The sequence below is a fragment of the Anopheles marshallii genome, chromosome 2 (assembly GCF_943734725.1).
Source record: "Anopheles marshallii chromosome 2, idAnoMarsDA_429_01, whole genome shotgun sequence".
In the NCBI taxonomy this organism is placed as follows: domain Eukaryota; kingdom Metazoa; phylum Arthropoda; class Insecta; order Diptera; family Culicidae; genus Anopheles; species Anopheles marshallii.
In genome coordinates this window covers 79956365-80028453 of record NC_071326.1, presented here as the reverse complement: position 1 = coordinate 80028453, position 72089 = coordinate 79956365, and the positions used below count along the sequence as shown (strand labels likewise).

At 45.2% G+C, this 72089-nt stretch overlaps 1 protein-coding gene across 1 annotated transcript; it reads left to right on the top strand.

Moving 5' to 3' along the window:
• Positions 1-33660: 33660 nt before the first annotated feature.
• Positions 33661-69826, top strand: LOC128710106 (protein patched). Its single transcript, XM_053805147.1, has 6 exons — positions 33661-33798; positions 65634-66184; positions 66265-68182; positions 68262-68469; positions 68538-68809; positions 68903-69826. Exons 1-6 carry the CDS (start codon positions 33661-33663, stop codon positions 69824-69826), a joined length of 4011 nt encoding a protein of 1336 aa, XP_053661122.1.
• The last annotated feature ends 2263 nt before the right edge of the window (positions 69827-72089 follow it).

The window sequence follows — 72089 nt, the reverse complement described above, 5'->3', positions numbered from 1 at the left end:
CTTTTAAGATCAAGGAACTTTTCAACTTTTTGGTAAAAATTACAATAATTCATGATAAATAACGGAATTTTCATAATTATGACAGATACTATGACAAAGTGACATTTATTCGAGAGTTCTTAATAAATACGCACCTAAACTAGCGAAATGAGAATTGGAATGCTCTATTACTTACCATTAAACTTGAAGTTAATCTAATAAAAACTAATATCGACATGAACATGACAACACTTGCCGTATTTGCCATAAGAGCACAGAGACAACACCGGAGTAATGTGAATCATAATTTGCTTGCTCTCCTCATCCCCAATTCAGATTTCGGCATCAGTTCTCATCATTTCGATTTATAATGATACAACCCGATAATACGAGAACATTAGCAAAATGGACAATTTATGAGTTGCTTCCTTTGGGGGGGTGATTTACAGCAACAACGAGCGAACATCGTTAAAAAGGTAAATGAGAATTTAACTTAATAGTAACCATGAATGCGAAATTGTGTTCGATTCCCTCCAGAGCCCCCATCTCTTTTCTGGCGTGGCGCGTTTATGAAGATCGAAAAGTTTGCAATTTTGCTTTCCCCCATAACATCCGAATGATTGGATTCCGTTCCAAACCGTGCGTGGGCCACCGCCCGTCTGTACCATCAATGGGTGCCGCAACCGGCAGGAGTGTTTTATTTATCGGTGATTGACAGTTATCGACGATTTCTGATGATTTTTGACTGCCAATTTCGTTTTAATCGTCCCAATCGGTGATCTCACCCGGGAAGATGGTCGAAAGGATATTTCCTGTCGGAATGCCCGTTCAATTCTGGGAAATGTGTTTATGTTAATCGTCCCGATTGCTTCGCCGTTGCGTTCGCGCGAGTCTGATGAACAAACACAAAAAAAACGGCTTCATCGGTAGACGATTGATGACTGTATTTATGGTGTGTTGAATGGTAGTGATGGTAGCAGGAACTGTTCTTACGGGAAGGCGAAAAACTGAAAGGTTTAACGAGGTTTCGAGCAGCCGTTTTTTTTTGTTTCGTTGTAATTGAGCAGCCTCTGAAAAGGGGCTAGAAAACACGGTTTCTGAAAAGATGTTTTTGAGAAATAAAGGATTTTAAATTAAACCATGGAGCGATGGAGGTTGGTTCGAAAAAAACAACAACATCCACTCAACATGTGGCAGCCAGTTGAAAGCAACAAAGTTGGGTTTTAAAAACAAAAAGTTACCCACAGGACCACACACCGATCGGCAGAAACCTGTGATGGTGGCACAGTTTCGCAAGACCCTGGAAAGTCCTTGGAAAGGACCTTGGGCGAATGCTCCAAAAATGTCAAAACCGCAATAAACACAGCACCCTACCATGGCATACTTTGTTAGTTTTGTCTGTTTTTTTTTGTTTTGCTTCCTTCAACCCATACTTAATCCTGCCCAAGTGCACAATCGAGTGCAATGGGAAAACAGGGGGAAGCAAAGCCGGTTTCAGCTTCCTCACAGCAACATATGCTTATCCCGTTCTGCATCAGCAAACGAAACCACGTTGAGCAACGTCCCACTGTGCGGTACGCAGATTTTCCTAAACTCCTTCCAAACCAGACAAAGGCCAATTGTTTTTTCCCCCGGCTGGAACTCTCAGAAAAAAAAGGAACGAGACACAACAAAATGTGGTCGAAGTAAATATTTGTATGTTTGTGCCAAAACAACAACACCGAAAGCTGCTTGCCTTGCTGCAGCGCATTAAAGGACTTCTCGGTAGGTGCAAAGGAGGCTGGGAAGATGCACGAAACGAAAAGGTGTGCTAGATGTGGAAATTTGAAGCAAGGCGAACCACTTACGGTGTTAGCTTTTGGCACCTTTCCCGGGAAGGACTGTGAGTTTTGAGTGCCCGAGCGCGGTGCTGTTTGCTGTCGTCATTTGAGCGATCATTGTGTAAGAAGGATTCCTTCAGAGGAGCATTAAAAAAAAAGGAACAAACCCCATTGCATCCTTCTTGGCTGGCATTTGTTTCATAGCAACCGTTTGCTATCAAGTTTACGCGATCGGATGGCATATTTGTCAAAAGTGACAGTTTTTCGTCACAAACATCACGCTAAACAAATGACGATGAATGATCGCTCTCCTATGCTGGTATTGATTTTGTAAAGGTTTTGGAATCTATGACTGTTTCCTTTCAAAGAGATTTAATGATGATTGATTTCAATGAACTGTAGAATAAGGTGCCCGAACCGTGATTGTGTTGGAAGATTGTGTGTACTTTTGATTAATGTTCTCACAAATGTACGTTCTTCAGTGAGTAGTCTAGAAAAAGGTCCTTTTTCATTCAAAAAAATCGGTAAAACCCACAAAACACCTAATAGTTTGGCTTGGTTCTCAATTTTTCTGAACAAACGATGTCCTTGTAGTATAAACAAGATCAATCTGCTAGTTGTTTAGGTTTTTTTTTGCAAAGTATTTGTCTATTATCATTTTCTATAAGCTATAGAATAAAGTTTCCAAAGGTACGGACTTTCCTTATTCTGGTTGGAAAGGAAGCGTGGTTGGATGGGGTCGGCCGATAACATCCTTATCGGGCTGCCCATTTCTAGGTCAATTCGTACAGTTTTTCCTATTAAACAGCTTTTTTCGGGACGCCCCACACGGCGAGGCCCTAGGCGGCCGCCTACTCCGCTCACCGTTAGATCCGCCACTGCATAATTTCGTATTAAAAACCATTTGCATTTAATTTTATTTGAGCTTTCAATGCGTAATGCGAATGACAGCGAAAGTCGACTTAGTCGACATAGGGATGCAAAGGTCCTGATCCTTACGGGCACCATGATTATGTCGCACGTTTAGGACTAAATCAGCTAAAGCCAATGTAAAAACATTTCTATTCCCTTTTTATTAAACTATGGACGTGTTTGTAAGGTAAAAATCAAACGAATTGAGAATTTTATTTCTGTTTCCGACAAATACAAATCCAATTAAACGTCGGTAAAGATTTCTGCAAAGATTGATATGCGCTCAGTGTCTGTGTGTTCAAGAATTGTGACAAATGGCACGTCATTAAGCATTGTCACATCCAGTCAGCTACTGGAACTGAACACCTCCAGAACGGCAACCGTTGACCGGTGGTCCGCTGGGTTGTGTTTTGCATACGCGTACACACCTCACCGGAAACGGTCGATCTGTTCGCATCAACGTAGGTGGCATATGGGTTATGGGGGGGGTGAAAGCAAAAAGAAAAACACGAAACGGTACACCATTTAGAGAATATTGATAGCTTACACGGGCAGACGAGCATTTGCTGGTGGGCAAGAAACGGCAAGCAATTAAGGAAGGAAGGTAGGGAAGCGAGAGTGCAACATGCAGTGGGCGAGATTTCATTGGTAAGCAGCTATAATAATCCACTCATAAATTGCACTTTTTCGCCTTGTTCCTGTCCTTGTCCACGGTGTGCGATGTCTGTATTTCGGGACGCTGATTGTTGAGCGTGCATCGGTGCGCGAAGAGTTGCTAATTTATGAAACCAATAAATCGGTCTTCTTTTTTGGAAGTGCGTGCATGTGTGCGTGTGTGCGTGTGTGTGCTTTTACAACAAAACGCTTTGGGTGGGTCGGTCCGAGAGGCTGGTGAAGAATGTTCGGTGCGGCGTCCGGCTAAGGACAAGACGGTAGCGGCCGATTCTGGCGTCTAATAAACCTGTATTGCTAATCTAATGCTAATTAATTAGCCGATTTACCCTAATCCTTACCCATACCGAATTTCGACTGGCCGGCTCCATCCGACGACGGTTGTTTCTGTGTTGTTTTGCTGTTGTTTCTCCACAGCCACAGTGAAGTGCCGATGGATGGAGCGAAAGAAGGGAGGGGAAAAAAGGGGAATCACATCACAACACCAAAATGTTCGCCGCAGACGTTCGAATGCCAAATTCGATGTTGATAAAAACCATCCCCCTCTCGGTTCGATCGCTTTTTGGGGTGGGCACCCAACAATGGGTGCTTGCTACTGCGAAACGGGAGAGGAAGCAAAGTATGGCAGCGCCCGGAACGAATGGGAACGATCGTACCGAAATGGTAAATAATCGCTAAAGACCACACAGCACAGGCACAAATTGCCTAAATATTATGGATGAGTTCATCTGCCGCGGCTTAATCCGTCTACGAATTTCAATCGAACGTCTGGCCGCTGATCTGTTGGTGGCTTTCGGGCAAATGGGTTTGTTTTATTTTTTATCTTTGTTTTCTGCCTGCCAATGTTTCGTACGATCTTGGATGGTATTCGGTATGGGTTCAGCGTGAAAAGCGTGGCTAAGGGTTGAGTGGTGCCGTCGGGCGTGCGATTTGGTGAAGGGCAACAAGATGCAATAAATGGCTTACGCGACGGTGAAGATGACGATGGATAAACGTATCCTGGCCTCAAGGAAGAGTAGGACATGCCATGGCGGTAGAAATTCAAATATGAAAGGAACAAGTTTTGTTAGAAAAACAGTAGAAAAAATACACAAATATTTCAATAAGTAAGTAATATAATATTGAAAATAATTGAAGATATTATCGTAGTATAATTTATTGAATCGTAAATTATAACAATAATATTTGACTAACAAAAACATCAGTAAAAAATGTGAAAAGCACATACCTTAGTGGAAAATTCAATTATAAAATAAATTTTCATATACTATTTAAGCAAACATTTATCATAGTTTTAAGAACAGATAGTAAAAAAACAACATGAAAGTCGTATGCAAAAAAAAGACTTAAAAAATAAAACATTAATTAAACACGTTTAATAACAAAACACCAAATAGTAATATTAACCTCAAAATTACTAACAGTATTGCCAATTTTAATATAAAACACAACAATAAAAACGTACGAAAAATACTGATTAAAATCATTCAAAAGCGTAGAGTAAAAAACTGATTTAAAGAAGATGAAAGATGTAAATGGAAGAGGAAAGTTAACGAAACAAAAATATAAAAAAGCAAAACTAATTAAAATATCACGCGTTTTTGTAACAAATTGTGAAACACTGCAAACAAACAAATATAATAATTATAAACTGTATGATGCAACATGCACTAAGAAAGAATTAGTAAAACCTTACAACAAAAAGTGATTATTTAATCAAAACAATAAAACTCATATAAAAATACTAAAAAAACACTTCGGTAATGATGGCCCAAAGATGGTGAAAGAAAGAAGAGTCAAACAACGATAAACCGATGGCCAGCGCTGTCCCGGCGCAATAAATCTGTAAACTAACTGCACAATGTCATACCGAGCGCGGATGTGAGACGCGAAGAAGCTACGGTAAAATTTACAACCGTTCGTACGGCTAAGCCTTATATGGCTCAATAAAAATGTTTTTTTGTTCCGTAGAAGCCCAATAAAAAAAGGACTAAATTAAGCATGTCGCTTGTCGTCTATCAAAGTTTTATCATACCGGGACCGGAGCAAACAATGGCTCATCCGAAACCACAAACACACGTTGACCAGCCCGGTTCGGCCAGTGGACTGGCAGAGTTTTTCTAGCGCGATCTGCACGTGTCGGTAAAAGAGTTTTCGGTTCGGATTTTCCTGTTTGTCATGCGCTACCCAGCTTATCTGCGCTGGTTCGGTCTGTACGATACGGGGAAAATAAAAACCAAAACAAAAAGCTAAACGCACACACACACACACACGCTCACAGCCCACGAAAGTAACTGGCGAGAGATCGCAACGATCGAAAAGTTTTTAAATAAAGACGCAACGTGTGTTGGGTTCGGGGCGGACGGGGGATGGTTGGCCTTCGACTATATGTTGTGCTTTTTTGTTTGTTGTTTTTGTTTTATTCTTCCACATTTCCTTCCACAACCAGCCATCGGACCACCCAGGATGATTTTTTGACTTTTATTATAAAAGCGCACGGCATTATGCTGCATATTATTATCCCGCCAATGGCTTCGGCTTCGACACCCGGCCCTACCCATAGTATGGGTGGCTTTTTCCCCCCTCTTCCTCGTCCGGGGCTTCACAGGTTTCTTTCCCGTCATCTGTTTCAATTTTCTTTTGACCAGTGGAAGCAGAAGTGCGCCGAGATAACGAAGTTGCTAGAAGAAATGAGTCTTTTACATGCGTTACATGCAGTGCAGGGAAGGCAATGGCAATTAATTTGTACATTCGTTATTGTTGGGCGGATTAGAATCTGGATGTATATTTGCACAAAATTAGTGATTCTGCTTCTCTGTTATGAAGATTCACGAATTTTTGCAATTTCTTATAATTTCTCGTGGAATTCTAGAGTTTTCTAAATATTCATCAATCTATAGAGTTAAACTTTAAAAAAATTATGGTTTTGATGTTTTTTTATTGTTAGCTTCTGCATCGAATACAGCTAATCATCGGTTTCATAGATCAGTTTATCTTAGTTTTGTAGCAATGGTCAAGGATTTTAAACCGGGCGTCCCTTCAATATTATTTAACTTAAATTTAGAATATGTTTGAAAGCTTTGAGATACTTGAGGAAAGCTTTGCGATACTTGAGGGCGAAAATCTTGAGGATTTAGATTCGAAACTTTTGATAATTGGCTCATAGACCAATTCAATTGAATTTTTAAGCATTATCTACGAATTTGATACTAAAATAACCAATAACCATAGTTTTGAGAATTCATGAATCCTTCAGTGAATTTTAAAAGTTCTTTGGAGATCTTGAGAGATTTATACTGCTCAAAAATTCAGATTGGCATGACTGTTTTGTTGATTTTTTTTAGTAAAATGAAGCAAAAGAAAATAAAACTAAATTCATATGAGAAATAAACAAGTAAGTCAACAAACGTAAAATAAAAACGCAAAAACGTACGTAAAAAAAAGGATAAAACCAATAAATAACTCAACAAAATAAATCAATTAGCTTCACCTTTCCCGTAATGGTAAATATTAAAAGCAAAGAATGGATGGAACGCAAGAAGGAAAACAGAACAGAAAATTACAATGTTTCATTCAGCGCATGAGGCGACGGTGAGCAAAACAACAACAAAAAAGTTGTGTCTGGCCAGCCTGGCGTTCCAGCAATTAGTGAGCAACCCTTTCGAATCTTTGAACCAGGCGGACACGTACACAGTGCGGAGGAAATTAGCGCGCGGAACCAAAAGCATTACAAAAAACACAAAAATAAAAAACAAACACACCGGTGGGGAAGTAATGTAAACTAAACCAAGCCAAGTAAGCAGAACAGCACACGTACAAAGCAACTCGCGAAACCCAGTAAGTAAAGTTCGTCAAATTGGAAAGAGGTGAACGAAAAGTATGAGTCCCGCCAGAATATAATCGCCTGGTCGGACAAATTAAGAATGAAGCGAAAGGAAAACTGCACGACCAGTGCAAACAGGAACGCCCGGTGGAAGGACATACCAAGCGGAGGATGGCTAAATCGCGGAAGCTTTTCAGAAAGGGACGGGAACATTGCGGTAAGCTTTCCCGCTGATTGCTCATCCCGTGCCGGTTTGTCGGTTTTTTTTTTCGGAGGGGGGATTTTTCTCAATCGCTTCGTGTAGTTTTCGTATGCGTTTTTCGCTTTGATTCTTACAACCAAATCCAGCATCGAACAACATTCACCCGGCGGCCATGAAGCGAATAATTTGTTACAGTTTTTTTCTTCTTCTTCTGCAGCTTTGTTCGTCTTGGTTTGTGTATTTTGTACGCTCTAGTGCTCCCCCGAGGTCCTTGCGGGAATGGTTTGTTGCGGCAAGGAACAGCAACTTGGCTGCACAGGTGGTTACGGGAAATATCGGCTCATTTGGGGTGGTTTGTACTTTATTGAAAAGAAACTGCCTGCCCTAAGCCGTGTTAAGGTGGACACGGTGCTCGAAGCGAATGGAATGCTGCCCAACTGGGTGCAGGGTGACGTGTTGGGTGGGGGGGGGGGGGGGGGGGGGGTTTAAAAATATGTACGCAATGTTTCGGTCAACATGATCAAATCAACCAAATTGACATAATTGCGGTAATAATTGTAAGGGGCAATGTTTGTTTGTTTATTTTTTTTCTTCTGGCAAGCAATTTTGGCAACTCGCTAGATTGTTATCTTTGCTCCCTTCCCCGCGGTGTGGAAGCTGTGTGGAGATGGAAACAGACGAATTATTTAATTCAATCATAAAGCTGTTGTCAAGAAGAAGGATGAAAAAAAAAACTACAAAAAATAAATAAAGCATTAATGTAAAAGTATGTTTTGACTGTGCTTAAAAATAAAACTATATATATTTAATTATGATTGAGTAAAGCATGTTTAGAGAACAGAAGAACTCTTGCCTTTTTTTACATCTTCACCACTGACATAGGTCGAGGTTAAATTACATATATGTGCAAGATTAGTAAAAAGTATTTATAATTTAATTTACACCACACTTAAGAACATAATTGTGAAAGAGAAAAGTTGGCTTAAAAAACGTAAAGAAAAAACTCTTTCTGCTCAAATATGAAGGAAAGCATGTATTATTCAGGAATATAAAAACAATAAATAAAAGAAAACTTGTCAGTTTACACCTTCGCAAATTTATACTTTTTCTTGTACAGCTTGTTTTTCCAATAATTTAATGTTATTTTATAGAAAAACAAACTTTTGAAACAATTTTTATATTTATTTTCTGTACCATTTTTTACGTTTTTTTTCTTCTTTTGATTCTTACTGTTTTCAATACCAAACAAAAAAAAAAGGAAGTTCAACTTTATTTCGCTACCACATTCTATGCTCGGTAAATGGCAAAATTCGTCCGAAACCCATCCGCAAATTCTCCGAAGTGGCGTGTCGTAATTTTTCACCTTTAAAAGCAATTTCCGCAAATTTATTACCTCCCGGTCCGGGATGGTACAACACCCGGACGGACACCGTGCTGTCCGCTCACTCACTCACTCACGCCGCATTGACGTAGTAGGCCAGGCTAATTAAAACCAGTACTGGCACGCGGTAACCGTGTGTTTCGCCACTGTGTGTCGCCCCTTGATTTGGTCGATGTTTGGTTTAATTTCATTCAGCTTTTCGGTCGATCGGAATGGAACGGGTTGAAATGTTACCACTTCACACCGTGGCCAAATGTGGAGACAGTTGGCTGGTTCAGTGGTACATTGATCGGTGTTGAACCGTATAAAAATGCTCCACTTTGGTTTAGTGAAGGGTTTCGAACGGCAAATGTACTTTTTTTGTTGTTCACATTGTTATTGAACGACAGCAAAATACTCATACATGATACTTCACGCTAAGTGTTCGCTTCCATTATGATCGACCTCTGTCGATATAGACAACAAGCAGTGCTGTCAATAGCAACAGTTACTTTCTGTTCTCCGAAAACGAACGACAGCTATTCCGGCAGCATTGTCCTCCACCCAACAACTCTCCAGAGAGCAACGCGTCCGATTTGGACGAAACATATGAAAACGAAACGTGTCTGAAACAGTTGACGAAAGGATCCGTAAGCGGTACGTGCTATTCGGGTGCTGGAATACGGTGATTTATGCAAATTTACCGCACCTTACGCTTCACACCCGAGCTTCACTCACATCATATTCCGTTGGTACCTTTCCGAGTACGGCACAAATTGACAATTGACCATTTAACCGGGCCACCCGGAACACGCGCGACCGGCAGAACAAGATCCCCACGCAAATAATGAGATAGGTTTGGGAAATTTCCCTATTTTTATGATTTGGCTTGCAAATTGTTAGCCGATTTTTTTAGGGACTTTGAAGAGCAAGAAAGGTTCAAGTTTGTTCAATGCGATTGATGAAATATTTTGATAAACAAATAAAGCAGAAAATTTATTTATTAACAATCAAAGGTATTTTGGATAAGCTTTTAATGTAATACATCATAAATATTATAATAACACCACACTTTTAAATAAAAATAATTACCAACTGACTTTAAAAGGGGTTCGTCGCTTATTCCTTGTGTTTGCTTCACCAGCGTTGAAGTCTTTTGTATGCTTACGTTTGAACAAGAGCAGACTGTCTTAAAAAAACGGTTTTTATTCACTTATTATTAGTTTTTCATGCTGATGACGCACGTTTACCCGTTTTACGACCGTTTCTTCCAGTATTGTGTGAATTGTTGCCAAATGTGAGATCGAACACATTTCTTTCGATCGTAATTGATTATTGCTTCCTGTTGTCGTTGCCTACACTGTCCGCAGTCGGTTACCGAACATACTCACCCAACTAGCACAGTGGGAAGTTTTATTCCAAAATCGGGTTGCGACAGTGGAGGTCGTCAAGATATGAAATGCTTTTCGGCACTTTTCATAGGCTACTTCTCTAGCACCGGCGATTGTCGTTCGAAAATTCTTCGTTGAAGTAGAAAATTTCACGCACTGCCAGCCCACCTGATGTGACATTTTGTTGCCCTGAACTACCCACAATAGTTCAGCGAGCAGGAATGTTTCGTAAAACTGGGTTCACAATTTTTTCGGTTTTTTTTTGTCAAAAGAAACTTCACCGACTGTAGCAGATAGAGCCATCAAGCAGTTTCCGGAAAAAAGAAACCGAAAATTTAATGCCGGTATACATTTTTCTTACAGAGGACCCAAACCGATAATCGATGGGAAGACGGTTGCCGACACAATGAAATCCCTCTAATTATCCGGTCCCAGTGAAGATGTGCGTAAAAAGTTACCAATGTTGTGATAGGATTACCGGTGCAGGAAACTCTCCCTTTCTATTGTACTTGCTTTGCGTGAACTTTCTTCCATCTATGTGTCGGGGTGTCCGTTTTTGGGTACGTTTGCGTTGCCGGGTACGGTACAATTCAATTAAAAAGGTGAACTGATTGCCAAATGGGATACCGCTTTGATCCTGTGCCGACAAACGGGCAACGCAGCCAAATGGGAAACACTGATCTTTGACTGATCGAACCCATCGTAAATCAGTTGTCCATCGGTGGTGTAGTTTTCCGCCCAGGACAGTGCTAATTATTGTGTCCAATTGATGGTCAGTAATTTATTTTGTGAAACTCTACGCTGACGTCTCTATTGGGCTGTGTGGGCGATGTTCAGTTGCGGCATTTGATCAGTTTGCAAAGCAATTTTCCCTTGTTTTCGCATCCTTCCACGAATGTGTTTTAAATGCAATGTGCAAAGAATTGAGGGTGTTTATTCCCCAAATTGATGCAGCAGTAATTATGGAAGTTTTTTCGCCATTTACAATCATTCTCTTGGAAGTAATTTTTCTTAACAAAATATATTTTAAACCGATAAGTTGGCAATTAAATGGTTTATACTTACCTAATATCATAGGCAAAAGTTAATTTGAATGTAAAATTAGTGAAAGCGCCCGTAGGAAGCATTGAAGATTGCTTATTTTTACCTGGAATGCAGTCTTTATCGAAGATACTTTCGAAGTTTTTGAATTATAGATTACGAAAAAAGATCTCTCAATTCGCAATTTCAAGCGCACATATGCAAACGTTGGAAGGCTATTATCTTTTAACGGCTTTCTAATGACGATGAAAATGATCGTCAAACGAACAGTTGTTTTCCCTTCCATTACGGTACACATCCTGTGCGAAATGGCACAGAAGTTGCCTCGTAGTCCGTCATTAATTTTCCATAACTATTCGCCAAACTATTCGCCCAGCTTTGGTTCATTTTGTGACATACTTTTCGTGGATTAGGGTTAGCATTTTATTGCTGTTTTAAGCTACCCGAGAGCGAAGGCAAAGAGATGTAGTAAGAAAAAGAACTACAGCAACATTCCGACATTGTCATTTACAACATCATCTTCAGATTACCCGGTCCGGATGGAGATGGATGCGCAAAGGGGGATTGGAAAATCAGAGAACACCATCGCATACAGGCACGATTAGCTGTAAATCTATCGCTGGTTTGTCGTAAAGGTAAAGAAGACATAAAACACGACTGTTTCAACATTTTTACCCTGTATCGGTATCTTAATCGGTGTCGATATCATGAGCCCACCCTGTCCCATTCTGTTACCAATAGTGGACGCTGTGCACCCTTTCGGCCCGACCCGAGCGCGCCCTTTTCGGAACGGATCACGGATGGTCATTAGTCCTAGAGCGTAATAAAAGGAGAGAAATTAAAACGCCACGCCACGTGAAGCAGGAACGGATCGGTAAAGATTACGTTACGTGCTCCGTACAGTGTTGTGCTGTGCCCCACCTTCACTCACTCACACAAACGGTGCTCGCTGTTCCAATCCTGCTTGATGATGGACACGTAAAACGACGAACCAGCGTTACGTTTCGATCCGCGAAGACCACCCGGGCGGTTCATTATATTATAGCGGGGGGGAACCTTCTGTGCAGACGGAAGTCACCATCGGTGGGGGTCTGGGTGGATAGAAGAACCCGCCTGGAACAAAATGACGAACAGACGCATTCATTAGCCGATACGCACATTAACGATCAAAACCCGATTCGTGCCACCGGCGGAATCGAACGGTCCTTTTACATCAAGGCATTTTTTTACGACAAATCAATGAGCTAAAACTTTGGGATTAAAAATGTATACGATTAAAAACCTATCGGCGTGCATGTAAATGAAAGGAAGCGTTTACTTTCTAAAGATCACAAAAGAGAAACAATTTTATGAGAAAGACTAATCAGTGATTCTGTGCTTTAATTAGAACAAAAAAAAAAAGGATGCACTTAGCTTTACTACTAAAACTAAATTATCACATTGTTGTCTTATATTTGTCTATGATTTATGGATTCTATGTATTTTCATGATGAAAATACCCAAATACATCCAAAAGCCTGTTTGTAAAAGTTTTCTGATTAAATTTCAGGTACATTCAAAATCAAAATCAACTTATTTCGTGGCGCTGTAATAAGAAAACCGCCTGTCAATTTTTATCAAATGCTTTTATTTAATATACTGCCAATGGAGATGTAAATTCTTCTAGAATATTACACAGGTCTAAAGTAAATTTCACTAACGTTTTCAGTTTCAATGTTTCACAAACGGTTCATTGCTGGTTCATCGTTTAGGTCTACTGTATGCTCCACCAAATTTATTAGGCAGAATTTAGGTGAAGTCCAGTGAAAAGGCTTACGTCACCAAAAGGAAATATTCACCTCCGGAAAGCGTTACGAGATACTTCCGAGATCAATGAGACGTTTGTTCGTTTGAGACGAACTTTGACGGAAAAACGGTCAGAATATGAGAATAGCTTCTAGTGACTATTTTCTTAGTTACTATTTGTTTGTTAATAACAATTTGTACAAGAGAAGTAGAAATTCTTCCCCACCCAACTTACAATTGAGAAATGGGACTAGAATTAGTCGTACGAATTCATGATTCTTCCATTTCGTTCGTGGGCTCAAAGGAGGAGAATTTGTTTTGATTCGCAATTCATAATTGGGAACAAAATTGCAAATAAGGTTTATCTTCTGATAGACTATCGTTGGAACTAGAGCTTTGTGACAATTTTGTATAATAATGAATGAAAATTTTGAAGAAGAAATATTCCCAAACATTAATATACAAACCATATTGTTACAAAAAAAAAACATCATAAATAAACTACTATATTCGTGAGGAAAACTTCAAATGACAAATAACACTAGAGCCCCCAGTAGGCAAATGGTGGAACTAAGAATGTCAACGTAATAATTGACATAATGGCAGTAGAACGAATTGTATTACTCATAGTTTTATTTGCATTTTTACATGTGCCTTCCCCATAAGCCCTTCGCAGAAGGTCTTATTATGCACCATTTTTCCCATACCATTTGCTGCAACCATTGTCCTTTGGCCCGACATGCATCCCTTTGCAAACAGACAACTCATCGTGACATAGCGCTCAAGACTCATTCGACCGGTCCACGATCCTTTCAAGATCCTATCACATCACATCAACAGTGATCGCTCATGCAAAACACGATCATGATGGGTCAGCAGAAAACAAAATCAAAGAAAAAGGAAATTGCCAGCATACCGCTGCTTGGCAACGTAAACGTAATACCCACAACGTCCTTTTTTTTTTGGGCGATGGTTTGCAGGGACGGGAAGATTGCAATCTTCATCACTTCCTTCGTGTCCGCTTGACCGTAAGAAACCTATAAGAAAACCCTTAGAATGCCTCCATTTTGGTAAGATTCTTGTTCACACTTTCCTGCACATGACCGAACACTACGGCAAACGATTGACGGGTAGATTTGTAATAGCTTGCCGATAAAGATGGCAGCAATGCTGACGGCTGCGTGTATGGTTTTTTTTCATCTTCTTCTGTTGCATCACATAAAGCTAAAAGCACCAAAAAAAAAAGCCAAAACCTACTGTGAGAAAATATGTTTTTATGCCATTTTGTGTGTGCGCGTATGTGTCTTGCTGTTAATGCATGATGCATGATGATTCGCTCTAATCCTTCGATCTCGTTTGCTGTTTCAATGTTGGTGGTCCGACCGATGCGTTACTTTGCGTTTTGGCACTTTTGTTTTACCTCCGAGTGAAATAAAGTTTTGCTTTTTCAATTAATAAAAAGGTTAAATTATTCAACGGTGATAATTTGTTTATTTTTGAACATTAAACACATTAAACAAATAAGAATTATTGGCTTTTAAATATGGAATAGACAGATTTAATTAATCAAATTAACCGAATATTAATGGCTATTTCTCTTTGGTAATGCGTCAGCACTGGGAAGCAATTTTTTCGTGTAGAAGCAACAATTATCCTCACATAAAGGTGTTAAAAATGTAACTTTTTCGACCCCCAATTCAACACCGGTAGCTGGTGCAGTACGAATGAGATGAATAACAAAAAAACATCACATTTACCAAAAGTGGCAGCTTGATTGCCTGCTGCTCAGGCTCTTCTCCGCCAGCCGACTTTTATTACCCGGGCCTGATTATATGCTTGGCGATGAGCGTTGGTACAGTGTTTCACACTTTTAAATTCTGCCGCTGTCGTTCTCCTTCGCTCCCCAACCTGCTGTTCGAAGCCTTTATTTCCCGTTCGCAGCAAAAAGTCGGCCCATAAAAAGAAACCTTCCAACCCACGAAGAGCATCCCCAAAAATGGCAAATGATTGGCAATCGCAATTGAGCGTACAGCGAGCTTCTGTCTCACCACCGGGGCATGGCGGGTAAAATGAATTCGTCCCAAAACTATAAGATGGCGTTCGATGATGGCAGATGGCGTGCTGCCTGACGAAAGGATGATGGGGTGGGGATAAAAACATACAATCGAACATTACCGTGACGGTGCTGCCAGCAGTCAGCCCCGGCACATCACCACCCGGACGGACGGAGCTGATGATGCTGAATTGTCGTCGGTTGCTGCTCACACAGTACGCCGGCCACGCGTTAAAGTCGTAACGTTTTGGCCACGGTAACGGCCATTTTGTAATGATAACGCTTTGATGTATGCCGCCCGTACGCCCGGGGACGCATTTGGGGATGGCTTTTTTTCCCTCTCCCCCGTTTGTTGTTTAGCTTGAGGCGCTTCAAGGGTGTAAAAGCGCCACACGCATTGGCACGCCATGATGGCTGTATGAGCCGGAAATGTGGGGTGGGGTTTTAAAGATGAAAGTCGCATGAGTGAGAGAGATGAATGTCGTGCGGATAGATCGATGGATTCGTTGGAACGATCATGCGTTTACGCAAAGGGAACCATTTAAAGGGATCGAAACTGATGGCATTCCAATGCCATCGAACGGACATGTTTATTTGCATTGAATATTTGCCTAAAGAATGACGAAATTAATTAATTAATGCTGTAAAATTCGCACTAGGATTTTCTTTTTTTTATCTTTTCTAAACTTCTTCTTTTCTATTGTTTTTAATCGTCACACGTAATAGGAATACGTGTAACAATTTTTATAGCTTTTACAACCATAGTTTTTATAGCAATTACAACCAAGATTTGCAATGCTCATATTATTTTTTTCATTCTTTTACTCTTTTATTCTTTTTATGTTTTATTCTTTTATTTCCATCAGGCCTGAAACTATGCAATTAAGCATTCGAGTTGAATAGTGTTTGCAGAACAATAAACTAAAATTGCATGTCATTTTATAGCTGCACCTTTATTCGCAAGATGCTGTTTTTGCTCCACATGCCTTTAATGTTTCGATGAACAGCAAACACTCGCAGAACTCCTATCAGAACAGCTGGTGGTCCGCTGTTGTGTGCATTTCGGTGAAACATAAAATTTGCAGCCAGTAATGAAACACGATTCGACCTGGACATCGATACGGCGTGTGCCATAAAACGTCACCCCATCCATCCGCTAGGTCGGCTTAAGTGCATCAGCTCACCTCAAATCTGAGGCCCGTGCAGCAGATGGTCGTAAAACAGAAACGCGCGGGCCGGTTGGAGCCTTCTGGAATGATATAAAAAGGAGTCCCCAATCGCACTGTCGTGATACATGGGGTCTTTTCGTGGTATCAACATAAAATGCGCATGTTACTTCAATGGTCGAACCCATATGTTTGGTCCCCGGCAACAAACGACTGATGGCGTTGAGATAAGCGCAGAAACGCCGGATTGAATCGCAAAGTTTTGATGAAAGAGCCTTCGGAATATTTATAGCAAGCGTCGAGTTTGGATAGCTTCGGGTGATTTGCTTATCGACAACAGACTATATCTGGCATGAGTGATCCAGCAATAATGTGCGAGCAATACTAATTCTTGATTAATTTATTTAAAGAGCCCAATAAATTGATTATAATTCAATTACAAAAACAAACACAAATATAAGCCAAAGAACCTACAGCGGAAATAGAATAAAGTTGTGCAATAATGCCAGGAAGAGAAGAAAAATTCCCACATTAACTCATCCATCCAATAGCGTCGGAACCCTGCATTTGCCTAAAGCAAACAGGAGAAAACCAAACAGAAAAAAGTAGAAAGCAAACATTTTCCTAAGCCACTTGTCGGATAATTCGCTGCGTTATGCCCGGGAGTTTGTTTGCGGCCGGTAGCAAATATTTGGCTGGGAAAACCTCTTACCGGGTGCAATTTGAATGGCTGGGGCAAGGTAGGAACAGTTGACGGCAAACACCAACACTGGTGGCATTCGATCGCGACAATGTCGCGTGGAATCGGCCGGAAAAGGAACCATGTGTTGCAGTCGTTTCAACCCAACAAAAGAGACGTAAACAGAGAGAGGGAGAGAGCGAGGATCAATCACTGGAAGAGCGATCTCGTTTTATCTCAAGCTCATGATGACCTTCTTGTGGTGAAAACGCGACTCCCTGCAACGTGCAAACGGCTGCAGGGCCGACCTTCGACGTCCGCCATCGTCTATTTATTTGCAAACCCGGCGAACTCATCTGCATGCCGTCATAATTTCCTTGCGTGCCGGCAGCGCATCAAGACGTCGCACGGAACCGCGAGTGGCGAATGGGTGAGTCGTCCGCACGTCTAGACGCTGTTCGCGACTCACGCCTAATGGATGGGCATGTCTACCTACCGCAGTGCGTACGAACGCACCGACACGGCGCATTGGGTGCGGTTCGCGAGCTCATATATTACTGCATCATCCACCGTGCGCCTTCGTCCGTGCATTTGCCCTTTCAATTTACCTCCCGGGTGCATCAGGGATGCGCCCGGTCGGCGAAGGTGAATTATAACCTACATATGGGGCGCCCGGTCCAGGTCCCGCGCGGGCCCGTCTCGGGGACTTTTAGCATCCGCGACTCACCAAACCCGTGGGCAGCGCAGGGGAAGAACACCCGTAGATCCCGCGGTGGCAACACGAATGACAGTTCGATCGATCTTTGGCGAAGGTGGCCTTACAACCTGAAGCAGGCAAACACACTCCACCGTTGAAGAGTTCCAACCGCGGCAGGACGTTGAGCCCGGGGTCTTTATTAGCCGCTGTCAGCACGTTCGGTCGGGACGTCCTGCTCCACCGTCCGGTTAGCCGCCACGAGGGATAAATTGTGTATATTAATTAACGTAAACTAATTAATTGCGTATCCGAACGATAAATAAAGGGATTATTATTGCCTGGTTCGTACGGGTGGTGGGTTGTTTCCTGCGGGATCGCTCCAAGTCATCGGCCCTGGCTGTACCGGACGTGATGTGCGGTCTGTCCCCGCCTGCACCCAGGTGGTTGCACTTCCCTCGCCGTGCCGGCACAGGCTACCGAAAGGCCAAAAACCCAAACAAAAACTAAGCTCTCGCATAAACATCCGCTCAAAAAAAAAAAAGGGACAACTGGTGTGCAGTACGGGCACATCACCGTACCGTGTCCGCTACATGTGTCCTGGTCGGTAATTCAGTTGGGAAGTGTTTTTAAAACGAAGCAAAACTGAAAACGAAAACACTGCAACAAAAACAATCGTAATGGTGAAGTTAATCCACCGGCAACTGCTGTACCGTCCGGGGCAGCAACAGGAGTGGCAACTGGGCGTAAATCCGGTAGGCAGTTGGGCACTGCTGTCAGCGCTCGTTTTCTGCTCCCCCCCCAACAAATCCTACCGCGTAGGCTACGATGGCGAGGATTGGAATACACGGTTGTCAACGAGCTTCAACCAAGCTCGACTCAACCAACCAACTGTGTGTGTGTCGCAGTTCTTGTGCCACTTCCTTCTTCCTTCGATATTGTCTGTCCGTGTTTTCTCTTTCCGGTGCCGGTACACGATCGTAGAGACTTCACAAACGCAACGCGACCGCGAGTGTACCGAGATGACAAGTTTATTATTCTTCGTGCAAAACGCGCCCCAAGCGGGAAGGCAATGTGGTTTGGGGTTTTTTTTATTGGCTCCACTCACGAGCCAGTTTTAGTGGTAGAAATTTATGGTAATCGGGTTTTGAGGGGATTACACTTACCAGGAGGGGTCATTTCTTTGCCATCGAATCTGCTAACAAACTATTCGGGAGTACATTAATTGTGCTCGATTCACAACTATGTGCTGTGAGTTCCATATTGAGATTGTTCAAGAATCTGTAGGTTTAGGCTCAAAGAGTTTCGTAGAGATCTACTTCACTAGCTAAAAGTATTTTTCATCGACATCTTCTTGGACTCCACTCTTTATCATTGACGTGGACTTGAAGTAGTACTTACTTATTTGCCACAGCAGTCGTTTATATCACTCATGATGTTAGACCCCTGTCAGGATCTTCGTTCATGAAGATAGTTCAAAGTGCCTTCTGAGAGTTTTAGTGAATTTTGAACAAAACGAACTTTTGTCTAAAACTTCCAAGCATTGGCCAATTTCCAATACGACGAATTCGAGAGAAGAATTTTTCTCAGCTTGCAGTAGGTCAGATGAAGAGCTGATAATATGTCGTATGATCCAACATAAGAGAAGTTTTGAACGATTGCAGGGATCTTCGGGAAGTGCTACCATCATATTTGCGACTTCGAAGAGTCAACTGAAAAGGAGTTGTCAGTTTTGTGCCTGATGGGTCTGATAAATCTTTGGAAGGTTCACAGTCGAGTTCACCCTTCTGGTGCTGATCGTTGGTAGTAGTACAGAGAGTTCGACATCCCCTGCTCCTGACTCCCTGATAATCTTTTATTCTCAAGCGGAATTGTCATCCTTTCCAGAATGTTCTGCATGGGGAATCTGATCCATAAATCGTTATGGAATCCTCTGCGAAATTGTGCACACAACCCGTAGATCAACGGGCAAACGAATCTTGTTTCAGACTTTGATACTAATTTTCGGAGAATAATCAAACTATATGCTAGTCTTAAAATTCATTTGGAATTCTTCTGGAATAAGATTAAGATCCGAAGGTTGATTATAATGAGTGAAATAATAGTCAATGAGGGTTTTATCCTCTCTTCGGTAGTAGAATATATTTTTCACCATACACATCGAAATTTCCTTGAAAATCAATAAATGTTCAAAATTATGTTACATTGAATTAGACTGATGATTCCACCCACTGTACGCAAATCGTCAGTTTTCTTGCGGCCACCACCAATAGCAACCCGGTCAAGTGTCCCTGACCACCACGTACGCAACGGGCCCGATCGTTAGACACTCAGGTGTTTCAATATACGTCACGTCCGACACTAATCTTATCTCGCAAACGATAGTGCACTGATTGGGTCGTAAATTTTCGCTCCACTCTCGGGCACAAATCAATAAACCGTCGGATTATCGTTAGTGGCTGCAATTCGCTTTCGTTCGGTTGAGACGGCCGTCGAGCGTGCAGCAAAAACGGCACCGGCTAACCTGCAACCAGCCACACGGTTGCCATGTAAATTAGTGTTGCCGCATGTAGTATGCAAGTGCCGCGGCGTACCGTACCAACGCGGTGTGCATTATTTGCCACCAGGTCTCAGACTGACTCCAGTCCTTTACCCTCTCTCTCTCTAGCTTTAGACACCTGAACACTACAACACCTGACAGCTACCGAAATGTAACGCACGAATGAATTTATTGTGCCCGCCAACCAAACGAACGCTAACCGTTCGTTGGAAGAAACGGCCCCGAAGAGGTACTTTAGGTGGACCCTTCACCGGTGGCCGCAGGTGCAATAAAATAAACACTCGTAAAACTGAAAAATCCTTCCACCGTGTGCGGGGCGGAAGGATTCTTCAGGGTGGCATAGGAAAGAACCTGAGCCGGGGGAAACAACAACAACACTACGGTGGAAATAGCTTGATGGAGCTGTTTGCTTAGGTTTGCCTTTTTGTTAATTCCACTGCGCTACCGGAGTTTCCCGGTGCGCGGGCAATCAGCTGCACGGTGTGGTTGTTCCTTTTTTTTTTTGGTTCACTCTTGATTCTTTTCCTTTTTTTCGTTCCTTTCCCATTCGTAATGAATGTGCTAATGTCCTGCAAACCGGGCCACACTCGAGCTACCGGTTCTTTGCAGGTCTCGAAGAAAAAAAAAAGCATTTGCTACCGGTCTTACCTGATCGTCGGGATGGTAAAGTGAGTGTGTGGTTATGTTAAATGTTGCATATTTAACCCTTGGATGAGTAACACAAGTTATTCTATGCCCAATCGTGTTCATTAGAGTGTAGATTCATAACGCCTGGAAGTATGTAATTGTTCCTTTTTTTGTTTTAGTTGACTAACGACCACCAGCACGAAGCTAACAATATCCTTACAGTGCCAATAGACCGTAGAAAAGGGAACAGGTGAATTAGTTTTTGCATACTTTTAGGCGTTTAGAACGGAATGCTCAATCAAGCAGGATTATATTGATGAATATAAGATTTATGCTTCCCAGTAATTCCGTCCTGGAAAGAGAAAGAAAAATAAAACGAGCTAAGAGGTTCGACTAAAAAATTGTCCCCACATTCTCAACCTTACAACTCTTTAAGTTGATGTGCTATAAACTTTTATAAAAAAGCAATTCCATCCTGAACCAATAGACGTCCCTTTTCTAGAGACCAGACCAGAGTATTTTGACTGGAACGCTTCATTTTCCTTCTATTATTTTTGAGGGTTAAACCATTCTATCTTCTCTTCTAAACTTCAATATTGTTCAGGAAGCATCAACACCCAAGGGTTAATTGCATTACTACCGCTTGCAAGGATCATTCTGCTACTGAATTTCCCTCTAGACGAAAGATCCTTACCTTCACGGTTGAACGATTCTTCACAACTCAAGTGTCCAGTTTTTTCCACCTTAAAACATGAGTAGGAAACAGGGCAATATTTGCTTTCATTTCCGAAACCGCTCGCTGCCACATGCGTGCTACCGGTTTTTTTTTAAAAACATTTATTCAGATGATAATATCTCAAAATGAAAAGAGCTAACATGAACCTGTTCAAATCATCCATGATCTTAGGCAAATAGACACCGAACATGCTAAGGCACCATCAGCAGTCGATTGTTACCAGCTGAAAGCCATCGCCCGCCGACAGACCGGGCGTGGCAGAAGGGGCCTGTAGAAACGGGGCTCACCAAGAGCGGAAACAAAATACATTAATTAATTCCCATAATCTTTCAACCATTACGACCCCGGCCTCGGATTCAGGACCTTAAAAAATCAAACAACCAAAAAAAAAAACCACCCCGAACTTCGTCGCTTCTTTCGCTCCTTCTAACGCTTGCTGGGTTTTGTTTCTTTAAATGATTTTTTTTTTTGTACTTTTTTGTCCCCCCGATTGGCTCTGGATTTCTTTCAAAGCCACTTTATGCTTGCGGTCGAATCGTTCCCGTTTGTTTTATGATGATAACAACGACGACGACGACGACGATGATGATGTTGTTCTTCTTGTTGATGATGACGATTATCGAGCATCGGAGCATCGGGAGATAATTTGGTTTGGAATATATTAATTAAAACCAACAAATACCGGGAGCTCTGGTGGAGGAATCTCTTTTCACATTAACGCAAACCCCGGGGTAGGGAACGAGCAAATCAACATGGGCAAAGGCAAAGACAATCAAACAATAAACGGCAGCAAAGAAGACCGCTTATACGATTGCCGGGCCCTCCGACTACGATCGCTTGCATTGCCGAAGTTTCGTGTTTGTTTCGGTCCGATGCAAAACGTGCGCCTAAGAAGATTGTTAATTTTAGTGGTTTTATGTACATTTTATATGCTTTCTTTTTATTTGCATGCGAAGTACGCTTTCGCGGTTTGGAGCTTTGCCGACTTGGCGTTCACCGAATTTGTTCACCCGATCGGGAAGGAGAGTGGGGATTTTGGGACTTTTCTTTTTTTTTTGTAAAACAAAATTATAAACTCCCGCGTACAGAAAGGTTAACCACTTCCAACGTTCGTCCCAGCTCAAGCTTACCTTCGGCTGAATATTTTCCTCTTGCCGAATCTTGCCGAACGAAAATTTAATGACGAGTTTTACGACGAGACGGGGTTTTAATTTTCAGACCATCAGCGATCGCGAATCGCGTCACAAATAAAAGTCTCATTAAATTGAGATTACATTTATAAGAACGTGTCGTCCGTTGTTTTGGTCGAAGGTTCGTTTTTAACTCCCCCCATTGCTCCGCCCCTGGGGGTAAATGTAGCGTTCGAGTAGAGTATGGCATATTTTATGGGCACTCATAAAATGAAAAAAAAAAGAACAGAGCAACCACAGGTCACGGCGGATAGCCCGGCACCACTTCGCGAAGATCATGTAACGGGCGGGATAATGTGTAATAAATAATTTGAATTTAATTTTAAGTGTGATTTAAGAATTTCACCCCGAACATTTATTCGATTGCAGCACTTAGATTGAACTATCATCTGAACGTTCTCTGCGCCAGCGGGAGCGTCAGCGGGTACGTGCTGCGGTTTCATTACCCCACCGATTTGGTGGCCGGTTTAACGTTCATCCGTCAGCCATACCCGCGCAACCATTACCATTGGGCCACCGGCGTGGAATTCTAATCGACGCTTGTGTGTCTTCGACACCCTCCGTTCGGTTGGGTTGGCCTAGTCGCCCGTATCGAATCAGGTGATTAACGCCATTTCGTGATCGCACCATCAACACACCGGATCGGTGTGGTACGTGGTAACGATCGGCGATTTGTATAGCGATTGCTGGGGCTGGCGCGGAAAAGTCGCGATTCATTGATGGATCGGTTTTGGCTGAAGGTTGCAGGAGAGTTTTGTATCGGGTCGAACGTGTACACACACCTCGATGGAATGTGTAGCCCTTCCGGGAGGTCCCAACAATGACGAATGGATCGTATGGATGCAATTGGTGCAAATTGGTGGAGAGTGTTAGAGACGGAAGTGACACACGAGTGGGAAATGACAGTGTTGGTAGGTGTTATTACATCAGGCTGACCTGACCTGACTACGCGATGAAGTATGAATTAATATCTAATATAATTTAGAATCATTCTTATCAAATCTATAGCTAGTCTTTATTTTGTAATTCTTTAAGAGTAAAAGTTGTCCACTCATTGTCGAATCCAATAAATTAGACCGAGCGTGCTAATTTTGGTTGCAAATCTAAAATAGATTTTGGATCTCCCGTATGCAGGACAGAATGGATAATAATAGTCACTGGCAGACATCGCTTCGGAATAGTAAACCACAGACACAGTATCTTGCCAAGTGTCTTCAGAGCACACTTTGTTTATTTTGCTTTTTAGATGATTATGATCCTCCTATTACCACCTCAAAAAAGGTTTGAGAGGAACGAATTTATGTCGCTATCAGGAAATTAAAGAATTCTGTGAATTCCATTCTGTGGTATTTGATATTCAAAAAATTTGTTGGCATTATCGCTGTACGACTGCAGATCTCCACCCACGACTATATCTTATGTCGAATACCTATATTTTTACTAGGTCTGTTCAACGAGCTCTACGCCACGCAGCAAAAATCCAGCATCCACATCTCGAGTTCAAAACATCGTAGCATTCCAGTTTCCGGTTCCTTCAGGATATCTCCCAACTCCAACAACTCAACTTATGTTGTGGCGCTTTAAATCCTTCAAATGGTCTATCTGCAGACTTTTGTTTGGTATTGTTTGCCCGTAACTAGCTAGTCAGTCATACTATCAGGGTGTGACTCGCTGATGGGATTCGCTGTGAGTCCTTTAGCGAAGATAAGTGAGGGCTCTATTAGTGACCTCCGCCGGCATAGTATGAAACTCGTGCTTCTCAAGCATTACTGAGTGATGTGTGTTCCTCGTGGATTCTTCAATATTTTAAGAGTTTGATGAGTAGTTAGTGTACACAATCTCCCCAAAAAATGCGCTACTACTGTTGTTTATCAGTACACAGTTGCTGTTGTCTATGTTGTAGTAGAATTTCGATAGTGCAGACATGGCTTAGAAAATCGTTCTGAATGTTTCTGAATGAATCGTATAGAACGATAGGTTTGACAGTTTTGGGGAATTTCTGAACTAGAATTCCTTGGAAGGATAGTTTATATGCAGAAATGAAGGTATGGAAAAGAATTAGAGCTAATCTTCTATTCTGCCCTAGCATCCTAGAATACGTGTATCAACTAAGACTTGTATGAAATCGTCAGTCCAAGATCTAGATCTAGATCTCGATCTAGACCAATGGTATCCAAACATTTCGCCTCGGAAGCCGCATTGGTTGAAACTACCTTATCTAGGGGCCTTTTATACAGATATTGCCCCCGAAATATTTTTTTCCACAATTTTATTTTTAGGAGACTGCAAATCTAGATGATCCTCTCGTTAGGATTTGAATGGTGGATTACTTTCGATGCAATTGATTTTTTTCTAATTTAAATAATTTTCATAAGAATTACCTTCATTGCTTTTTTCTTACAAAAGTAGTTAAAACGAACTCCCCTTTTAGTTGGGATCTTAAAGATGGCTCTTTTAACCCGGACATGATCATCGGAATTCGGTTTTTCTCACCAAAAAACAAACCCAATCGTTCAGCGACAAGTGTGATCGTCAAAAATCATCCGAAAGAAAAAGCCTACATCCCTTCCATTTGGGAGGACAGCATCTTTTTTCGGAACTTTTCCATGAAAACTCCAATAGAAATTAAGGGAAAAAAACCTTACACAAAATGCGCTCACATGGCCACCATGTAATGCCGATTGGACACGGTCCAGAAGTTACATCTTTACAGCGGACGCTGCAAGGTATCGTCAAAGGGCCCGGCTTTTTTTTTTCTTTCAACAATTTGTTTCTGCGTCAGAGTGGTGGGTTTTTTTGTTAAGTTGCTTTTTTTCTTGTCCTACGAGCGGTTTATTTCCTTTTTCGTTAAGCTTGCCCCGATTTGTAACGGTTGGCATTGGTTTCGGGCGGTACATTGATTTTGTGTGTGTATATCCCTCGGGCTGCGCGCGCCATTACGCCTGACAAGTCGTAATTATTACATTTTATTCGATTGAGCAATCCAGCCGGCAGAGTGGTATAGTGTAACAACTTAATTATTTTCTTGGGCTAGGCCTTCTTTATTATGCCTTTCTGTCATGCTTTTTTGATATTTTAATAAAGCGTTGAAGAAGTTTTTTAATTAATTCCATATCGTGTAGTAGTTTAAATAACATCTCATTTTTTTATCAAAAGTTATTGTCTTCTTACTCCTTTCTTTCTTTATATTGTTTAAAAAATTTATTATATAAATTATAAAAAGGCACAAAAAATATCCGAAAAAACAAGAAAATTCATACAATCGATCCGAATTGTACCGTGAAATCGAAAATTGATTTATGATGCACCGTTTGGTGACAGGAAACTGTCCGCATTCTGACCGTACTTCTCACCTTCCATTGCGGTTCCGGGGTTTTAGGTTGCGTTAAAGTTTTCTATCTTTCCAATAAATCATTTCAGGTCGGTTTACCCACCATTCGATGGAGTGCAACCATGGACAATTAAAGTTAAGAACCCTGTGAAACCACAACCGAGCGTGATTTAGTGTGATTAAAGTTTTATGGTACGATTTCGTTTTGAAATAAAAATCACACACGTACACACATCATGGTGATGAAATTATCAAGCTATTCTGTTCAAATGGATAAATAATTTCGTCAGTAGAATATGACGCAAAGCACGTCACAAGCGGCACACCGATTCCGGTACGAGGCGAAAATAAACACACGGAAAATGGACATTTTCAAACGGTCATTTGGATCGCACACCGCCAGCAAACCCTGCCTGCAAGCGGGCGGGTAAGTCGATTCGTCCCGTTTGGCAGAAAACGGCAGCCAACAGCGAGAGGTTGGCTACTATGCAGCGCCCGCCGCTGGTTGGCTGGGGCATGGCGCACTCACTTTCTCGGCCTCAAAGATCAAAGGAAATGTGCCGACCGAGTGTTGAATTGCTCTGCACACATACACACACACACACGAGCGTACCGGGAGTATAAAGCCATCGGGAGCCTGCGTTTCGGTCACCAAATGGGCCAAATAACGTAACGGCAGCAGCGTGCCAGGTTGAAGCCTCTCCTCGCCCCGTCTCATTTCACCACCGACGCTGAGGCCTCTCACTTCTTAGCTCGATGAGGAAGAAAATTACAACCCAATGTGAAACGCTAGGGTGGGAAAAGCGGGTATAAATGAAGGGAAACAGAAGTAGAAACAAAAAGGTAAGAAAAAAAAACTTTACTCATAAAACAAGCAGACAAGCCAACGGAACGAGATAACGGAGTGGGAAAGGGAAAGGCAACGGGGTAAGGTTTGAAACAAAACCAAAAAAAAAAACGTAAAAAAAACCCGAACAAACGGCAAGCCGATTGAAAAGACAGGGAAAAAAGCCCAAAAAATCACACAAAACTGCTAGAAAATGATAGAGTGGGGAAGGAGGTAAACAAACAAAATGATCTTACCGAAGCGCCACACCGCCACAAAACAGCTTGGGAGGTTAATTCTTGTTTTTTTTGGCGGTGCGAAAATACACAGTCGGTGGCAGAGTTTATGCACCACCGGCTGCTGCTAAAGTAAATGGCGTTCACTGTGCCATTTTTTTTTATAAAAAAATCGTACTAAGTGATAAAATTGTTAATTGAGTATTTCGCGTAAATAATGCAAAAAATTCTTTCTTTTCGAGTAAATTCTCTTTATAACATCGTTAATATGTCGTATTAAACGAATAAATACCAATTTTCACGTAACGAAGCACAATTTAAATTAAAAATTTCTACGTTTATTTCTACTATTGGAGTAAAATTTTGAATAAAATCTTTTTATTATGCTAAAATGTAACATAATTTTGGGGAAAAATGAAATTTGACGTATTTAAAAATAGAAATCCATGTACCAAATTCGACGAACTGTCAAAAATATTACAATTAGCATATTTCGAGATCGTCCCACTCGGAAAAAGGCTCTGGAATATTCAGGAATTCATCGAATTCAATAACCAATTAACATTAACCAACATGGTTTAAATAAGTTAAAATTAGCAAAAAATAATATATAGATGTTAGCTACGAACTGCATATTTCATTTGCGATGATCCTGTCGAAATATTGCTGCCGTGCTGGCAGTGCAAAGCATACAACCTTACTTTCGATTCTGCGTGGTCAGCCATCAGCTAGAACCAGCTGTGTAGCGCGGGGCACACAGGGAAAACAAAAACTGGAATTATAATGGGCTGATACCGAGGCTAAGAAGCCAGCGGGGGCCATTCGGGAGATGATTGTTATTTATATCAATTAATTTGCGCTTGCTGAAGCCATCAGGGCTCGCTGCAAAGAGCCGCAATTAATTTGTCTATCATCAATCATTCCCATGCCCGGCAAGATAAGCTGCGGGGCTGCCGGAGGTGCTGGGAAGGAAATGCAGATTGAAAGCTTTTATGCTATTATGAAGCCTATTATGGAGTGGTGTGCAAAAATGATTTAAGAAGGATATAGCAAAAAAAAACAAAACACGCCAAAGCGTTGCATTCGACTTCGCCGCATGGAGTTTCGTGAGTGTTTCTGTGGGAACATAATTATGCAATTAAGATAATAATTGATTCTTTGCAATATTAAAATAAAACGCGTTGGAAAGCAATAGTTGTGGTAAAAAGTGAGGTAGAAATGAGAAAAATATTTATGAAAAGCATCATGGAGGCTTCCGACAGGCATACAATATTTCAAAAAAATGATTTACGAGCATCGAGCATGAGCTAATAAATGCATTGTAATATTTATTTCCTCCCGTATATAACTTATCTTTTCACATATCGCTAAACCAAGCACCATGAAATGAACCAATTTTTAACCATTCCCGCATCTTCCGTGTGCCGAAAAAGGGATTAAATGCTTCATGTTTAAAGGCTTTTCCTTCTCCTAAAAGGGAAAAAAAATGCACCAAGGATTCCTCTCGAGCACGCCAGGATACGTGATCGAGACCGTTTGAATAAATTTGCACAAAAATATACACACAGATGTGTACGGGATGGGGTTTTGCTGCTTCCCCGGACGACGTGCACCCACCCCATTCGCACCCCTTGAGCACGTTTCACGAACGTGCGTTAGATAAGGTCGTGCCAGACGATTCAACCGAGACATGTGCGTGTGGGCATATATTTATGTTGCCAGGCGCACGGGCAAAGGACGGGCACCGATCCAAATCGGACCACACACGTCGCGGATAAGTTAATGGCAAAATGGTGGCCCGGAGAAATGGTGGAGAAGGAGGGGGAGGGTAGAGGAAAATAATACGAACGAAACATGGGTCCGAAGCAAAACACGGCTTGGGTGCGCCAGAAGAGATGACAGTCGGAGGCATAAAAACGATCGGATTTTGGTAGGATTCGCATGTACGGCGGAAGGAAGGAACGGAACGGCAGGGAAGGATAGCGTGAATTTCGCATAAGAAAAATGTATTCCTGCCCAGTTCCATCAACCGAAAACCCCAACCGATACACGCCACATTTGGTGCTGGTATTGGGCAATTGAAAATTTCCACACGTCATCAAAATTACTGCACTTGACGACACCGGGGCCGTAAGTGCCATTGTGCCTGGGATCGAAAATGCACCGAAGCAGTGGACATAAAAGGGTTCGAATGAAAAAGTTCGTCTGAATAAACACACACCGCACTGCGTCTGGGTGATGGAAGCTTTCGGGCGGAAGGAAACATCCGGCTAAAGGGGGTGGAAAAATGCACCATGGAAGGGAAGGGGTCGGTGGGGGGGGGGGGGGGTGATGGGGAAGGGAAGGAGCACGCGACAACGCAAGCATCATTCGTTCGCACACACGTTCAACAATCGCACATTTGAGCTTCCGTTTGCCGGTTCCTGCGCACGGAAGCCATTACAGTGCGGTACACATTTTGGCAACGCCTGTCGATCGTAATTGGAAAACATATTCGAAAGTGCGTTTTATGCTAACTTATAATTTCATTTTCAGGTTTATTTTATTTAGTAACACTTTTTAATATACTTCTTAATGTTAATAAAATAAAAATTCGTTACTATTTTATTTCTTATGTTTTTTATAAATTAATCAATATTTGTCTACATTTATTTGTAATAACCAAATGAGAAAAGGAAAAAATACCGACCGAAAAATATCATCCAAAAAAGTTAATTAAAAACATTTCTCAATTAACAAATTGCCACAAAAGTGTAGTATCTTATCCTAAATGAATCAAACCCTTAGTATTACTGACAATCATTTATGCCAAATCGGCACGGCAGTTGCATGCGAACTGTATGCTCACCGTGCATGTGCTTGTGCGTCACCCGGTCGCCCTGTACGTGTATGTGTACGTGTACGTTCATCATCATCGATCAATGACAGTGATCTTGGCGGAAGCATGCGGGTGGTCCCATATAATGTAGAAGTCAACAGTCGCTCCTTTTCGTTCGTTCGTTCGTTCACTTCACCATTCTCCTTAGATCTCTCTCACTCTCTTTCGCCTGCCGTCGTTTTATTCTCTTCCACACCCTGCCGTGCCGATTCCATTGCCGCACCCACCGGCCAGGCCCTTTTCTTATGCTGGATTTTGTTGTTATTGGTGTTGCTTTCGGTCTGCTTGCCTTCCTCATGCATCTTAATCTCGTGTTGCTCCTTTCCACCCGGTTCCTTCTTCGTTCCGCAAACCCAACCAGCGCACACACCCTGGCTGGAGGGATCGCACACGACGTGCTCCAATCGAGGGGTAAAGAAATGGAAACATCAACGATCCTCACCTACCGTGTGCACCACCACCGTGCCTGTTGCTGTCAACCGAAGTAATGATCGAGAAATGCGATCGCACTAACACAGCCCCGAGCACGGATGCTGCGCGTGCAGATGTTGGTGCGGCACACATTGAGCTTGATCGGTCAGTTTTGGTCGAGAAATTTTTATTCGGCGGTTTGGATGAAACCGTGTTTAAAATATTGCGAGGTATGTTTTGTGTGAATTTTTGGCCAAAAATTTACCATTGAAATAAAGAGCGAACAATTTGCACTTAAAACCCTATGAAAACCCTACCCTATTCTAGGAAAATGTGTAATGAATATATGGTGATATGTTTACAGATCTCCGAGGAATGCTGCTTACCAATTTGCTAATCGTTATTTTGAGAGAAATGAATTTAAATTTTGAGGTATGAGTTTAGAAACCTCGATAACATTTTTTATTCTTTCAAACATGCTGATTATTAATCTCTTCCTTGTATGAAAATAAATTTACTATTGCAAAAAGACTTGGAAAAAAGAACATAATACAACAATTGTGTAAAAAATAGTAATACAAATAACCATTTGTTAAAAAATTATCAACGAACTTACTGCAACACCTTCTGGACCATGCTTCGCATATGCGCACGCACGGGCAACAAGTCCTACCGACGATCGCTTATACACACACCACTGCAAAACGCTTTCGCACTCACACCATCTCGGCACGGGTGGTTCGTCCGGATTTCAATGAGGCTTCGTTTTAACAAATTTTACAATATTATGACCGATAAAATATTACATTTTACTATTTTTAAAATTCATCACAAGACTTCTTTAGTTGGAAAAACAGCTTTCATTTGCTCCACTGAACAAATTTAAATTTGTATTGGTGCGGTTCAATTATCGGAACCATTGCTAGAACATGGCCTAAGCGCCGCTCGAGCAAGCCCACTGTTCATTCCCGGTGCGCAACGGTGTAGGTAAGATGGCCGACTTTTATTTGATCGAAAACAATCGCGCAGAGCGGACGCAAACTTGATCGCTGCTCCCGGTGCTGTGAGAGATGTGAGAAGACTTTGGGCGACCTGCGTACGTACGACGAACAGCTTGTACTGTTCCGCAGACGGATCGGCATCGGTTTGGCAGCAAATCAAAACGATTTGTTATTTGCGAACAAACAAAACAAAAAAAAAACGTGTGGTACGATCGTGCGATAAACCCCCGAATTAGTAAGCGAAGTTGACACAGTGTCGTGATAGGCCGCAAAACAAAACACCCCGCAGATCGCTCGTACAATAGTGCGTGCGAGCGCGCGCGCATTGTTTCGAAAGGAACTTACGGGCGATTTTTATATGTGTGCGTGCGTGCGTGTGTGTGTGTTTCACTTCCATTAATTAACTGGTACGATAACACTGGTGTTGAAATCTGGTGAAGATCGTGCGCGGATCGAGAACGGGGAAACGTCAAAGTGCTGGCCCTGTCTAGCTTGTCATAACACTGGTGGGCGCATTTACAAGGAAAAAGTGCGTCGGTGTAAAAACATCGTGCCGAGATTACGGTTGTTTGGCGGCGGCGGAATATAATCAACGTGTCCGGCGGCAACAGTCAAAGAGGATCGTTTGAAGATAAACAACGATCACGATGTGCGTGCAGCATACGTCACCCGTAAGCCATTGAACGTTAACAACGCATGTTCTGTTTTTACCGACGGTACCGATCGTTTCGAGCTCTGGATTGATTGCAGGTGGCACAGAAGGATGGTCCGTGTCTCCGCTTGTACGCAAAGAGTTAATAACTGTAGCTGAGGACAACTCGCGGTACATGGAACGGTTGTTGAAAATCTCCGGCAGGTAGTGTCCGTCAGCCAGCTTTTAAGATTTAAAAACACCACGTACATAGATGCATGCATGGCTCGCCCATGTGTGCTCTTTTGCGTCCTTCCGATCGTTTATGTTTATGCTTCAGGGCTTATGCACTCCCAATGGCGAGCATGCGAGAGAGACAAGTAAGACATAAATAACATAACTACCGAAAACAAGTGAGCAGAAAGGGAGAACTCAACTTCGACCTTACCGAAATACTCGGCGAAGAAGTAGAAAACACACGTGTGGAGTCGAAAGAAAGCCATCGGCAAACGGTGGAAGGAGGAACGAACAAGAGTGCGGGAGGAAAAGTGAAAAGAAGAGCAACAAAAAGCGTCGAACAGCGCAAGCAGAAGCAGGAAGGGCAAGCAGAAATTGGGAAAGGAAGAACGTAACGAAGGTGAAACAGTGAAGAAAAGGGCGAAGAAGAAACGACAGAGAGAAAGAGAGAGAGGGAAAAAAACTAACCACCAGCAAGCGAACAGGCGGAAGGGCGAACATACCGAGATCTTTCCGTTTTTCGAAGAAAACAAAGTGTATGGAGTTGTGTAGTGCGTGTGTTTTTTTTTATTCGGGAAATAAGCGACCCTAAACCTGCGTATGTGGTGGTGGTTTGTGCGCGTGTGTGAGTGAGTTTTCCTTGATCGTTTTTTTTTTTTCGGGACCACCTCGAACGCCCGAAAGACTCCGATACCGCCGCTAGATACCCCTCGTTCAGGTTCAGAAAGGGCCGTGTCGTCGTCGATCGCGAGTGGTGTTGCCGCTGGTTGTGCTGAGCGAAACGCATCTTCCCGGCGGTGTGCGTGTGTTGCAGTGGTTGGTGGTGCATTTCTGTTACTGTGCTGTGGTGTGCTGATGTGCAAAAGTGTCATCTATGGAAATCGTGGCCTGCTGTTGGTGTGAATTAGCAGCGGTAGGCTAGGCAGGTGGTTGCAATTGTTGGGAAAGGTGGTTCCGCCGCAACCCTAGCAACCGAATCGTATCAACCTTGGAGTGTGAAGTGTGAATGTCCAACAGCATCGAACAACCGCGTGATGGTAGTATTCTGGCAGGGCATCGGAAGATGTGTCACTCAACTGTCACGGCACGCGAGGTGATCTATGCGTTCGATTTAAATTTCTCTCCCTTCGCGAGAGTTCTGTGAGCCAGTGGGTTGTGTTGTTGTGTGGCAAAGTGGCGTTCCGACGATCGATCGACGACTCCTTGGGCACCCTGGGTGTGTGTCGGTTACGCTGATCGTGGCAGTGAGTGTGCGTCCGTGAGGTTGAAGAAACGAAAGAAAATTTCGAAAGAAAGTGAACGAAAAGCCTCCAGCAAAATAATTCCTCTGCCCGGGGAACTTCTTGTTGGGGAGGTGCGAGAAGAAGAAGGAAAATATATAGCTAGTGCGCATCAGTGATAAGCGTTCCAAGACAAACAATGGTGGTACCAACGATGGATAGCCTACCGAGGGTGCCGGACACCCACGGTGACACCGTGGACGAGAAAGTATTTTCCGACCTGTACATCCGAACCAGCTGGTTCGATGCCACGATAGCACTCGATCAAATAGAAAAGGTAAGTGATCAGTAACTACGGTTGACTTTATCCGTAACTCTGGGTCTGTGTGCGGGACGGGACCTGTACTATCTTAGATTCTTCAAGATGTAAGTTGTTAGAACTCTATCGTTTAACATTCTAGAGTTCTGAAGTTATCATCAGTCAACTGATAAATAGCGCACCCTGTGAGGTGAGCTATCATTCAGCCAAATGGGTTCAGAAAATCTCCAAAGATTTACTTATAAGAACTCTGACGCTATTTACTCCAGAGTTCTGAAGTTTTCGTTAAAATTGTTAGGCAAGGAGTATTAAACCCTGAGATAACTTCCAACCGTAAGAACTGGGAAACCTAAAGAGATCTAGTTGCTGGAACTCTGACGTCCAACACTCCCGCGTTCTGCAGTTGTCACCAAGCAGCATAAACAATGCACCCTGAAAGCTGAGCTAACGCACCGAGCCGCTGATGGGCTCAGCAGCCTAAAGAGCCCGGTATAGTTTGTAGTGGCCAACGGCGGATATTATTCCATTAACCATTACAACTCAATCTTCGAACCGCTGCAAAACGGCACGGACAAGGGTCGAAGAATTCAACGCATGTCTGCTGCAGTGTAGGGTCGCGTTTCGACAGCGGAACCCCCATACTCTCGGTCTTTCTGATCATGTTCAGGGTTGGGTACTCCCTACCTCACCACACCTACAGGCGCGCGCACCCGCTCTGTTGTGTGCTCTCTTTCATTCCACCAAGAGTTATGCTTTTGCCGCGCTGCCTGGTGGCGGTACGGTTGTCGAAACTTTGTCCGCATCCGAAGGTGGTTCTCCTCGATCTCGAAGGCACCCCAAGAGATGAAGGACAGCCGTGTCGAAGGGAAACAACAAAAAAAAAAAATATAGGCAGCAAAAAGCAAAAAGGAACGACACAACATAACCCAACACGGCCGCCCGCCATCGGAGGGAATGCGAACGGAATGAAGGGAAAAATAAGACATTAAAAGAAATAATCTATCCCAGCCTCTCGGCGTTTCCCGGCGTTCTCTTCGTGTTTCACGATCGATCCCGTAATACGTCTCTGGTACACTCTACACACACACACACACACACACACACACAGGCAGAGCCCCGCTCGGTGTGTGATCCCTCCGATGCCGGAGGGAAAATAAAAGGGCCAGTGTGGGTTTTTGGGTTTTTTCGGTTGTCGGATGCTGAAGCGAGTTGATCGTACCGACCCCTTAGCGTGCCGACGCCTGTGAACTTTGAACAGCGCCCGTGTACAACAGTGAAAGGCAGGAAGTTTTGAGGAGGTCTCAATCATGATCGACTGCGACAGTTTCCCTTTTCGGGCACCAAATACCTCTTTCGGGAGGGGAATGCACGCCCGGGGACACGTGAGGAGCAAAGAACGGTGGAACCCCTCCTATCTTAGAGGATTTAGAGAATTTATGGTCCTCCAAAATGGTTCCGATCGGGCCCAAAGACCGATCTTTCTCAAAACGTTGCTTTTTTTGGTCGCGCGGCGAACCACTTTCGGTATGTCTGCGACACGTCACGCGTGTGTTGTCTTCTTTTGTTGTTGGAAATTCCAGCTCCAACTGTACGTGCATCGTGTGTACGCGCGTACGGTCCGTTTGGCCGGGCTCAGGGACAGAAGAAGCAGGGTAGAAAGTCATGTAGTATGTATGTGGGGGGATGGTAGCAAATCGGTGAATGAACAACACAATTGAATGAAACCGACCTCGGTACACTTTGAAATCGTAATAGGTTCCTTGACTGTGACTGTATCTCCTCGCCCTGGCACGCGCTTCCCGAGTCGCCTGACCGCCTGATAAGCGTCGCCGTAGCTCACCAAAACAAAGCCTCTGAATTTATAAACAACTCGATCCGATTTAGTTTGTCTAGCGCGGGCGACTAGCATATGCTGTCCACCGCGCAGTACGTGCCTGGGGTTAGTTATGAATTGGGAATGGGCCGAACAGCTACAGCGCTACACCCCACCCCGTTTGACATCGTACATCATCAGCTAAACACCGCCGGCAAACGTGCCGCAATTCCCTGTCTGCGATGTGCATGTTGCCGGGGGCGGTCAGCAGGGAACTTCCAGACAATGCGCAGGGACACGGAATGGTTGGAGATCACGTCGGATCTTCGATGGCGACATGATGCCCTGGTTATAAATCATTCGCCATCGGTTTTGGGCGCACCGTATCGATGGTGGGAGCTTTTGGGAGCTCCTCCACTAATGCGAATTCTAGCGATTGACTGCATGAAGCAATCAATGCTGGCCTGTACAGTACTGTGAAGCTGTTATCCATCACCGTCTTTAGCGGAGTACCAAAGGTCACTGCATCAGTAACAAAAAAAAAAGATCCACAATAAACCAGCGCACGTTGGGTAAGCTACATTACTTTTGTTGCTGTTGGTCCACTTTTCTAGGCGCCAAAAGTGAGACATGATACGATACAGCGAGATACATGCGGTGGTTGATCGTTGAGTGGAGTGGTGCACCACAACACATTTGGACACGGGTGAACTTAGGGAATAGACATACGATTTGCATTAGGGATGAATTTTTCACCTCACCGGCGTGGGGTGGATTTGTGCTTTCAGTTTCGCTGTGTTTATTGCCTGATTTCTTGTTCTTACTGGACCGGTCAGTTGGCTCGGTCGTGCGATTTACGCAAGCCAAAACCGTCACGATTAGCAGGACATGCGGACATTATTAATCGTTTTTCGTACGCATACTGTCAGGTTAGGGAAGGGCGTCCGTACCAAACGAGCCACGAGATCAGTTGTGATCGGCCAGTTCTTCGCTAACAGCTAACTACTCGTGTCTTGGGAGCTCAATAATGGAATGCTTCATTGTTAAGTAACATGTTCTCTTTTAACTACGCACAAATTTTAAATGATCTTTATGGTCCTATTCGGTTGTATAAATTGAGCAGATCTTGTCGCCATCCAACTCCACACTGGTTGACTATGACTCATTCCATAGGATTTCTCATCGTACGGTTTTGGGTATGACCTCTTGACGTCTTCTTCGAGCTTCTCGGTAAGGAACAAGACTTATGCCTTCATAAAAACGAGTTTCTCTAGTGTCGAAGAAGGTTTCAAGATAAAGTTAGAACGTTTATTATTCTTTGGGATTGAAATGTTCGATAGGCAGAACGCTTATTTGACTTTTTAACCTGTTTTTCCCCTTCTTGAGCCCTCTAATGTCTAAGGGCGCTCGGTGACCTAATAGATTAACGATACCCGAATAGACGCGCCTTTGGTTGAGTATATCAACTCCACTATTTGACGGTGTTCTGTACGAGAAATTCCAACTCCTTATATGGATGTCAGACGGTACGGAGATCTCATACAAAAAAAAAATCGAAGCACCCAACTTCATTGGGCGCAACTCAGGAAATGTGCAGAAATAAACAACTGATGCGGATATTTATGTTTACATTAGCGTGCGATGATATGTTTTGATTGTGTACTTCGGCTACCCGGTCGCCGAACGACGGCAGTGCTTCCCTTCCCAGAAGTACAACCAACCGGAACCAACGCACAAACCCCAATTGGTGGCAGATTTTGCTGTGTTCGTTTTGCGGTAATTATTATATTTTAAATATTTAGCATCACACGCTACCTTACACTCGGTGGAAAGTGCTACTGTTTATAGAAGCAGAATGAAAGCATACACATTTCCCTCGTCCACAGCTGCCTTATCTTGAAGTGCGGTTTGTGTGCGTTTTTTTTTTACTTTCTTGTGATCTTCGTTTTAGTTTGTTTATGCGCATTGCTGTGAGTGTACAGTTTAATATCACATTGGGGGAATGTAACCTAAAGGCAACTCTCACTGTCTGGTGCTGTTTATTCTTATCCGCGTCACCCAAAGCAAACAGCAAAATCAAAGCGATAAAAAGTGCCCGATCCCATCTGCATCTAGTTGCAGAGGGCCAAAAAGCAAATGAGCGGAATAATTAATCGTCAGCGCATTGTGCTCGCGCAAAATTAAACCTCAAGTGCAGCGTGACCGGCAGCAGAGTGTGGAAGCCCATGGACATGGAGAAGATCGCAATGAAAAAGGAAAAGCAGAAAAATTTGTAACGCGCGTGCTCTCAAAGATGCAATTTGGCGTGATTCCACGGCTTACAGCATTTTTCTGTTATTTTACTGCTTGCTTCTTCTGAAATGCTCACTCAGGTTCCGTGAAACAGCAAGAGCAATTAGACAGTAAACATGTCTTTAGGTGATATTGCTTGCCGGGTGTAGATCAGCGGCTACAAATGGGTGTCAAATGTTTTCGGCGTGACTTTCTCTTCCTGTTGGGATATTGAATACGTGAGCACTCGGTAGTTATGCGGAGTGGCTTATGAAGTGAACATCTCTCTGTTCAAGTGTGTTAGTGTGCCAAAATCTCTAGTTGTTCTTAATTCTTCTGGTATTTGGTACTATAACCTCAAGAAGTCCCGAGATCTTCGTCAGATATTGTTTAATCTCTGTTCAGGTGAGTTAGATTGGCACAATGTCTGGTAGTTCTTATTTTTTCTAATTTTTGGGACAATAACCTGAGGAGGTCCCGAGATCTTCCTCAAATATTGTTTAATCTCTGTTCAAGAGAGTTAGTTTGGCACAATGTCTGGTAGTTCTTAATTCTTCTCATTTTTGGGACAATAACCTGAGGAGGTCCCGAGATCTTCCTCAAATATTGTTTAATCTCTGTTCAAGAGAGTTAGTTTGGCACAATGTCTGGTAGTTCTTAATTCTTCTCATTTTTGGGACAATAACCTGAGGAGGTCCCGAGATCTTCCTCAAATATTGTTTAATCTCTGTTCAAGAGAGTTAGTTTGGCACAATGTCTGGTAGTTCTTAATTCTTCTCATTTTTGGGACAATAACCTGAGGAGGTCCCGAGATCTTCCTCAAATATTGTTTAATCTCTGTTCAAGAGAGTTAGTTTGGCACAATGTCTGGTAGTTCTTAATTCTTCTCATTTTTGGGACAATAACCTCAAGAAGTCCCGAGATCTTTCTCAGATATTGTTTAATCTCTGTTCAAGAGAGTTAGTTTGGCATGATGTCTGGTAGTTCTTAATTCTTCTAATTTTTAGGACAATAACCTTCGGAGGTACTAAGATCTTCCTCAGATATTGTCTAGCATTTCTCACTGATAACTAGGTCATAAGTCTTGTATGTAAGAGAAAATCTCGGATGAGATTCAGCACCGGATTCCTTTTGCGTGAAAAACTCAACTCCACTGTCAATATCCCGGAATACCCTGACATTTCCGATGGGATGACATTAACATCCGTTTTGAATGGGACAATTGCAATTTCCAGACAGGTGATCATAACTAAAACGAACCTATTGCTATAAAGGAAATAGGTTATTTTAATTCAAAAACTATCCCCACTCGTTGGGAAGGATTTCTGCTTACATTTTTATACACCATCGACGTTACGAAATAATGTCTACGACGTTACTGGAAAGACATTGCTAGCATTAACGGTAATGACAAGGGACATATTTTATCTGTTAAATGTTCACCATCTAATAATCAGCAAGCTCCACGTACTCCCCCCCCTTGTCATTTGATTGTATATCGCAAACCCTGTGCCATACACCCCTTATGCAAAGCGAAGGATCTAAAGTAGAGAAGGGCGACAGTTATGCTTTTGCGGTGCAGCTAATGATGGCGCCTTGATTGCGATGTGCCCGTGTGAAGTGAGAAGAGAATTTCTATTTCCATAGCTAATTTGCACTGCTTAATGAGGCTTGGAATTGCTGGCAAAGGGATGGCCCGATGCAAGAGTCGTGTCGCTTTGAGGTGATGAAATTTAAATCTTATTAAACGGACCGCACATCCGGGAGGTTATTTGTGGTGCAGGTTGCGGGTTTGTCGCTTTGAACGTGATACGGTTGAAGATGTTTTTTTTAAAGAATACTTTAGAAAATATTTTTGTGTTGAAGAATTGTTCAATGTTGATTTTTGCAGAGGAACAAGTCTCCTTACATATGCGCAAAGTGCACTTGATACTGCTGATACTGCCGCTCCCAGTGATTATGGTTGAGGTTTACGATTGCTGAGCTTCAACTTCAAACGCTCCCGTAGGTCAGTTACGTACGAATGATCTTAGTTGAGCGATCAGGCACACAGAGAAAGCAGCAAGGAATCAAACGACCGGCAGGCCGAAGCGCATTGCACTGGCGCGCGAGTAATCGAGAGAAATGCGTGATGATGGGCCGCGATTTCCCATTCACACGGGGTCTGGTTTGTGTATTCCTACGTATATTCGCATCGGGTGTGAGCGACCCGCCGGGGGGAAGCTTGCGATGCGGAATAATGAATCCTTAATTCGCGTGGCGAGCGAAAGAAGACGGAAATAAAACTCCGGAATGGCCGTACGGAAGAAGCGGGAATAAAGCGACTGTACGTACGTCATTGCATCCATGCGGTGCAATTTTGCATCGCAACGGGGTGATGAGACACTCCCACCACCACCAGCAGTGTCAGCGAGTTGGACAGGCTCCCGCGGTGGTTGGAAAGATCGCGGCGAAAGAGCAAGAGCCTTAACCATCGAACAGAAAATCCCCAAGGTACCGGACCGATTTTTGATGACGACGGTCCAAAAACATGCGTGGCGGTGTTGTGGTTGCCCCGTGTACGGATTCGGCGCACCGCTTTGGGACCCATATTTGGCACACGGTGGTGGTGGTGGTGGCATTCCCGCACCCCGCAAAGCGCCTCTCCCGGCGCCCAGCCCGGCCAATGTTTCACCGATGTGGATGGATGCGGTTGCTGGTATTGCTGTTGGTGATATTGTTTGTGTATGGTGGCGGGCGTGCGAGACCACCCGGTACGATGCCACCTCGTGCTCCGTAGCGTGGATGAAACAGCAACAATCCGATCCGGGGCCGTCCTTTTCGTGCCTGTTTTTTTTATACAGTTCTTTCTTTCTGTTGTTGCTCCCCTTGGCAAAGCAACAGTGGCGACCCGCGGGCAAATTCGATCGTTGAATCGGCGTGTCGATGTGTGGGGCACTGTGGGGCAACCCTGAATTGCTGGAGCACCCTTTTTTTTTTTTTAATCGCCCAGTACGTGCCCCGGTGCTGTGTTTTGATTGTCAATTTTCTCCTGTTCTTCGTACACCCGAGAACAAGCCGGAGAATAAGGCATCTTCCTGCAGTAGTATGTCCACCGATGAGCGTCAGTCAGTCGCTCATTGTGGCATGGAGCAAAGCATACGATGCGGCAATACGGTAGTTAATTGTGATTTTATTAGCCGTCATTCGATTTATATTCCACCGGTTCGGTGAGGAACGTTGGGACGTTTGGGTTGGGCTTGTTCTCCTCATTTGCGCAACTTGACACTAATAACTATTTGTCTAGTGTTTCTTCCCTGGTTGAGTTCCTTTTTTTCCTAAAAGTTTTATTCAAAATGTTGCCGTTGTAAAGATCGCTTCACATTTTCTTCAAGCAGTCGGTTGGACTTAGTGACTTAGTCTCCTCGCAAGACGTGACAGCTGCAGCGTGCTGATGTAACATTACCGCTGTGTGTTCATCGCAAGCATCGTTTAATGTGTGATACGGTCCGCTTCGTGCCGCCGCCACTACAACGGCACGATCAATTACTGGCGTTTCTTGCGGCGGGGACAATCCGGAAAAAATGGGAACGTACGACAGAGACCGGGACCTGAAAAAAAAAACGAGCCCCGGCGGGAAGGAGAGCGCGAAAGAAAGAGAGCCTACACTGTCAGAGTCGCGATGTGCGTTGCGTATGTTTTCATTTCAGTTGCTTTGCCCCCCCCAGGCTCGTCCCGGTCCCATCCTGCCAACCGGATCGTCACCAGTGATGATCGCGACCTTTCCACGGATGCTTGCGTCTCACGGTGTGCGTATGTGTGCTGTTGTTGTTGCTGTTGTGTATCGTAAATATGTGGAGCCCCGGTCGGTAGACAGGCACGATGGCGTACAATGAATGGTGGTGCGCGACGGGACCACCGATGCGGTAGGTCCAAATATCAGATTAAACAATTCCCCTTGTCCCTCCCACCCGCCCTGCAGCTTGGTAGTAACCCCTCGCGGAACGACGGGTGGCAGTGGACGAAGACGTGAGGTGCCGGGTTGCTTTCTTGAAAGCGGTGGACCGCATTTTTCGAATCGCGCGTACCATGTTTTTGTCGTCATCGTCGACATCGCCGTGTTCGTCGTCCGATCGTACCACCGCGGCCCGGTTCTCGGTGCGTGTATTCCCCCCCCCCCACTCAATCCTAGCCCCCCTCCCCACACCTTCCCCACCTATGCGTGTCATCCTCGAGGGGGATTTCATTCAACGTTTAATTTGTGTACTGTTTTGTTCGCGTCTCTTTCGGTGCGTTTTCTTGGTCGCGGCGAAATCAAGCTGAAATTAAGCGGAAATCAAGCCGAACAAGAAACCGGCCGATGATTGCGAAGTTTTTATACCATTCTCCGTCCGGTTCCGGTCCCGGAAATGATACCGTTTTTGGGGGTTTGGGGTCTGTGGAATGTGGATTCCGTTGTCGTTAAAATTGAACGTTAACGGTGGGGTTTTCTTTTTATTTTTTAACCATTCTTTTTTTTCCATATCGCGCACAAGATCGTTCGCTGCTCAAATAAAGCTCGCATTGAAAATTTTTTCATGTTCACACCTTTTCGGAGGACGGACGGACAAGATCTGCCCACGGGCGAGGTCCTATATCGTCCTTTGTTGCTACTGCCATAAAACGTTGGCCAGTGCTCGAAAGAACTAAAGCATCGAAGGAATGTTTGTGTTTGCACTCACAGTGGCCACCAAACAAAATCCACATTCTTACGGTAAGGAGCAATGGGCCGGTGGGCTGTTTCGTTCCCGTGCTCGCACGGTTCATTCTTCAATTAACGACCAATTTACAGTTCTGCTCAATTTATCGCCACCGCGGGAAAGTGTGAAATGTAAATAGCATCCGTGGGCGGCTGTGTACGTGTGGGTTGTTGTCGGTTTTTTTTTGTGAATATAAAAAAGTTGCTTAAAACGGCGGAAACAAAACACAGGGTACAGATTGCGTCTCTAGGGGAGATATATTTATTTAAATATTCATGAAGAGTTTATGTGAACCATTTATAGTACATGGTAGCAATACATTGGAAGGTAGCAGAAATACTTCAACTGATTACAAAATAACAATATTGTTATACCTCTTTAATTAATTGCTCCTTTAATAATGGAAGCGTTTATATAAATATAAACACACTAAAAAAAAGGGTGGTGCAACGGACAAGAAAAACAACAACCTGTCAAAATGCCACAATTAGCCACCCTGCGAGGCTACCAACGATCACGAATTGATGGGAAATGTAGCGAGCGGAGGCAAAAGCAGCAACAAAAAAAAAAAAAAAAACACACCAACACTTATCTCCGCCGGTGGTTGGTAAATAGCGAGCAATTCCGTACGGACTATTACTATGCCCCGGCTGGCTTGTGATGGCTTCATCTGTGCCGGCGTGCCGGGACTCCACACTATGTGGACCGCCACCGCCGTCGACGGTGCTGTTGTTCTACTAAATAAGTCATTACCGATTCACCGTTCCGTAGTGGGCCCAGTTCCAAGGAGAGGTGTTTCCGTGGAGGACGCTCGAACGTGGTGATTTCGTTTCCCCGTTCCATTCTTTCCTTTTTTTTCCCACTGTTCCACCTGAAACGGGGGGAACGAAACAAGCTTCAAAATGAAGAGCCATACCACCCTGAAAAGGGGTGGCGCTGCTGCTGCTGCTTGCGGTGAGCCACTCTTCGTGTGGCGAACGAAGAACGCAAAGCGCAGCCTATGATTTCTCAATGCAAGTGAACGAATCTCCCTAGTGCGTTTTTTGTTGCTGTTGTTGTACTTTTCCCTGCTAAAGCCTCACCGTGGATGAGGGGAAAAATAAAAGCTTTCATTCTCCACGCTTGGCCCCCGGTTGCTGTTGGGATCTCTTTTCATTCGAGGCCCGCGGGTTCGACGATCACGCTGATGATGATCATGATGGTTTCTCCATCCATTCAATCGCAGCATCACCGTTTTTCGACCAAAGCGCGAAGGATTTTCGTGGGATCTCAGTAGTGAACAGTCGCTTTCTCGCTCCCACACACACACACACATACACCGTCTTTCACTCACGATCACTCCAGTTTGCTCCTTGGGCGGTCGAGCGACGGGTAGTAATATAGGACCACAACCACACTTATTGTTATTCATGCTTTGAAGAGCGAATGTGTATGGGTGGTTTGTTTTTTTTGCACCTTTTTCCCACTGTTTTCATCGTTTTGCATGACTACTATTCATACCACACTACCGTAATTATCCGTTCGGTTACGGTAGTGTAATGATGCCCTTACCCGTGTGGGACGGATTAGGGGGCCCATCAACCATCAATGAAGAGTGCGCATGAAGGAGAAAAAGACTGGAATCCTCAAAATGCCACCAGTGTGAAGTGTGTGGTGTGTGTGTGTGCGCGCGTGAGGAGCAAATCGAAAGGGCATCCGGGGTTGGCGAGGGCGCAGAATAAACGTCTTAATTATATTTTATTTCTTCATCGACCGGAACCGCGTTCGATCGCGGGCGGGTGGGAATGAGTTTGCTGTGTTACTCTTCCAGTTTTCTTTTTAAGCCTTCCAAGATTGAGAGGTAATAGGAAGAGCAGCAAAAAAAAAAAGCTCAAACACCAACCAACCCCTCAACCATTCTGTGCATCACATACAAAAAAAAAAAAACGGCGGTAAAACAAACGACACAGGGAGAGCGCAACACGAACGGACGAAAGAGAATGAACGTAATTTTGGGTTTTTGTTTGAGCCCCGTAGTACACCCGCGGCTTTACTATATGTACCGGTGTGTGGCGCTTCGGTGGAATACGCGAACAGAAGAGATCGAGCTCAATTTCTGATCAATTGGCCGCCATCAACCCCCCCCCCCCGCTCGGCGGGCTCTAGAGGATGTAGTTGCAGCGGGCGCGCACGATCGTCGCCAGTGAGTCGCGGTTGACCGCGAGACTCTCAAGACGATTGGTGGGGAGGCTGTATAGATATGAATGTGTGCGTGGTGGGCTTTTTTTTTGGTTAGTTTTGGAGTGAATTCGTCATCGTTTTTCGTCGCAGCAGCAGCTGCACGGAATCTGCAACGCATGGACGATTGTTGCTAGAGGAGAAACACGCACACACCTTGTGCGTTGAGGAATTTACGAAATCGAAAATCGATTAATGTTTACGATCGATTTATTCGAGTTCGTTTTCCATTTTGCATTTTTACGTACGATTTTTTGCCTGTTCCCCTTTCGATTAGGGCACATATTCTACGCCTTTTTGAACACATTTGATTTGATTTCATTTTAATTTTATCGGTTTCTATTACCATTTTTGTGTTTTTCTTATTTTTAAATCCAATTTTTGATCATTTAATAAATTTTTAGAATGCTTTAAATAGCGTCCAATATTTCTTTTGTAAATTGTTTGGAGAACTTACAATTTTTATTTGAATTTAATATTTTAAATACCAACAAATTACCTTTTTAATTGACCAAAGAAGTTAAAATTGTTTGAAAATTGACAGTTTTTACTGTACTGAATGGGAATTTTAGACTTTTTCTTCTTTTCTTCTTCTTCGTAGTATAACGATCTCTGATCGATTATATCCCCCCATATGCGCTTTACATAATCGATAGGCACAACTACAACTAAACCTGTATAATATTTCGTACTCGTAAGTATAAGTTAGTTGCATACATAATATCTCTGTGGTCTAGACGAGATTTGTTCAGCTACCATCGGTGTATTAGATCGAATGCTGTGGCACAGCGCCATGGAGCCGCTCCAACAATCATGCCCTTAATTTAGCTATAAAAGCTACAAGATCATTCTCGATCGCTGTAAAATATGTTCTATACAATGCGCAGCAGATTGCATTCTCCTCTACACCCCGCCTCAGCAAAAGAGTTACTCTGTCGTCTGTGGTAGATTGCAGATACTCAGTGTAATATCTCAATTTACGACCTGGGCTTCGCTGTCGACGGGAAATGGTTGAACAATCGATGAAATTCCCGCGAATCGCTCGTTACGGCTCTCGCGCCGGCACATTATGGTGGTCGGTAATGGTTTCATTTAGCGTTTGAAAGACCGCTGGTGGGTGGCCGCAAGAAGCAGAAGAGAACAACAACAAAAACCGAGTGAGGGGATGTCTGTGTCTGACGGATAGTTTATGCTTTTCGATTGAGACATCGGGTTCCGGTGCCGGTCAGCTGGTACTGAACCTTAGCCGGCATTATTGCCAGGCATTAAAAGGGACAGAGAGCAAGAGATTCTTCGCGGATGCTGCACGATCTCACGATACTGAAACGAGCAGGAAATAAAAGCAAACGAAAAAATAACCCTTCAATGTACGCAAAAGCATTAAATGATGATTGTTTGAAATGATTCTTTCAAATTGTTTCTATTTATTATCTCTGTTACGATTAGTAATGTTTGATACATAGTGCATTAATTATTTTTTCTTTTATTTCCTCCATTAAAATAGTTTTCACGTTATCTTTAACATCGGGAAAATATCCCAATGCACAGGGAACGGTTTAAAATCATCTCCCAAACAGTCCAGAAGCGATCGTCGCTTGTATTAATAAAAAAAAGAAGTCACTCGAACGGATCGATCAGTCGGTCAGAGGAGCAATAATTTCTGTCGTAGTTGTTTTGGGTTGTGCTTCTTCTTGCTTGGGTAGGTTTTTTGTTCATTTTCCGCACATCATTCACCCCCACCCATACTGGCGGGGAAAAGGCACCAACACACCACCGTATCGTATTTCCAGCTTTACTCCTCTTTAGGGGGGGGTTGAAAGAGCGAGCAATTGCGCGCGCGTTTTGCTGAAATAACGTTCCCTCGTGGTGGAGTTCCCTTATCGTCGCCCCAAGTATCCCGCCCGCTTGCCCACCGGTCTGGCTAGAAGATGCAGGAATGTGCAACACTGCAGAAAACTGTAGCCGATTGCATTCTGCCTCATGTTCGCGCCGGTCCTTTCTGCTTCGTGGAATGCGCTGGCAATAAGGGTCGGTTAGGATCTTTGGGGTTGACTTTCGTTATTTACGCCATTTCCCGTTGTCTGGCGGTCGTCGTCGTCTGGGTGGTTGGTGGTGGACTGCCTCAAAGACTCCCAGTTTTTTTTAATGATGCGATCGGATGATGGTTCGCGTACTAGAGTCGAATCGAGAGGGTGGGTAGAATGAGCTTTTGTTGAGAAGGGTGGTTCAGGAAATAAAATTTCAAACTAATGTCAAAGCTCCAGTTACGAAGACGAATCGAATTTAGGAGAGCACGAATTTCTGGAACTTCCTGTAGGCCAAGGTTTTAGAAATATTTCATCAATATACTAACGAATAATGGAGTTCCCTAGGCGAAAAGACGAATGCCATTTGTCAACAGATTGGTTTGTACTTCGGGATCCAGGAATCTCCCCAAAACCTTGAGATCAAATTCGAAAACCTCAAACATTCGGAAGAAGGCAGTATGCTGCAATATATCTATAACTTCTCGTGAACAGATTGACAATAACATATTTAAAGTAGGTTTTAAAGTAAAAAAGTAAATTAAAGATTAAAGTAGGCACCGATCACTACATCTTTACAAAAACTTTTCTGATTGTCTGGGTGTACATCTTTCTTCAAGAAGATACAAGTTTGGGACATTTGGGCATTGATGATGGACTTCTGATATTGTTGTCGATTAATTCTTGAAGTTGATGAAGTTTTGCGCACCAATATAGATGTGCTCTCTTGACATTAAAACAACTCAAGATTTCCCCCTCACGAAACGAATACTCCGAAATCTTACACCGAATACATTTAAAACTGTCATTAGTGTCAAAACAGAAAATTAACCATTTCTTCTCGTTCTCGTTCAAACAACCCCCTCTCTCCCCCTCAAAACTCCCTAACTGCTTCCACACCAGGGAGATTTTGGGCCGCACGAACCTCGGGGCCCGTTGCATCGTTCAGCGTTTCCTACAAGTACGGGGCGATTTGTTTGCATCTTTTCTCTTTCATTTCGCCTTGTGTGCTCCGTTCCCGAGAGGGGGGGGCAGGACCCACGTCGACTCGAGTGCAATCAACGCTGCACGAACGCGTGTGTTTGTGATCCCGAACGGTCCGGTTGGGTATTTATGCAAATACGGGTACTGGACTGGTAGGGGGAACTATCCCTTTGGGTGGTTCCCCACTGCTCCCACCGCGTACCGGGGAGCAAAAGAAGGAAATGTTGAAACACCAAGCACAACCAACCCTTAGCAGCACAGCTCCACCATTATCTACTGGGGGGATGGGAAAAAAGAGCTCAAAAAGAGGGAAAAAAGGTAGAAAAGGGTCACCCACTGTTGGGGCGCGCAACGTTTGTACGGCGGCACCGTTCGGTACCCCCTTCGCCGCTTCTCGTGCTGGTCGTAATTTTTCTTTCGCTTTTCCGGGCACACCCGGGCGGGCCTGGACGGACGGACCACCGACCGCTTTGTGGCGTGTTGCGCGCGGGCTGTGATTGCCCTTTTTGCCGTTCGCTGCTGCAGCAAGCAAGCCCCGGCTCCAGCCGCGATTTTAATGTCTCAATTCAATCCGCGGCAAACTGTGACCACCGTTTTTTTTTTTACCTTCTCCTTCTTCTCCTCCTTCTCCTTCTAGGGGTTGTTCGAGCGAGTTGATGAAGTTGTTTTTATTTTCCGCAGTCGGCACAACAGCTGCCCCTGAGACATACGGGTCGGGCGGTAGCGACGTGGCGGCCAGTACAGGGTTGGACGATTTTTCATCGTCGCGCCACAGTTGCGCCTTGTCGTTAAAGAAAGTAAGCAAGAAAAACCATGCAAGATCATTACGTTACGATCTTGCCATGTTTGTGTATGTGTGTGTGTGTGTTTTGTGTTTCCTTCTCACTCACTCTTGCCCGTTCGTTTTCGCTATTTGTATTTGTCCCGAGTTCGTTTGAAGTTGGTAGCTACCGTGGCTAAAAAGCCAACTGAGGCGGACTCGAAGCGGATCAAATCAGCTCGCGAGTTTGGACGTTTGGCCTTCATCCGCCGGTCCAGCGCCGCCCGCCGTAACGCCGGATGCTGACTGGCGTCAGCTGGCCGTGTCCATGGGGAATCCGGCACAAATTGTACGCGAGCTTCAATCAATCGACCGGTCGAGCCATCTGCTGCTACCGAGAATACCGTGAGACAGCGGCGACGTGACAGTGTGTGGTCAAGGCACTGGCACTGCCGTTTTGATTGCTTTTCCTTTTGCATCACATCACAATTTCCCCAATACATGTTGGACGACGGGTTCGTTGGGGGGGAAGGAGTATCTTCTGTGCTTGGAGGAAAATGGAAAAATGAAATGAGTTCTGTTTTCGCTGAACTGTGGGATATTTTTTTTTCTCGTGCTGTTCGATGTTCGATCTGTTGCGTTTCAGCACACTCGTATCGAATGTTTCATTGGCGATTTAGATTGGATCGGTCTACTGGTGTGGGAAGGTTCATCACACTTGCCACCGGAGAGTGACAGCTCAATCAAATGCGAAAAAGATCCACGCGCGGGCGTGCCTACTTACAGGGTTTTCCATTGTAAGTAAGAATGTTTTTGCTAATGTTTGATGCCACGTATATTAAAAATTGCCGTATTGAGGGAAATATAATCACTTTCTCTTTGAAATAATCAAGAAATTGTTTAAACTTTATCATTTTATCTCAAAATCTCGGTAATGACAGAAATGTTCAACTTCAACTTCAATAGATTCAAAATGTTTCATTAATTTATTTCATTTTAAGAACCCTGTAATGACAAACTGAAGCTGTCAGCATCGAATATATCGTTCATTAATGGGACATCTTTGCTGAGGTTTCGCATCATTGGGGAACTCTGACAAAGATTGCATTCGATCACGTAACTCCACGTGCAAAAGAAGTGTGAATTAAGGTCGAACACTTTGCAATAATAAAAAAAAACACCAGTGGCACAAACCGATCACAACTCTGCCGCCCAAATGGGACGAATTTTTTGTTTTATATTTCGTTTGCAACATGTCAACTGTTCGGTGCCCACCCGAAGAGCGCCCCGGAGGGGAGAGACCCCAGCATCGCATTCCGTCAAAAGCGCACTCATTAGCGATTCATAAATTATAAACTGTGACAGCGTGCCGGGCAAGTTACGAAAGTCGCCCTGTGACAGTGTGACTAGTGGAGGCAAAAAACAAAAACGAGAAATGGTTGGTATGGCAAACACACAATCGTTGGAGATTGAAAGAAAAAAAAGAAACGGGAGAAGGATGGCGCTACGCGCTGAAAGATTTGCATATATTTTGCATTTGTGAAAATAAAAACAAATCTCGCACCCAAAGCAAAGAAACGATAAAGAGTTTCACTCATGACCGCCAACCTATTCTTTCTCGTTTGTTGTTTTTTTTGCTATAATAAGTGACCATCCGCACCATCATCAGCATCTTCATCATCGGTTGCGGCATTTAGCGGTCGTTTCGGCCGCTGTTGACAGACCACAATCTCGATCGATTGCCTTCTATTTGCAACAACTCCCTGCGGAGAGCCATCTTCACGTTGTGCGATGGCTTCACTCCAGCCTACTCCATCATACGTGCGTCCGACCAATCCGGTCCCGCCGTTGTTGCTGCGCTCATCAAAACTGTCACACAAATGTCAGAAATGGGAACGAACGCCAACAGCTTGCAGACGAGTACGGCACCGCCGCGCCGGTCATCTTCCCTGGTGGACAATATAAATGTTTCCCTCGCCCGGGAGAACAAGCTCGCGCATACCGGAGAACAAGCCGAAGCGCCACAGCGTGTGGTTGGTGCTGTAAAGATGGGATGGGTGGGAGTTGACTGGGTTTTTTTTTTGGTTTGTGCTCAGTGTCGGGAGGGATTTGATCGTTTATTGCACGAATTTATTGCATTATTTGCGCTCGATTGTGCCTTTAAACACAAAGCCGTCTGTCTGGCGCCCCCGACACACCACGCTGTCGGTGGTAAATAACAGCAACAAAACGAATATGTAAATTCCTATCTTTATGGAATAATTCAATTAGCAACAACTGAATGGGAAGGTGGAATGATGCTCATGATTGGTCGTCATTCCATTTGTTTGCAGTACGCCCGTTGTTAATTAAAAATGCAGCAGAAAACAGCACTTTCGATAGGCTTCCGTTTAGCATTGTCTATTAAGCAACGCATGACGATGATCGACCACCTTCCACGGATGGAATGGTTGCGCGTTTAATCTGTCTTTGCTGTAAATTATCGTCCGTTCGTTCGTTGTGATAGAGCAATGCACCTCCGAAAGGGTAATCTGGCTAAATATGTGTTCCCTCCCTGTTAAGCTTATCAGCGTTCCGGGGACAGCTCTATCTGGGGGGGGGGGGGAAACGCTCGAAGACCCTCCACGATTGCAGGGATTGCACCCCTCCCCAATAAATAACTGCTCACCGATGGGTAAAAGATTAAATGTGTCATAATTTATGGGCATGGGACAGAGCCCGCCCGGCCGGCCGGCAGCAAAGCGAGAAACATTTCCTGGTGCAGCTTTTTTTTCCACCGCCGGTGTGCCGTCCCCTTCTCCGCACCGAACGCGACTGGACCGGAAATTGGAATGAAAATTCTTCATTCCCGGCATGCACACGATAATCCGCGCCCATTTAACCGGGGCGAGCGAACCGTGGCTTCGTGGCACAGTGTGGGCCGTAAATGGGTGAGCTTCGATGTTCGTTTCGGTGCTGACGAAACTTTATACCTACCGCGGCTATGTTTGAGTTCCCTCTCCCCCCCCCCCTTCCCTCCCCCGTGCGGTTTCCTTGAACCCCCCACACACACACATTTGCCGTTTGTCATCCGATCGCGGAAGATCGATCGGGTTCATGGGTGGTGACCGTAAAGTATGGTTCTGGTTGAGCTTTGGGTGTGTTTTTTTTCTTTCTTCATCGTCTGCTTCTATCCTAAGATCGTAATACAATGTATAGCGACGGATCGCAACATTTTTGTGACCGTGTTTCATGCTTATTGCTTTTCACTGCCAACGTCCTGCCCAATTGTGCTTGATATATTCCGGTTCCGTGGGTTTTCAGCTTTTGATCTAATAAAATGTATATTCCAATTTTCTAATCCCCCCACCGTTGAGGACCGTTGGCTGCGGGGGGTGGAAAAACACACACACACACACGCTGACACCTTCCACAAACGAAAATAAATTGGAAGTAAGTCATCGCGCTTAGACGACACCTAAAACCCCTGCAGCAGAGTGAGCGGAAGGGTTTTGTTCCTGTTTTTTTTTTGCCTGTGCTGTGCGCCCCCATCGCCTCTGGTCGATAAATCTTTCCAAAAAGAGAGATTGGAAAGAAAGAAAAATGATCCCAAAAAACATAATCCCACCATCCCACCACCATTTTTTTTTTTGGCGGCCGAAAGGGAGCGCGGGTAAGCAACGGTAAAGGGAATGGAAATGTATGCTAACATTGTCGTGTGGCGCATGTTTGGCAGCCCACACGCATGCGATCTTCCCCGGTATATTGGATATACGGTTTATCATAGGCATACGTTGCTGTATTCCTCTTCGCTTGATCGCTTACTTGGCTCGGGCTTGTTCTCTCCGGGCGACAAGCTGAGACCATGTTCTAAATGCCCATTTTGCCCCTTCTTAAGCAACGATTGCTGTGTTGGGACTGGTTCAAACGGTGCTTTGCCACATTCGCCAAACCCTTTTTAACGGGCTGAGGGGATCCCCCGCCCCTCCCCTCCCCCCTCCCCTTCTCCCCCCATCAGCACTAGCAAAGAAGGTAAAGCCATGTGCACGTTTGACTGACGGGTTCTGTCGGGTCGGGGCCTCGAGCGACGGTCGTCTTGCACACAGTGGTGGTGGATGGTGGTGGCGGTCTTTGGCGTTGCACGGTCACGTTACTTTGTAGCAAATCGCATGCTCATCCTTTAATGATGAAACACGCCCCGAAATCGGTTGCTGACGGGTGAGTACCCAAAGCACACACAAACAAAAAAAAGGCGAAGAATTCCTTTCAACGAAGGCTGCAGCATAATTACGATCGAAAACATTGCACACACACACACACACAGGAAGCATGCGATAGAAAACAACACGCGGTAACAGTGTGCCCGCATATGAAATCCAACACCACGTTTTTACCACGTGTTCCATTGTGGGCAGCTCCGTGTCTGTACCGAAACCCACACAGGAAGGAAGCGAGACGATCGCGGTCGGAACAGTATCGCGCATCAGCTACTGCTATTGAGCTCATTATTACGCACCGCGAGAAATGTGAGAATGTTCATCATTCACGATGACACCTTAATTAGGGTCTTTGCTCCCTGCCAGCAGTGGAAAATGGGACGAACAGAACCCCATCCTATTTATAGCGGAAAAAGGAAGCGGGAAGTTCTGTTCCCCCGAACGATGTTTTCGTGTGTTTTCCGTGCAGCTTTGCAACCGGAAGAAGCGTGTTGTTGTTTTGTAATTCGAACCAAAGAAAAAAAAAACCACCCCCGTGTGCCAATTGATATGTTGCGTAGTAACTTCATTAACATGCCGTCAGTGTCGGCTGCGGATGCGTGGACATTGATCGATATTTACTTTCATAATCACATCCGGCAATGCGAGACAGCAATGGGAGGAACGTGGAACACCAGCAATAAACCATTTCCGAATTCGGTTTTCCCGAGGGGATCTAAAATACATCCAGTAGGCGGTGACGGTTTGAACAACGTTTGACAGATCGCATGCATGCGGAGTGTGTCAGTTCGCGGATGGATTTTCATAACAAAACGGTACCTCCTCTGCAGGTTTTGTGTATTTTACACTCTGTTTGTGTCGTGTAGCAGAGAAAAGAGTCCAATTTCACCTGCCATGTGTATCTTAACAGCCACCCACTTACGGTGTGCTAGCCTGTTAAAGGCAGGAAGCAGGTTCTGCTCTCACCCCAATCAGATTGTGATGATCAGCTGGTCGCCATCAAACATCGGGAAAACTGAGGTGAATGTATCTACAGTGCGACCAGTCCATCAGCTGGTCCAGCTAGATGATAAACAGCAGGTATTAACCATAAATAAACTTCCTTTTCATGCGTTACTCATTAAAGCATACGAGAGAAGTCTTAGGCCCTGATCAATTAGAATTATGTGGCATTTCTTTAACTGTTACAGACTGTGAGTAATATAAAATTGGAACTCTTAGTATCGTGGAGTCGCATTCGCATACTGGAAAAGAGATACATAAACTTGGACGAGAGTTCGAAGATGCACATTAATTGAAGTCGCTCTTAAGAATTGGAGCTGCCAAATAGAATCTCGGAGCAAACTTTTGTTATTCTAGAGCTCATATAACTGGAATAAACAACTTCATCTGAAGTCCACTAAAGTTCACTGAATGTACTCGCAATTGAAGTTTGTCATGCAAGTAAACAACTGACGAAACTTGACAGATCGTCCCGTAGCATGCCGAATGATTCCAAGGCCTTCTGAGACTGTTACAATGTTGACGACCGGAAACGAAAACATGGGACTTTAGCCTTTATTTCAAACTAATTAGCGCTCAGTCTCAACCCGGCCTGTCTCCATTTCCGCCTGCACGAGTCTTACTGTATGTATTTACATTTACCAAAGTGTAAGAGTATGTTCCAGTGCGCTAATCATAGTATTTAAATTCCAACATCATTACCGGGTCGATCGTATATAATCGAGATAATTGAAATCATTTGGAGCACCATTTAGAGATGCTTCGGTTTGGGTTTGGAAATGAACAATAATACTAAATGAGCCTCATGCGAGGCCAACGGTTTGTTTTCCACATAACCCAGACACCCCCAGGAAAAGCCGCCTAATAGAGACATTTGTTTCTTCGTTTGTGGTTAGGGGTTTTTTTTTTCTTATTGCTGCCCCGCCGATCCTGTACGAATACTACCTCCCCACCGCCTGGCAGGGGCACGCTGCTCCAGCAGACCCAAATTTGAGCGGGCCGCATAATTATTGTGGTCCGAAAATTATGAGACGCCAGGATGAATGATGTCCGTCTGGAGGGTTGGCGTTGGCTGCTGTAGTCGGTGGTGGTTTTTTTTATTCCAGCACGACAGCACGCACACGCAAAACCGGGCCACGCACCACCGGTCCGTTCGGATGCACGTTTGGTACAGTGAAATGCCAAAGTTATGATGCGTACCTACGGCTTTTTAGGTGCGGGTTTCTCCGAACCCGAATGAGCAAAAAAAAATACACACACACACACAACCACAAATCCCCCAACAGGACCAACCGCAAGGTCCGAAACCGATGGCATGGCAGGGAATGAGAAAATTATATTAAGAAATTATCGGAACATAATTTAAAGGCGGCCGAGTGCGGCTCAACGGACCCCAGCAGACCGGCCCGATCCACCATCCCCCCGCTTTGTGTCCGGGTTGAGGCCGGTGCCGCGACCGCAAAGGCGCCAAAGGAAGATGAGGTTGGTAGAAACAGAACTAAAACAACATAATATTTCTCTCCGTGCCGTCCTTTCCTGCCATTGCGGCTTCCACGTTTTTCCCATGCGCATTAGTTATGATGATCTCGAGCTCCGTCTCGCTGAGATGAGAACGTGGCGTTGTGTGTGTGTGCGCAATAGGACAGGAAAGATCAGAGGAAGATCGACCGCACGGCGGCGGTTAAGACATCCGATCACACAGTGGATCCTGCAGTGGGCATGAAAGACGCCAGGGCACTCTGTGGGCGGAGAGAGCTAACCCGGATCGATTAGGGCGTCGTCGGGGCGTATTGAGTCGCAACAGCTTCTAATGTCTATGTTGAAGTTTTATCTGGGTGGCTTCAGGATTACATCATTCAGACTTCTTCCTTCCACATCATCATCATCATCATCATCGTTCTCGTCTTGTTCGTGCGATCAGATATTGGTAAATAGCGTAGACATCATTGAGCAAAACGATTCACGGCAATTCATTTGGAATGTAGATGTGAGTGCTTCGGGGGGTATCGAAGGCTTCCGATGCCTTTGGGAACAGCTGCTGTCTGAGCCCCGGTCATGTATTTGATCTGGGGTGGTTGGGTTTTTTTTTTGGTTGAGAATTAAAGCAACGAATGATGTGTTTTACTTCGGGTTTTGTGACTTTCCTGGCGGTCTTCTTAGAAGGAAAAGGACGATGCAACATGTGCGTGTTTGGCAGTAAGGACGAAAACACATACTTCCACAGATGCCTACCGATGGGATGATGGTACCAAGAATAGCACACGCATTCGGCACTGTTTCTGTTTCATTCCGGTCGGTTCTGTCGAAATCCCCAGAAGGACAGTGGGATGCCGAGCAGGTCGTAGATGGGAACAACATTTTAGCAAGCTTTGGTTACGCTTTTCTTTCTGTTTTCATCAGAATTCGTCGTAATGCTTGTAAACCCCCTGGGGCAGGTCCTTTTTTTTGGACGAATCGGCTTGACCTTGTCCGTATGTATGGTTCAAGCGCAAGGGTTTCTTTCCTTTTTCTTAGAAGATTGGTAGAGTTTTCATTAAATTTTGAAGGTCTTCAACACTTGTGACCAATATCGTTGCTTGATTTGTTGACCGAAGGTTTCTATTGTCAACTTCGGCGTAAGCAGATCCTTCTGCAGCATGATCTCAAAATGTTGTTCTCGATGAGTATTTCAAGATTCAAGAACAAAAAAAAACAGCTTTGTAAAACTGAAAACTGAAACTGTAAGCAGCGCCTTTGGTCACACTCAAGATGCATAACATTAACATAGATAAGCCCAGTTAAGCTTAGGCAAACTAAGGTTCGTGCGAGTGCCTAGCACACTGAACCCACCCGTACCCGGCGATAAGATCGATGCGTGCCCGGGCAAGATAAAATATGTACGGTAACCGATCGCTTCTCGAAACTTCCTCGCGCTGGCGGAGTAACACCACGGAGGGGGAAAAAAAGCGTAGAACACACACTAGCGGGGTGGTAAAGGGATTGCCTCGGGATGGCTAATTGCTAGGTAAGAAGCATAAATTTCCTTAATTTCCTAGAATTTGACACAATTTCCAGGAACCGGGAGGCAGACAGGTTATCCGCTGCGTAGCTCGCCTTCTATGGAGCAATTGATTCCCGTAAGGAATGAAGGAAAGAAGTGAACTGAACGAACAAAAAAAAAACGAGACCACAACCCACTGCCACACGCCGGGCACGCACGTACAGTGAGAAGGAAATGTAAAAAAAAAATAAATAAATAAAACGAACCACCCATCAACCATCCCTGAGAGAGAGCACGGCCGTTGTTGTCGGTCTGTTGATGGCAACTTACGCCAAAGCCCAAAGTCGACGGCACACCTGACGACGTCTTATTTACCACGGATACCACCGTGCTGGACGCTAGCGGGCACACACAAAGCGCAGCATATAATGAAGACGGCGAAGGCGGAAGAAAGGCGAACGGGGGATAAAGCAGGGGCTTAACAACCGGTTCGCTATAATTTTCCCAAACCAAATCAACTTTCCTTCACAAAACCTCGACCGCCACCGGCGAAGATGACGGGCAAAAGATGGGCAAACCACGAAAGGCCACCCGGGGGGCTACGGGGCCAGGATGGGATGGGAGCTCACGAAACAAGCGAGGAGTTGATGGTTGATGAAGTTGTCCAGCGTTTGGTGATGGGAGAGGGCCATAGAGGGGGGGAGTACAAGGGACACAGTAGACATACACACACACACAAGCACACCCGCTTGTGGTCCATCTTCTCCGTTGTTGGTCCGAATGTTGGAGAATAAAAGGCAACAGCAACAGTAAAAAAAAAACAACTGATCGAGGTGCGTACGATCAGCAAATCGTCGCTTGTGTTCGGAACGTGCGAGAGTGAAATAAATCCGTTACGCATCTCGGGAGGGCCGCAGAATCCACCTCCGCTAGACGGTACGAGTTCCGAATTCCGAGCCCGATCGCTAGCCTTATCGGAGTGGAGTGATCCAACCGTTACGGGGCCCGAACCGGACCGGGTGGCATTCTTTCTCCCATTGTGGACGACACTGGTTCAGGTTGGATGCTTGGAATCACCTTTCTTAATTTAGCACGAAACGAAATAGTGGAGATCATCACCGACGGATCGTCACTATCGGAAACGTCCGGGGGGTGAAATGGGGTGGTAAATATCAGATTTACCTTTCCCAGGGCCGAGCCGAACCGCGTGAGCGCGATGAAATCGAGAGCTTCACGATCGTAAATATTAACATGCTTAATCAATTAACATACAAAAAAAAAAACAAATGTTTGTCCACTTGCTTGCGGGCGTTTGGAGCGGAGCGATAATTTAGTTTGACTCCGTTCTTGGAGGGTCCCGGAACGCATAGCTACACCGCTATTGAACACCCATCGTAGGACTTGTCCATTAATGAAGACATACATAAGGGACATCTTCATCCGGATCTTCATGTGGGGGACTTGATTAGAGCCTGCCGTTTCCAGAATGAGCTAAGAATGGGATCGTTTAGATGGATTCATCAAGAATGGAATACGGTTGTTAGCATTTATAGCGCCTAATAGCTGATCTGATGGAAAAGATCACCAATTCTTCAAACTCTGCTACCAGGGGGATGTCTTCCGAATCGGAACGGTTGGAATGTGCCGGTCCCATACAATATTCCTATGGAAGCTCAACCCACCAATCAGTTAGTTTTGTGGTTAGCAACAGAAGAACTTAAACCCCCATCGGACCTCGACATCTGCTCCCTTAATTGTGCGAAATTTCGTGGAAAAAAAAACCGCCCCAAACGCAATGAAAAACGGAACGAAAATCAAATCACACACCGACCCACAGCTGGTCCTTTTCGGGGCTAATTCTAAACACCACCTAAAAAAAAAAACCCGCGCGAGAATCATTGGTGGCCTTTATTCGTGATACACACCATTCGATTATTTGCCTTTACCGAAGGCACAATTTTTCGCCCGGCTGCAGAATTGGATTTCCATCCCGGTTTTGGGTTTCCAATAATTTTGCAATAAATCATCCCAAGACGGACCCACCGTCAGTCCCACACGCGGCCCCTCCAGCACGTGGGGATTTCGGGTTTTTCCGTTGGCACGATCGTGTCGATACACCTAAATTATACGACAGGACGGCTGAATGTGGATGATTTGTGGTGAAGCTGGCGGGCAAAACAATTTTCGGCCCGTCTCGATTTATTCCGGCGCGTTCGGGGGGGGTTTTGGTTACCCTCCGTACGACGGACTGCATTAATTAGCAGTAAAAGATTGGTAATATCTCGGGAGGGCCTTCGACGTTTGGGGTGATTTTTTGAAAAAACCAAGGCTCTAGAAGTCAACCGGGACGAGCATTGGTCCATAGCCCGGTAGCTGTTGTTGGTGCTGGAGCACGCTTAAAAAGGTCCGGCTGTTTAAGGTTATGAACACGCTGAGGTTCCGCTTTAATGGCAACTGTTTCAAGGCTGTGTGCACCTCCGGGACTGCATTCCGGACATATTTGTTTGTGGGTTCTCTTCAGGACCTTCGGATGAGGGTCCCTCCTTTCATACGCTACCAAGGATAAAGCATAGGTATAATCGGATTTATGGTGGGATTTTGGGTGCACAATCTTATCCCAAGGACACCCCGGATCACTCGCACACCTTCCCCGGTGGTTGTGTTTTCCGCTGCTGTCCGCTTCAACAGGTACGTCTCGTAAGCTGCTTCTTGGTCCACAAGCGTCTGAGGGTTCTATCTGTATGTTGCTTCCACGCCGCAAGGTCACAACAGCAGGGGGTTTTGGGCCGCTGAGAGTGGAGAGTGCAATCAAAACAGTACCCAGTTTATAAGTGGCTCGCCCAGATGGCGAAAGTATGTCAATAAACTGTGTGTCTACGGTCGGTAAAGCAGGAATGTGCATCCTTCCGAGGGATGGTTGTAAAACAAGAAAGGGCAAAAGGAAAGAGATTTACAATACTTCCCCCACTCTATCCCGCTGGACATGGTGGAATTCTTTCAGCGAGCAAAAACAAATCTACCTCTCACTCACCGGAGGTGGTGATGATAGGGGCTGCAAGTGCACATTTGCCCACTGGTCGTGTAACTCGTGTCCCAATATAAATGTACGAAGCTGACGGTGTGGTCCTCCTGGAGGGACCTGGAAGAGAGCAATAACCATAAAGCAATCGCTAGCTCCGGTCGGGATTGTGCGTCATCGAGGTTATGGTTGGTCTATCTCTAATAGGCAGGAAGTTGAGACATCTTCCGAGACCTCCGATAGTGTGAGACTCTTGACTAAACAAAAAATTGTGGATAGACCGAATGTTGTTTCGGCTGGGGGATATCTTAAGCTCACCCGAAAACCCCATGAAGATATTCAGTTCCGGATGTATCCACCCAGATAAATCTGTCATTGTGGCGATGTTTCGTCAGTTCGGCCCGAAAGCCGAATGGCTTTACATGCGCACGATAGGTACCCAATGGGTACCAACTCCTCCTGGCTTATCTCACCCCTGCGGTGGGTCTCCGCAGATTAAACTGCTTTGGACGGAGAGTTTGTGTCTTTCACTCGACTGTTGGTGGTCACACTGTAATATCCTTCACCCGGTCCCAAGATCGGTGAAGGTCGTTTGTTCGGGGTGCATATCGAGTCGTGGAGATTGCGGAGACCCATCGGAGAGCTCCCCTCCCGTCCACCTTGGTCTAGTTCACTCACCCATTTCTTGATGCCCAGGGTATCGGCATGGCTGCCTAGACCTCCCGCTGACGCTCATAAAAGAGTTGTAAGCGGTACGAGCTTATGGTTCCTCTTTGGTGGCCCACGCGCAGGGTCTCAAAGGCAAAGAGAAGAGAGAAGAGCACCAAGTGGACATAAAAAAAAAAACATTGAAGACCAGCGAGCATTATTATAGACCCAACAAGTTTCGGCTCATCGGGCCGGGGCTGGGTTTTTATTTAGCCTTTATCGTAGGCTTCGCTGATAGCCACCTAAATGGAGGCGAGTGATAAAGCTCAGGCCGGAATGGAGGCGGTGTATCGTTTTACTTGGATAAAGGCTTTAGCGGCCGCACATAAAGAGCAGCATAACTAGCCTCGCCACCGCTCAGTGCCTTTGCTGGAACGAAACGGCCACAACGGCCGTTTCATTCGGGTGGTCCCGCGTGAAGCGCGGCTTTCGAATCGTTTCCAACCGGCCATCTGTGGATCTTCGGTTTCAATGTCTCTATTTACCGGTGCCTTCACCACCGTCTCGGGCCACGCGGACGATGATGATGATGATGAGCTTTGCGGTTATGGTGCGCAAACGGACAGAAAAGCAGCAAAACAAAAAAAATGTGTGTAGAGATATTGCAAAGATCATTTATTATCACAGCAGGTCGCTGCCGTTCTGCCGAATGCCATTCGAGCATTCAGAGGCAGCGCCATCGCCTGGAATGTCTGGGCATTACGAAAGATCGGGGGAAAGATTTTTTTTTTTGTTGGAATTCGACAAGCTTCGAGCGGAAAATTAGACATCCATCACACGCTGGTCGCATAGGAGCACCGGGCGGACCGTTGCCGGAACGGCACGGCACAAATGGCAACCGGTGGAGTCGTTTAGGGGATGGACCACAGCTTCCTGGAAGGAAGGAAGTCATTAAAAAGGAAACGAAGAATCCCAAAACGAAACAAAAAAAACCGTTCTCGGATTACATTACAAAACGCAAGAGCGTCGTGGTTTTTTTGTTTTTTTGGGAGTTTGGATTAGCTACGAAGTCGTCGGGTGAATCCCCGTTGTTACCCGCACGGCGGCATTCGGCCATACACGTACAAACGTTACGCCGTCGCATACGGTGTCGAATGGTTTCGCTAGCAAAACATCAAACGGAACGGTTTCGGGTCGTGGTTAGTATTTTTCGCAGCGCTGCACAGTTGAATGTGCGAACACATGGCGGGAGAAGATGAGGTCTAGTGCATCGCCAAAGATCATTCCCTTTCGGCGAAACGGAGAACTTAACGGGGGTGGTGGTGGGAATGGTTAGCAAAGGAAAGATTGTCTACCCATTTTATGAACCAATGCGCGTCAGCGCGGTGTTTTATGCACGTCTGTAAAGTGGTCCGCAATCCGGGGAACCGAACCTTCGGGGGTTTGGAAGCGGCGCGCATCGTCACATCCAATCATCCGGAACGCCGTGTTGAAAGCGTAAAACATGGTGTAACGATACGACGATTTATGGCCCACCACCACTCCCGGCCGTCCCCCGGGCGAGACATAGGCAAAGGGCAGCTGTGAAAGCATACGGCTTTTCATGTGGAAATGAAAGCGGATGTTAGTTTTACGAATTCTTTGTACATTCACATTCAAATGAGGGGGAAACTTCACACACACACACACACACACACACACGTGTTTGCAACGGTACAATTCTAAGGGCTGGTGTGCAGATGTGCCCTTTCTGGTGATGTACCGGCCGTGGCCTTGTGCCTCCGGCAGACGATGGCTGGCCGTCAGTGTTTGGGTTGGGTTGTGGAGAGATAAAAGATCATCACTTCACTCCCTAATCTGCGGTACGTTAGACATCTAAAGGATCTCGTTTGCTGATGTATCCGGTGTATATGTACCGAAGACGTTGCATTCGTTCGATGCGCGCCGTAGCTCCAATAAAATCGAACCAAAGATCCAAAGAGCTCTGGGAGACATCTCGCACCGTAGAGAGTTGGATCTCTGGGATTGGGAGGGGCGTGCGCCTAGGAGATTCCAAGAAATCTTACGCACGCATCCGAAAGTTCATGGTTGAATACATCTGGAACTGAGCGTAAAAAAGCGCATAAAAGACAATGTTAATGAGCCCTGAGTACACACTACATTGTTGGTAATTAATGTCCATTACTTCAATGGGTCTCGCAGGAGAGCCAGGAAGAGCAGCCAACGGCGACGCCAACCAAACTCGTCCCGGTTGCTTTGCCGACCAGCCCTCCTAAGGGAAACGTCGGCACTCGGACTGAACAGCAATTATGTGTGTTTGCATACACAAATAAACAGCATTCATCACATCCATCGCTGGCGGAATGTTGTCGGGGTCCGGCAAAGAGCGGAACACTCTCCGGCCGTTGTCACACCGGTTTCGGGGCGGTTCCACCCATGGCGAGCGCACCATGGGAACGGAAATGAACGAAAGAAAATAAACCAGGAACCATTGACAAGTTGCGAACGGAATCGTCTCACCCATTCGCTCGTTAAAGCAAACCAGTACCGTTTCGCTTTTCCCGGCGCCCACAGGTTTGCTAAGGGTGTAGTGGACGAGAGCTGCTAGTTCCAACCTTGTGAGGGCTCCGTGATACAGCGGGCCGGGTGATAATCTTTGATTTACATCGCATCGGCAGCCCAGTGTCGCGAGCTTTTGGAGCTTGCTCTCGACAGCGGAAATGCGTAAACGGTGACATCCGATCCTGGGGGGAAAAAAAAGGTTTTAGACGATACGACCACACTTCGAAATAGAGCTGCAATCTTTATGCTGCTCACGTCCCCAACCCAACAATACGGGGTTTGGGGGTGTGCATGCCGGATCACTGATATCACCCGCGTTGCCTTTTGCCTACATCAGTAGGCGATGTGTGCGATATCGATTCCCGGAGATCTGTCGTTGGATTTGTTTGTTGGCGAGGGACTAAAATGGGGACTCAGTGGGCGACTTCGGCAACGAAACCTCCATGCCTAGCGTCGTTGTTAGATCATTCGTACCTCCATGCTCCCTTTCGCTTGTACCAAAGAGGGCCCCAATCCGAGTATGCCGTGTGTTTCTCCTTTCTATACGAGCAATGTCTTGTTCACCCAGTCCCCTTATCTATACCATTCACTTGCTTTCTCCAGCGATGAGCGGTACCTTTTCCCGAACGCGACATCTCCCCGCGTTGATTCGATTAATCTTGCCCGAGCGGTGCGGCTCTATGGCCATGTCTGGGTGGGTAGAAACATTTTTGGCCACTACAGCTGTGAATCGCCTCGCCCTTTGGAATGTCTATCTCCGCTGGTGCGTGATTCATTTCACCTTCACGAAATGCGATTTTGCGATGTGTTTTCCCAAGAGTTCGTGCACGCGCAGAGTCCGCGCCTTGATTGATCGTTCGGGACACCGCGGCAAGGCACTGGTCCAGCAGCACCATCTCGCGGGCGCAGCACCGCAGAAGATTAAGACGTAAACATTTGTTTTAATTAAGACGTTCCCAGGTTGCTTGGTCTCGCGGGAATCACCTCTTCAGGGTGTTTTGCTCGCTGTTTGCCCTTCTCCGCTCTATGGCTTGGTGGAGGGAGTGACGAGCCTAGCGCATCGTACGCCTAGGGAATTGGTTGCTGCGATTGGATTTTAATGGCACGAAGTGGAAAAGGGGCGCACAGACACGGTGGCGTAACCATTCACGGGTAACATTGATGCGCAAATCGCACCATTTCGAAGATGCCCTAGCGAGTCCCATAAGGGGAAGATGGTTGTGAACCGTGTGAAACTTTATGATTTGTATGATGTGACTATAACGAGTAAAAAGGTATGTAGAGCAAGGTGGTGACATGCCAGCATCCTTTTCACGGTGGAGAATCCATTTTTTTTTTTGCTTGCTTTACGCTTCGCCCGAAATATGATCTTTTTTTTTTTGCAGCTCCCAAATCCCAAAGCCCTCAGCGTCCCCAATATGGTGCGCAATTATAAATTCTGTCACTCCATACCGAGCACCGAATTACGCAGGACAGGACCACGCCGACCTGCTGCTGCTGTTGCCTTAAAACTATGACTTGCGAATCGTACAGCAGCATTTGGCCCCAAGATTTACGGAAGCTGTTTGCGCAAAAAAAAGAGAGGGATAATGTAGCGAATCGATTGATCTCTCTCTCTCTGTCTCCCATCCATGACGTCGCATAAATCGCACGCCTTCCAGATGTTCTGCGTACGGTGGGCAGCGTTCAACCTAGGGGCTTCCTGCGAAAAGGCTCACGTTGTCACAGCCCTTGTCACGGTGAGAAAACTCTCCGTCGGGGTGGTCGCAAAAACCAAATCCCCGTTCGTAATCCAATACGGTGATCCACACCTTCTTCAACCGTCTCGCCGTTTGTCGGCCCGTGGGTGTTCGAAACTTCTATGCACCGAACACCGAAGGAAGATGATCACCCTGCGGGTGGTGCTGGTTGAAGTCTTTTCTTTTCCCCCAACGTGGAAGATCTTCTTCACCTTTTAATCCTGCCCATTACACATGGAGGACACTATTCCCCTCCGCCCCCCTCCCAGGGGCACTGCTGTTGGTCTGTTTGGAGGTTTTGTTTGTTGGGAAACTTGATATTGTACCCAGAGGTTGGTTATGGACACAGCTCAACGCTAGACGGCAGTAAGATGGATGGTCAGTTGTGGTACGATTTTCCAGTCGAGTAACCAAAATCACGGTGATGGAACCTGAAACCGGACCAACCGACGAATGGACAACAAGAAGTGAAAAAAAGGTGGATCGCTTGGTTTATAAACCTGCTTGGTGCCGTTGCCTTATTGGTGTGGCGTCGCTACTGGAACGTTGAGGTTAAGAAGTGAGGTTAGGAAATTCTCAGACCTTTGCGGTTTTTGCGGCTCACCGGTGGCATATGATCATCATGTGCGGTAGTTCAGTTTTAACGCTCAATTACACTTCATGTGGGTACGTGGAGGAGTCAATTAACCTGTGCGACCCGCAAGGCGCCCTTGAATGCCATCCGTTGTCTGGGTGTTCCGGGGTGTAGAATAAATAACCGGTAGTGATTTCTTTTTGTGGGAAAGAGGTGCTTCGAGTGCTCGTTTGTAGACTATTGTAATAGAACATGATTTAAAATGTCAAATTATTTTTTTGAAATGACCGTTACGGTAACTCTTCTAACCTCAATTTCCTCTTTTTTTTAAATCTATCTTCCACAGGGTAAAGCTCGGGGGAGAAGGTCCTCGGTGTACATGCGTTCCCTGTTCCAGCAATATCTTTACAACCTAGGCTGTTCGATACAGAAGCACGCCGGCAAGGTGTTATTCGTAGCGATACTGGTGCTCAGCACGTTCTGCGTCGGGCTGAAGTCGGCAACGGTACACTCGAAGGTGCACCAGCTCTGGATACAGGAGGGTGGATCGCTCGAGCATGAGCTCGCCTACACGCAGAAATCGCTCGGCGAGATGGACTCGTCGACGCACCAGCTGCTGATACAGACACCAAAGGATATGGACGCGTCGATACTGCACCCGAACGCGCTACTAACGCACCTGGACGTGGTGAGGAAGGCGATATCGGTGACGGTGCACATGTACGACATCACGTGGAGCTTGAAGGATATGTGCTACTCGCCGAGCATACCCAGCTTCGATACGCACTTCATCGAGCAGATCTTCGAAAACATCATTCCGTGTGCGATCATCACGCCGCTCGACTGTTTCTGGGAGGGTAGCAAGCTGCTCGGCCCCAAGTATCCCGTGCACATACCGTAAGTTTGCTATTCCTCGAACGATTTCCAATAGGGCGCACTGTTCCGCTAACCCCATGCACCATTTTCTTTTCTTTTAGTGGTCAAACGAACAAAGTGCAGTGGACGTCACTGAACCCGCAAACGTTGCTGAAAGACATCAAGGCGCAGAACTATCAGTTCCCGTTCGAAACGCTGGAACAGTACATGAAGCGGGCAGGCATCAGCACGGGCTACACGGAAAAACCCTGTCTAAACCCGAAGGATAAGCAGTGTCCGGAAACGGCACCGAACAAAATGTCCGGCCAGGTACCGGACATTGGGGCGAGCTTAACCGGCGGTTGCTATGGATTTGCGGCGAAGTATATGCACTGGCCGGAAGAGCTGGTGGTGGGTGGTGCGGTGCGCAACCGAACCCACCATCTGAAGTCGGCCAAAGCGCTGCAGACCGTGATCCAGCTGATGGGCGAACGGGAGCTGTACGATTACTGGAACAACCATTACAAGGTGCACCATATCGGGTGGAATCCGGAGAAGGCGGCGGAGGTGTTGAACGCGTGGCAGAAGAAATTTTCCGCCGAGGTGAACAAAATCATGCAAACGGAGGTGAAACCCCTGTCGTACTATGGCGTGTACGCGTTCTCGTCGGCAACACTGGACGACATCCTGGGGAAACACTCGAACCCGAACCCGATCAGCCTCGGTATCGGGATTGCGATCATCTTGCTCTACACGGCCTGTACGCTGTTGCGCTGGAGGGATGGCATCAATGGACAGAGTGGAGTCGGTGTGGCGGGTGTGCTGCTGATCACGGTCACAACTGCCGCCGGGTTGGGTTTCTGTGCGTTGCTCGGCATTGCGTTCAATGCGGCCACCACGCAGGTGATACCGTTCCTAGCGCTCGGGCTCGGTGTCGATCACATCTTCGTGCTGACGCATGCGTACGCCGAGCGGGACACGAGCGAACAAACCGGCCAGGTGCTGAAGAAGGCGGGCTTGAGCGTACTGTTTGCCGGTGCCTCCACCGCTGGATCATTCTTCGCGGCCACCCTCATCCCGGTGCCGGCGTTGCGTGTGTTCTGCTTTCAGGGCGCCATCCTGACGGTGTTCAATCTGGCCGCAGTGCTGCTGGTATTTCCGGCCATGATATCGCTCGATCTGCGCCGCCGTCGTTCCGGACGTGCGGATGTGCTGTGCTGCTGTCTGCCGGCGCTGCCGAACACTACGCACGACCTGAACAAACAGCGCTACCATTACCACCAGCAAACGCAACAGGCGCAGTCGCAGCAGCACCAAGCGCCGGGACAGCCGCAGAACGCTGCCGAAGCGTCACAGCGCCAGGAGGAAGACTCGCTGATTGAGTGTCAGTCGAAGGCGTGCCTCAGCTTTTCCCTGTCCCGGTTTGCGATCAAACACTACGCGCCGTTTCTAACGCGCAGTTCGGTGAAGGTGTTCGCCATGCTGCTGCTGTCCGGCATCCTCGGCGTGTCACTGTTTGCCTCGATGAAGCTACCGGATGGGCTGGAGCTGACGGATCTGGTACCGCAAAACACGAACGAGCATCGGTTCCTGAGCGTGCAGGGTAAGCTGTTCGGGTTCTACAGCATGTTCGCGGTCACGCAGGGTGACTTCGAGTATCCGAACAATCAGAAACTGTTGCACGAATACCACGAAGCGTACGTGCGTGTATCGCACGTGATCAAGAACGATAACGGTGGGTTGCCAGACTTCTGGCTCAGCCTGTTCCGGGATTGGTTGATCAATCTGCAGCGTGCTTTCGATCGGGATTATCGCGAGGGTCGCATCACGCAGGAACGGTGGTACACGAATGCAAGCAATGATGCGATCCTGGCGTACAAGCTGCTCGTGCAGACCGGGCACGTCGACAATCCGATCGACAAGAGCCTTGTGACGCAGGTGCGGCTGGTCGATTCGGAGGGTGTGATCAATCCGGAAGCGTTCTACAACTATCTTTCCGCTTGGGCATGGAACGATGTGCTTGCTTACGGTGCATCACAGGTAAGATCACTATCAAAATTTTGTCGAAATGCCTGTACTAACTCGTTTCGGCTGTATTTTTTTTTGTTTTGCCCCACAGGGTAATTTACGACCCGAGCCACGCGAATGGTTCCACACACCGTCCGACTTTGAGCTGAAGATACCGAAGAGTGCGCCGCTAACCTACACGCAGCTACCCTTCTATCTGCACGGGCTGAGTGATACGGCCGATATCAAGACGATGATCAGCCAGATACGCGAACTGTGCTCCAAGTTCGAAGCGCGCGGTCTGCCAAACTATCCCTCAGGTACGGTTACAAAGGCTCGGTTTTCCCTTTACACACGGTTTTTAACACCTTCTCCGCTTCACCTGCAGGCATTCCATTCATCTTCTGGGAACAGTACATGAATCTACGGCCAGGGCTGCTGAAAGCTATCGGGTGTGCGTTGCTGGCGGTGTTTGTTTCCGTCTCACTGCTGCTGCTATCGGTCTGGGCCGCGCTGTTGATCGTGTTCAATGTGGTGATGATGCTGATACAGCTGCTCGGTGTGATGATTCTGCTCGGCATCAAGCTGTCGGCAATACCCGCCGTCATACTGATCGCAAGTATTGGATTAGGCGTGGGAATAACCGTGCATGTGTCGCTGGTGAGTGTAAGATGCGAGATGCAGCCGGAAATGTGTTCGTCATTGCTAACGCCTGTTTTTTTTTTGCTCTTGTTTCCTTTGCTTCCACAATAGGGTTTTATCACATCGATCGGAAACCGGGATAGACGCGTCAAGCTAGCGTTGGAGCATTCTTTCGCACCGATCGTGCACGGTGTGGTGACGTCCGCCCTAGCCATCTTTATGCTGTCGACATCCTCGTTTGAGTTTGTCGTGCGGCACTTCTTCTGGTTGCTGCTCTCGGCGAACGTCATTGGAGCGCTCAACGGGCTGTTCTTCTTCCCCATCCTGCTTAGCCTAGTCGGGCCGGGTGCAGAAATTATACCGCTCCAGTATTCCAACCGTATCTCGACACCGTCGCCACCACCGAAGCGCATCAACAAAATATCGAGCGGGAAACCGATCGTGTTGAATAACAAACGATCTTCGTGTTCGCGCAGCTGCTCGAAACCGCACCACCATCACAAGCACAACAACGTTAACCTGAGCAACGAACCGTCGCTGACGACTATCACCGAGGAGCCTCAGTCGTGGAAGAGTTCCGCCTCGTCCATTCCTTCCATTCACGAGAAGACCACCGGTGGATCGGTTGGACATCATAGACCGTCGGTTGGTTTGGTGGGTGGAGTTGGTGGTGGTGGTGGTGTACCGTCCGGGACTTCCCTCGGGGGTAGCATCATGAGCGAGGGCAACCTTAGTGGTGTGGGTGGTGTGTACAGTCACCCGCATGCGCACCACTACCACCACCACCATCATCAGCAGGCACCGGAACTGCAGAGCATTGTGTTGCAGCCGGAGGTGACGGTCGAGACGCACCATCATGGTGGCGAACACCAAAACACCAAGGTAACGGCGACGGCCAACATCAAGGTGGAGCTGGTAACGCCGGGTCGTGGCGCTAGGATGATGCACACGACGGCCAGCAGTAGCAGCAGTAATGCGAGCAGCACCGGTAGTACGACGAGCAGTACGGGAAGTTCCGGTAGTGCTAGTAGCTAACAACTCACAGACTGAGCCGGAATGCGCGTGAGTGTCTGGATAGGAGTAATGCACCAACGAATACTATACCTGTAGCATAAGATAAGCGTGTAGAAAACGGCCAACGACGGGCAGTAGTAGGCGTAGTAATAGAGGGAGTAGTAGAGCAAGCAAACTAGACCAATCTCTAACCAATCGAACGAACCAATTCACACATCAAATCAAAACCATTCGCGAGCCCCTTAGAGCATTTTCGCTTAGTATCATAGTAGAGCCAGATAAGATACATGCTAAGATCAGTTTCATTTCATCCCCCCACCATTCCACCTACTCCTTTCCTTCCTTCCTCCTCCCCGCCCGATCAATCCATCTCCTACTCGCGGTAAAAGCGAAGTGTGTAAATAGCTTAAGCTGAGTGCTTTTTTTTATAAAGAGATGAAGACAATCATTATTTATTTTCCCCAACAGTCCCCCCGCGCACGCGAAACACATACGTTAATGTTCTTTGATCGAAAGAGCAGAACAATTTCCGTGGAGGAACCGAGCGACAAGCCGAGAGATAGACAGAAAGTATTATTGTAGTGTGCGCGAATGTGTATGTGACATTCAATATTAATTCACGGAGAGAGGATCAGAGGAGATGATCTTTCTGGCACCTCTCATACATCCACTCGCACACTAAACTGTGTCGCTCATAGTAAGGATGCTGTGTAAATAGTATTCCCCAAGCTGCAACATGTTGTTAGCAAGCGTCATTCTATTGTCTATAAGTGGAAAACAAAGCATGTGTAGCAAAACAAAAACAAATAATGGGGCTATTAAAAGTGTATTGCAAAGAGAGAAAGGGGAGCAAAAGAAAACATTAAAAAATAACACTGGAACAAAGTCAGAATGAAACCAATCAGTACTTAAACGTGTAGTAATTCGCACTAGGTAAGGGGGAGCTACTGCTAAGAGATATCGGAATCGTTTAGACCAGTCTTTTGCTTTCAGTAAAAAAGAGGAGAAAAGGCACCGAGCAATCAATGACGTATTACACAATACACACACACATACACACGTACACATGCAAATACAAACAAAAAAAACACGTTCATGTATACCGCAAAAGTATCAAAGACACAAGCCAAACCGATTGTAAGAGAAAATGAAAGAAGACAACGAAAGCGAAAAATGAAACACTCCCAACGATGATGTAACATCAAACAGGAAAGAGAAAGGAACAAGAAAACAAACGAACAAAAAAGCGGAAAAAGGAAACGTGCTTTATGCAACAAACAACAGTAACAAAAAAAGAGAAACAACACAAAACACACACACACGTATAAATTGCGCTTGGTAACAGAAACTAGCGAGTAAAGTTTAAACACATCCCACCTGGTTTTTTGATGGTAAATATGGTAAATTTAGGTAAGAAAATTGTAAAATAGACGACAAAAGAAAAAAAAAACAAGAAAGTGCATGAACGAAGGTTACAAAAGTTGGTAAGGTTAGTATGTATGGAATTTGAAAATACTAAATTTAACGCAGGGTTACCATAAAGGGAGAGAAGAGAGAGACCTTTTTCCGTTGGAACAAAACAATCACTGTGGTGTGGAGCGTTGCGTGGAAGGCATTATTTTGCCCCACTGGAGAATCAATTAGAACTGCTTGAAATGCTTTTAAATACAAAACGAAGAAAGTTGTTTCTTATTTTTCTCTCTGCTTAAGACGATGCGAAAGGAAAGAGAGCGAAAAGGGTTTAGGTGGGACTAGTGTAAGGAAGATAGAGCAACTTATTTATTTTCATTCGATGAGAAATGCATTTGCCGTTGCAGTCCGTGTGTTTTACAGACAGCCAAAACCAGTCGCTTTAGGAAAGGATTTTGCTATTTTTAAATTATTTAGTGTTTTGTGTTTTACTGCTCGTTTTCCCTCTTTTTTTCCCCCCCAATTCAAATTTCACTTTCGACATCTAGACGTTAGGGCCATGTACGGAAGGGATATTAAAGAAAAGCAGCAAAAAAAAAAGAAAAACAGGCGAAGGAAACATTAAACCGAAACGACAAAACGAGTCTAATAGTTGTTAATGGAATGTATTGTGTAAAATCATTGTCAACACAAAGAGAAAAGAAAAAAAAACAAACATAAAAAACACACACACTCACACACACAAGACAAAGCGGGTATGAACTACGGACACAGGATAATAGATAAATAATGTATGCAGAAATTAAAAAAAAATAGTATCAAATGCCTTCTCTAGTGGAGAAACGCATAGCTGGAATGATTGTATAATATAACA

Excerpts from the sequence above, each read along its gene's own strand:
- LOC128710106 (XM_053805147.1), top strand. The coding sequence starts at position 33,661 with ATGGTGGTACCAACGATGGATAGCCTACCGAGGGTGCCGGACACCCAC. Across the intron at positions 66,185-66,264 it reads AAGTATCCCGTGCACATACC|TGGTCAAACGAACAAAGTGC; the intron begins GTAAGTTTGCTA and ends CTTTTCTTTTAG. Across the intron at positions 68,810-68,902 it reads TAACCGTGCATGTGTCGCTG|GGTTTTATCACATCGATCGG; the intron begins GTGAGTGTAAGA and ends CTTCCACAATAG.